The sequence below is a fragment of the Leuciscus leuciscus genome (assembly GCF_965113295.1).
Source record: "Leuciscus leuciscus genome assembly, chromosome: 4".
NCBI classification, from domain to species: Eukaryota; Metazoa; Chordata; class Actinopteri; order Cypriniformes; family Leuciscidae; genus Leuciscus; species Leuciscus leuciscus.
In genome coordinates this window covers 2583319-2655145 of record NC_138728.1, presented here as the reverse complement: position 1 = coordinate 2655145, position 71827 = coordinate 2583319, and the positions used below count along the sequence as shown (strand labels likewise).

The following is a 71827-nucleotide window of genomic DNA, read 5'->3' as shown; positions in this document are numbered from 1 at the left end:
TTCTATCACTGAATAAGAGACAAACATTTCCAATAGTCTTTGATGAGGTGTATTTTCTTGCAAGAAAAGGCCAGCAGTCGTACAGTCACACAGAGCGGCTGCAGTGTGACAGTGAAGGGAGGGCATCCTTCATCCTTTATAGTCTTGACTCCCAGAATGTTATCTTTCTAGGCCAATAATGGTATTTCAACCATACGTGGAACATTCTTAGACGTGTTCATCATATTGTCTCCTTGAGTGGAGGCCCTCCTGTCACCTACCAACACTCTTTACCATTCCAATACAATTCCATATTAGAATAAGGTTTGTGTGTGCTCTTTTACTGTCATATGATGGTCACGCACATATTTAGTAAAAAAAAAAAAAAAAAAAAGGTTTGTTGTGTGTGTGTTGTACTGTGTAGTACATGAATGAATAAAAATGTGCCAATGTATCCATTGGTTGTGTCTTTTGTGTTGTACCACAAGCAACATAACTTACCAGTTTTGGAAATGTTGTTTTGGAATTTATTGCACCAGTGTGTTAGACCATCGGTTCCCAACAGGGGGGTCGCGGCCCACAAGGGGGCCTCAACGAGCTCTGTGGGGGGTCGCGTCATATTTTGAAAAGTTTTGAGCAATTTGCATTAAATAAAAGTCATTAACTTTTTTCTGTTCAAAATTTAGATAATGAGCGAGTTCATCATGAATCCATTTACCAAACCGTGTTTTTGTCTTATCCTGAATCACTATGGTACACCTATAATAAGTGATTACATTGGGACTATTTTACCCTGGTTCGGATCGCTGCCGCTGCGGAGTAGCCCAGTACCTGCGTGACTCGTCATAGACGCACACAGAGAGAGAAGTAGTTCCGGCTACAATGTTCTTCGGAAAGACGCAGTATTCTGTTAATAAACGCAAGTTTTGTTATTGTATTTTCAATATTATAGGCTATTATTTGTGCATAAACATATCTGTTTATAGTAAACATACCGTTTGTTTGAAAACAACATATTTTGTCATCCTTGCTGCAAGCTTACAAGAGCGAAAATATCATTAAATGTGAAGGGGGGCCCTAAAATATTTTCTTGGGAAAAAGGGGGTCTCAGACAAAAAAAGGTTGGGAACCACTGTGTTAGACTATGTTGTAGTGTGTGTGTTTGTGAGGGCTTGTGTGTCAAGTCAAGTCAAGTCAAGTTTATTTGTATAGCGCTTTTCACAATACAGATTGTATCAAAGCAGCTTCACAGTATTAAATTAAAATAATACAACAAAGTTTGTTTCAAGAGGAATTTATTGATTGATAAAATTAAATTAAATATCCCCAAAATATGTATTGTGTGTGATGTCTGAGGGCAAAGTTTGGTTTTTCAGCAAGAGTGAATGGTTTTGAGTGTAGAGCTTCATTTTGACCTGAAAATAGGATGTTTGGGTAATTGGGTGAGACGTTATGGATTTGTGTTTACAGTTTTGAGAATACGAGGCATAGTTTCAAGAAATGTGTTTAAGCAATCGAGAAAAACTGTAATCAAAGAATTCAAAAAAATAAATAAAATAATCAACATTGATAATAATAATGAATGTTCTTTTAATAATAACTTCTTTTAAAAACATTAAAAATATTACCGATCCCAAACTTTTGAACGGCAGTGTAGATAAAATTGCATACGAGCAGTGACCATAAAACAATGGAGTTGTTGAAATGCACATGCAGTGTCGTGAGAGTGAATGTGATTCTCTAATGTGTTTCCCCCTCCAGCAGCTTCTTCCACCAAGATGACGTACGTCAGCTACAGCAATCATGCCATCTGAAGAGGGCCACTCTCTGTGGGCGGAGCCGAGGGCCGGCCCGTCTGAAGCGGCGCGGTCATGTGACATGCGCTGACCTGGAACGGGCATCTGAGCATGAGATTTTTATATCGTTCTGCATCAATCTAAAACCCGCAGCATCCTGGGAGACGAACGGACATACGGGACCTTCCAGGGAGACTGCGTTCAAGAGCTACCGATCCTGCCATGAACACACAAGTGAACACGCACACACTCACAAAACTGAAGGTGCAGGCTTGCAGTCATACGAAAAAATTACTTTCCACAAATAATCGTGTAAGCATTCTGCAGACGGAAACATTCACGGTTAACTTTGGAAATGTGGATGTATTAAAAAAAAAAAAAAAGAGAAAATATATGAAAACTAACACAGTCGAACTATGTTTGTTGTTATTGTATTTTTGTGGTCGTGCAGATTTTTTCATTCTTGTCCCACTTTGTCAGAAACCTGCATTCTGAGATGACGTGTCTTGTATTGGCTGACCGCGGGGTTGTGAAGCTGTAAAATGCCATGGTTGAAGCATGCTAGTTTTTATACCAAAAAAAAAAGAAGATTTATTTATAATAAAGGAATGTTTTGCAAATGTGCAGCGTTGTTAGATGTGTATTTGACCGTCAGATTTGTTTCTCGTTTCTCTCATTCATATTCGATCACCAATCACGCGCAAAACTCAAACTCTGTTTTCCATAACTCCATAAATGACTGGAAAAGTCCTGATAAAGTTCCCTTGGCCTTTGGAATTAAAATAGCCGCACATCATCACATAGCCTTCACCATACCTAGAGACTGGCATGGTTTTATTTCAGTTAGCCTAATAGCTGGTTTGATTTGCATTGAGAGATGATCTTATGGAAAGTACTCCATGCCAATCTCTAGGTATGGTGAAGGCTATGTGATGATGTGGGGCTATTTTAATTCCAAAGGCCAAGGGAACTTTATCTGGATGCATAGTATCCTGGATCCATGAAATAAATGGCCTTTAAAAGTAAAAATCTGCCTGCCTCTATGGGAATTTAACATAGGGGTGTCCAGACTTATGCACCCTGTATTTTAAGGAAGAACATTTATTTATTTGCGATACATTATTCATTCACAAAGAAAATTGGTGTCCTTAAAGGTTGTATTTTTCCTATTTTTTTTAATTAAGGCATTAAGTTCAATTTCCAAAAGATTTCCTCTTTTTAGTCAACTTTAGCATGGGTGTCTAAACTTCTGCATAGCACTGTAGATTCATTGGCCAAATAATGCGGGATCAACATAAAAAAAAAATAGCCTTAAAGTTTCGAAATAGCCTTAAAACTTCAATATTATCACACATGCTCGGTGCGAACACGTCAAAATGCGAGTTATAGTTCTAGGAACTATGAAAACGTTCCTCTGATGCGAAAGCCCCTATAGATCTGGGTTGATTAAGAAAGAATAATCCTAAACAGAGTTTGTTTGTTTAAAGGTTTCACAACGTGTTCTTTATGGAACCATTGATGCCAATAAAGAAACTCCCTAAAAAGCAATTACATTTGAAATGCATCAATTTTACAGCTGAAATAACTCACTCTATATATATAATATGAGCTTCACATTTCTGCTATTAAACTTTCTGGAATGACTTCCCCTATAGATCTACTCAACTGTGCGGATTGTGAGATAATAATCCTAAAAAGAGTTTGTTTGTTTAAAGGTTTCACCGGGGTTTTGCAGCAAGTTCTTTATGGAAACATTGATGCCAAAAAAAAAAAAAAATTACATTGGAAATGCATCGATTTTACAGCTAAAATAACTCCCTCTATATATAATATGAGCTTTCTGGAATGCCTTGCACCATAGATGTCCTCAATTTAATGAATTACTGGGCTAATTATGAAATAATGATCTTGAAAAGAGTTTATTGTTCAACTTTTCAGTCCTTGCTCCACTTGACAGAGTTTTGATGAGCACTGAGACTGAGTCCAGCCAGCAGTGAGAGAGGACATGTTGTGTGTGAGACGACCTTGGCTGGAGTCCTGACTGACAGCGCAGCGCCCGTGGCACGACCACCTCCCGCTCCTGTGGAACCATACAGCAGGTGTTGAGTGAAACTCGAGGCTGTCGGTTTGCCCCGCGCTCTAATCCCTGATATCTCCACCAAGCTAATTGAATTACTTTGCACCCCGTACAAACGAGATTCAGAGAACATCCAATCTCACGTCTCTCTTCCCGTCCGTCTGCCTCGCTCGCACTTAGATATGTCAGTCAGGGAGTAAAGAGGCAGATGTCGTCTCGGGTAAGACCAGAATCAACGCACTCGTCTTTTGGAGGGATGCGGTTGCCATGGCAGCCTAACAACTGCTGTGTCTTTAGACCTTGATCTCCTCTGGGTTTTCTCTACGGCCATTTTCACACTCCGTCTGACTGCTTGATCTGAAACAGGCACAAAGGGATGCGATCGACATCTGGTTTCTTAATATTTTTTCTTTACAATATTTTGTAAATATTTTACAGAGCACCTAAAGTGGTGATGGTGATGGAAAAAGTATATTTTAATGCTTTTGTGAAAGACACTCAAAGTTTCTTGGGGGAACGCAAAACTATAATATATAGTTTTAAATCTATATTATTTAAAGCTGCAGTCCGTAACTTTTTGGGGTAAAAATTATCCAAAATAAAAAATTTAGCAAGTACATAACCAGCCAGTGTTCAACACTAATCTGCTTGCCTGAGCTCGACTCAAAACGGTAAGCTTGTAATAATGTTTTTAATTCCAGTGGTACTGGTGGATTTCCGCGGGAAGTGTGTGAGTGTGAGGATGTTGGTGGTGGAGATTTATAGCCTTTTCTCACAGAACTTGATATAATTAAACTTATCAATTTGATGGCAGATCCAGAAAGTTTCAAATGACAATCACCAGTGACAACTGGAGATTCACCCGTTGTAAAATGCGAAAGACTTCAGCGTAAAAAAGAGACTGAAACCGGCCCATGCGGAAACAAGGATAAATATCGGAAGGGCATTAAATGTAGTCACGCAATGCTGATGTTGTTAACATTAACAATTTGAGAACAAAGTATAATTTGCACGGTTTGACGTGATATGATAAGCGATCGTTAGAATGAATCAGCGCGATTTACTGCAGTGCCTTTTCCCTTTAGTTGGTCAGAACAAAAGTGGATGTTACTTACTTGTTCAGACGACATTTTCCGGTGAAAATTCTTATGTTGGTCATACTTCCAAAAAGTAGAATCTGTGATTGCGAATGCCAGGATCCACACCGGCGCAGTGACAGACAGCCACACGTTCTCCTCAAAACATCGGATTCATCCGCACTGTGCCGAGCCGAGGCACAACCCACGTAAAGCTGATAATTCCACGAATAACTGCAATTGCAGATTTCAAACAGAGATGGCGACAAAGAGGAAAAACTACAGACTGCAGCTTTAATAAAAAATAAAAAAAATCCTCCCATCTCATATTCCCATGTCCCTTTAGGTGCTCTGTTAAATATTGATAAAAACATATTAATAAAGCTGATCTGAACCAGATGTCGATTGCATCCCTTTTTGTTAGTGAAGTATTTGTCCTTTTAGATTTACAACCGAATTTTTTGCATAGACAGACTTTGCGAGAGATGCAAAAAAAAAAAAAGAAAAAAAAGTGCACTAATGAGCATCATGTTTTTTAATCCAAAAATGCATATGCACTATATCTAAACCATTATGATACTCTAGTCTAAATGCATCCACGATTCAAAATTATTCCAGTGCAAATGTTTCCCCAAGCAGAGACCTGTGAATTCAGATAAGTTTATCTTTTCCTTTCTGTCTTTCTTCCTCAACTTTGCTTCTCTCCCGATCCGTGGAAAGCTATTTTTGTGTGTGTTAGTTTTGCCTAATAAGATTTAGCTACAGTGAAAACCAGAATAATTTTGAGTCGAAGCGCCGTTTATTGTTTGCGGGACCTAGACTGTCCGTCCCCAAAGGAGGATGAGGCGGGAAATAAGTTTAATCTCCAGACTTCCAGCTGCCAGATAGCGACACAATATGCACCCGAATATGAACGTATGATATATTTTGTCAGTTGTTATATGAGACATAATCTCTCCGGGGAACCTGCATGAAAGAGGAACTTATGACTGAGAGAAGCTCCAAAAGCCCATGCAAAACTCTGCGTTTACATTCATCTTTTTCTCCTCCACAATATTCAATCTCAAAGGTAGGTTGATATCTATTTTAAGTTTTTTTTGTAGGTTATATTTAAAAATGTAAGATTACATTTTAAAAATCTAACATTTACTTATATCATTGTTTGCAATTTGATATCTAACCAACATTAATGACTTTGTAATATGATGTATGCGCGTTATGAAACAACTGGACTCACAGTTGGATTTGCAGTTATCATTTTGTGTCAATATGCTGAATTTTGGGGGGAAATAATACCCTATATATTGTATTGACAGCTCATCAATTAAATATTTAGCATCGCATATTCTGCAAAATTGGATGTTTTTAGATAAACACTGACAAAAAAAAACTATACAAGTTTTAGGGCTGGACGATATGATGATTTATAGTACAGGCCTAAAGTTTGGAAACATTACTATGTTTTATGTTTTTGAAAGAAGTTTCTTCTGCTCATCAAGCCTGCATTTATTTGATCAAAAATTGATTTTTTTATATTGTGATATATTATTACAACTTAAAATAATAGTTTTCTATTTGAATATACTTAAAAACATTATTTATTTCTGTGATGCAAAGCTGAATTTTCAGGATCATTACTCCAGTCTATCACATGATCCTTTAGAAATCATTCTAATGATGATTCATTATCAAAGTTGGAAACAGTTCTGCTGCTTTATATTTTTTCATAACCTGTGATACTTTCTTAAGATACTTTGATGAATAAAAAGTAAAAAAAAAAGAAGCAAATGTTTTAAAAAGAGAAATCTTTTGTAACAGCAATATACACTACTGGTCAGTAATTTGGGGTCAGTATTTTTTTTTTTTTTTTTTGGAAATAAATCAATACTTTTATTCAGCAAGGATGTGTTAAATTGATAAAAAGTGATAGTAAAGAAGATTTATATTATTAGAAAATATTTTTTTATTTTGAATAAATGCAGTTCTTTTTAACCTTTTATTCATCAAATATATTAGGCAGCAGAACTGTGTCCAACACTCATAATAAATCAGAATATTAGAATGATTTCTAAAGGATCATGTGATAGACTGGAGTAATGATCCTGAAAATTCAGCTTTGCATCACAGAAATAAATGATAATTTAAAGTATAATAAATTGAAAACCAATTATTTTAAATTGTAATAATATATCACAATATTACTTTTTTTTTCTGTATTTTTGATCAAATAAATGCAGGCTTGATGAGCAGAAGAAACTTCTTTCAAAAACATAAAAAATAGTAATGTTTCCAAACTTTTGGCCTGTACTGTATATCATTGATATAAGTGATCACATGGATTTCGATATACCGATATTATATTTATATAAAGCGTTCACAGGCAAATTTGCTTTATGTATTTCCCCGGTGTTGAAATCAGGCTCAAATAAATGTCAGGAAACACGATTCCTGCTGCATGTCAATATCCATGATCACTGGATCTTTGGTAAGTTGTAATGAACACTATATCGAGTCCAACCTTTAGTTTAAACAGATAATCGTTAGTTTTACTCGTGTTTTCGCAGTTTCCTCTATTAAAGGTGAGAGATGTTAATGTGGTGACTTGTAAGATGCTGATTCTATTGGGTGTGTGCATGGAGCTTAGCCAGCATCAGTTTGATAAATATTACAACCTCCTGGTGTATAAAATATTGAGGGAACAGAATCCGACTGCAAAAAATCCTGCTGTCAGAATCCGTCCCCCACCCATAAGATGAGAGATGTTGATGTAGTGATATAAAAGATTCTGATTGTGTTCTATGTGTAGAAAGAGCTTAACCAGCATCAGTTTAAAGATTTATTTTTATACTTTTATCATGATGGGACAGTATGTAGACACAAAACGAAGTGGGAGAAACAAAGAGAGGAGGACAGGATCAGGAAAAGGCCAGGAGCCAGGACTCGAACTCAGGTCTCCTGAAGCACAGCTGTGTTATATGTCAGCGCGTTGCCCATGACGCTATCGGCAGGAGATAGATGAGGGAGGATTTCTTTTAATATTAGAACCTCATTATGTAAGAAGCATGGGGGGAACAGAATCCGACGGCAAACGATCCAGCTGTCGGAATCCGTTCCGGAATCTCACCCATAAGATGAGAGATGTTAATGAGGCGACTTGAAAGATGCTGATCCAGTCACGCTTCAGCTCTTCTGAGGGAGTGTGTTCCGGCGGGAAAGTGACGTCAATGCATTCCCTCTATTTTCATAGTGAATTCTGATTGGCCTACTTCATTGTATTTATTTGCATATTTAATTGTAATTGGTCTTGGTTTTGCTTGCATCTAGTTTAACCATCTACAACATAAATTACATTGCACATCATGTGTTGATTCTCACTATTTAATTCATAGGGAACCTAAACTTCCTTAAAACTTTAATGTCACTTTTTTTTTATGGAATATTGCAGTATTTATTATAAGTGAATTATCGTGCACATCCTTATTATTATTTTTTCATGTTCCTCATAATCTTGAATCAGAATAACTCTTACAGCTCTTCTTTGCTGACGAGGGCGGGGCTAAACCTGTCAGTCACATGAGATCAGCAAACAGCAAACCACAACCATCCAATCAATTCCCCACAGACAAAATCAAGCCCCGCCCACATTTGTTCTTGTTCCAGAGGCCGTTTCACTCGGATATACATCACAATAGAGATAAAAGACTAGCGCAACTTCCGTTTCATGCTGACTTTAACACTTCCTTTACGAAATCTAGTGTTTTAGTTGAGTTAGTATTGCACTAAAGCTCCTCGGTCTTGTGGTTCTGTTATTTTTTCACAGCTTTGTGATTTCTCTCCCTTGGCTTCGGTACAAGAAAGCGAACATATGAATGACTCCAAAACATTTAGAAAAACACCACACCTGAGACATGCGAGCTGTCATAAATGCCATTGCTGTCAATCATCCCGTCTCCATGAATGCCGTCGAGACGGAAGCGTTACTGGTGCTTCATCTGGTTAATTACGATCGGAGCACTCGGGATTTTATGGCATGTGAACACACACATGCTGCCTGAGACAGGAGCGCACTGAACCACTGCCTTAGAAAAACCATCATTAACTCTTATTAATACAAATGTAAGTGCTTGTGTCTTAAAAATAACATTGTAATAATTTTTTTGCATTCCTTTGCATGATAAGTTAGTGTTTCATAACCATTTTTCACTGTATACCCATAATGTTTTTTTCCCCATGTTCTTCTTAAGTGTGTAATATTTCTGTTTGAGTATGAAAAAGGTCTGCAAAAGTTATCATTGTCAGTGTTTCTGAACTCCTGAAACGCTTCCATTGTAGTCTTGAGTTTCTTCCGAGAACGAACACGTCACACTATTCCTCATTATAATAATGAATGTGCAGAATAAAGGGGTGGGGCCTGGTTGAGTTAGTTAGTAGTGTGTTAAACTGGTGGTTATGGTAAGGGGCGGGACATTTCCCAAACACACTCGAAGCACTCGTCCAATCACAACACACTGCTCCAGCCGACCAATCAGAGCACATTGTGCTTTTCAGAAAGAGGGGCTTCATAGAGACAGGAACTAAACAGAGCGTTACTGACAGACTGGGAAGAGAGGAGCTGCAAAATAAGAAAAATGTGTTTTTGAACATTCAAGCATGAAAACCTGTTCTAGTAGAGACTGAAATCAAGACTTTAAAAAAGGGCTATTTTTTATGTCGCTGTGCCTTTAAGAACGTGCCTTGCATGTGAAATGAGCAGCTCAGCTGTGCTTTGCTCTGCTAACCAGGAGCTGTGGTTTGCTGTTTGGGTCCAATAAAGTTTGCATCTCATCTTCATTTCTTACATTGGGAATCTTTAGAAGCGTCTGCAGAGCTGTAGGTGCTACACAACCAAGATCAGCACAAGGTTTGGCAGACTTTCCATGTTTTACTCTTATCATTAGTTCTTCTGCTGAATCACAGTATCCTACTTTCTCCTTAGCTCATATGACTGGCAGGACCAAATTGAGCATCAAATAAAGAGTTATTTGTGGGTTTTCATGTGTTATTGTTTTGAGTATGTCATATTTTTGCTGCTTCTTTGAATAGATGGTCTTTTGGAGCTGTGAGGGAAAGTTATACAGTATATTTTCATTGTACATCTCACTGTTTTATCCTAAATTATCAAGGCAACTTTGATTCGAATCTCCGTTCTCTAAGTTGTGCAATGATAACAGTCTTTTATATGAAATTGTACATGTGTATCTCAACAAACTTGTCAGTCATGCTCTTAAAATGCCGGCATGAAGCCCTCTTCTCATAGCAGTACGATAGGCAGCCCAAGGCTCGCTGTATGTGGGCTCACAGGCAGATCCTCTCATCTTGACAGCATCGCTGAGAAATGGCCGCATGCTGCAAAAATCCCAAAGCTGGCAGAGATCTGCGCTTGTGAAGCTCGTGTTTGTCATGCTCGGCTGCGGTCGTGTTCCCTTCATGCAAGCCAAACTCTGAAAAATGAACAAGGTTATGTTTTTTTAGTTTTTTTTTTTAAGTGGGAACATTTTTGTAGAAAGCCTCTGATTTATGACCTCAGATATATTAAGGAGATACGAAAAAGTTTACAGAAATTCTGAAGAATTTATTTTATATTTTATTACATTTATTAATAAAAAATTTCTTTTGGTTAAAGCACTTTTTAACCAAAAAAATTGCTGGGAAGTGTTGTGTCATAAATGACGCAAAAAAATCCATCGATGGCGGGGAAAGAGTTATAATACCTAAAACGTTTTTACAAAAATTAGGTATTGTTGCAGTTATACTACGTTGTATTTATCTACAGTTATGAGAACTGAGAGTAAAAAACTCTTTATGATCCTAAACTAGTTTATTGCATTTGTTTGTACAGATTCAATGTGGGTGTTTAAGATACTAGAACTGAGATTTGATTTAAGGCCCTTGAGGAGAAAGTGAATTATTTAGACAAACCCACCCTTTTCTTAAGGAGTCATTGACCTTTTACCATAAAATCTGCAAAACTCATGTAAATCCCTTCGGCTTCGTCTCCTGTTGCTTGATGAATTCCGCCTCCCTCTGTGTTTTCTGACCTTCGGGCGATATTCAGGGTTATTGATTTAAAACCGGCTGCTCTCCGGTGCTTTGGACTGTGACACTTTCAAGCTGCAGACCAAAGGATGCAAGAGCATCTCGGCAGAAAGTCAGAGCCTCACTTTGAGTTCCCAGCCAATCAATTGGCAAAGTGGACATCAACAACCTTCCCAGAAAAAATCCTGGTTTTACAACACAAGGCTGGTTGTTAGAAGGCTCTGCAGTACTTAGTACTAAGTAGTTTGTTTTATTAATGTAAATTATGAATGGAATGGAAAATATTACAAATGAAAACGAAAAAGAAAGAAAAAAGCAATTCAAAATACTATTATAGTATCTCAATGATAGGCTACTAAAATAAACGTGCTGTGAATGTTAGCTTCAGGCATAAAGTAATCTGATTACGTAATGCACGTTACTTTTAATGCGTTACTTTACTCGTTACTCCAAAAAAAGTAATCTGATCACATATTGCATGTTACTTGTAATGTGTTAATTTACTCGTTATTCCAAAAAAGTAATCTGATCGCATATTGCATGTTACTTTAAATGCGTTACTTTACTCGTTACTACAAAAAAGTAATCTGATCACATATTGCATGTTACTTGTAATGTGTTAATTTGCTTGTTCCATAAAAAAAAATCTGATTACGTAATGCACATTATTTGTAATGTGTTACCTTACTCGTTACATCAAAAAAGTTGTTCCATCAAAAAAGTAATCTGATTACGTAATGCGCGTTACTTGTAATGCGTTACTTTACTCGTTTCTCTAAAAAAGTCATCTGATCACATATTGCATGTTACTTTTAATCTGTTACTTTGCGTGTTACATCAAAAAAGTAATCCGATTACGTAATGCACATTATTTGTAATGCGTTACTTTACTCGTTACATCAAAGAAGTAATCTGATCACATATTGCATGTTTCTTTTAATGCGTTACATTACTCGTTCCATCAAAAAAGTTGTTCCATCAAAAAAGTAATCTGATTATGTAATGCGCGTTACTTCTAATGCGTTACTTTACTCGTTTCTCTAAAAAAGTCATCTGATCACATATTGCATGTTACTTTTAATCTGTTACTTTGCTTGTTACATCAAAAAAATAATCTGATTACGTAATGCACGTTACTTGTAATGCAAATGAAAACGAAAAATATAAAAAGCAATTCAAAATACTACATGTATTATAGTATCTCAATGATAGGCTACTTAAACGTGCTGTGCATGTCAGCTTCAGGCATGCTCAAATCTCCACTTCTTTTCTGGATTACGATCAGCTACTTTAAAAGCAGTGGCCCGCTATCGTAATGACTCCAGACCCTGGTCAAATGTGAGCCTCAGAGAACCCACGGCAATTTTCCACACATAAAACTTTTCAGCCCTAACGGGATTTTTCCTCTAATGGCAGACACTAGGGACCGCAATGCGGTTCGGCTCCATTTACAAAGTGCCGAGAGCCTTTTCACTCCGAGCTCACTGCGAGTCATGACACATCTGCGGAGCGGTTTGTTGTCAGTCACACACTTTGGTGAAGTTTTAATGAAGGTGCTGCTTTTGGTCCTCGAGTCCACAGGGCTGTTAGAGCCGACATGCCCGTGTTGGCTTGTGTATTGATGATCCCACTGAATAGGTGTCTCTGAGACGAATTTTTCGCCATGTGCATTGTGTGATATTTCATTCATCTCGGTGTTGAGTGAGAGAGAAAGGTGGGGATGATTGAAAAACGAGATGTGGATGACACTGCTCAGTAACCAGGGCAGATGTAAGGGTGGAGTGGGTTGATGTTACATTGATGGTAGAGGAACTGAACTTGGCTAATAACCAGCCGTGAAGGGGGAAACATGCCGCTGATGCACAACCCATTTTAAAGTGTGTCCTACCAACTTATTATTATTTTTTCAGGTTTATTTGACAGGGACAATGCACATCAATAATACATAAATGTACAATGTGCCAGAATTAGCCAAAAGGCTATTTTACATCTGATGTTCCTGGACTGGTGGTAAAATTGTCACCCTAAAAATACAAAAAAAATAATACATATAACAATTACGCTATAAACAATACAACACGATATAAATCAACATCCGTTTAGAAATTACGCTATACATACAGTACATACAGATCAACAACAGCTCACTCACACACACATACTGTAATACGACTGTCAGACGATGTACCGATAACATCGATATATAGACAAGCACATAATCATACAAACAAGTAACAATAGTTCCCTTTCAAGGGAACTCCCGTTGCGTCGAAAAGCTGACGCTATGGGAACGCTTTGCGTGATGACGTCTTGAAGCACATGTAAAATCAGTCCAATGGTGTGGCGGAACGTCAGAGGCGGGTGACGTCACGTACCAGGAAGCTATCTATTGAGTGGCCAGAGGATAGGCAGGACGTTCGTTCGAAAAGTAAGCTCGACGAACGCTTCCTGCCATCTCGTACACAGCCTCAGCGAAGAAGCCTTCCGTTTTTCCCCGATCTCCACACCGAGGTGTTGAAATCGTGGGGAAAACCGGTTTCATACAGAGTGTATGCACCACAAACATCCCACTATTCTTCCATTCACAAATATAAAGAATATGGTTATGGGGAGATGCCGAAGGTGGAGGAGACGCTTGCGAGCTATCTCTCTCCAGCAACGGCATCTTCCCTGAAAGCTCCTTCACTTCCCTCTAAGCCAGTAAAATTCACATCATCTCTGGTTCATAAATCGTATGCAGCCGCTGGTCAAGCTGCAGCGTGTCTGCATACGATGTCTATTATGCAAGCCTATCAGGCAGAATTATTGGGGGATTTAGAGGAGGGCGGGGGAATTGGTCCTGACACAGTGGCTGAACTACGCAGAGCCACAGATCTGTCTCTCAGGGCCACCAAGGAGACCGCTAAATCAATCGGGCGGTCTATGGCAGCCCTGGTGGCCACTGAGAGGCATCTGTGGCTCAATTTGAGCGATATAAAAGAGAAAGAAAAGCACGTTCTCTTAGATGCTCCGGTTTCCACTGTTGGTTTATTTGGTGATGCAGTAAACAGTGCGGTAGCTAAATCTCAGGAAGCTGCTAAACAGGCAGCTGCATTACAAAAACTTCTCCCCCGCCGTTCTTTCATTGAGGCTGCTGAGCGGGAGCAGCCTCACTCCTCTAAAAAGAGCGCTGAACATCGTGCCACTCAAAAACAGAGTGTGTCCTCTCGTGCTCCCCCACAAAAATCTCGGGGACACGGAGGGCGCTCTCAAACCCAGCAGTCTTCGAGGGGTAAAACGGATCTGCGGACCGTTATTACCGCCAAGAAGGCTGCTGGGAAAAAGTCCTGATGTCTGAGGGCTCAGGACAAATGAGGGTAGTCCCCCCGAAGCAGAGCGGTTAACACCTCTTTTCACGGTGCCCGTCTCTCTTCGGTGCCCTCAGGGGACCGTTCTGCCAACCCTGCCACCTCTGGTGTTACAGGGCGCAGCGGTCTCCGGCGAGCACATATCTCAAGGTCCACCCGGAAACGTAGTGGCCTCGGGATGCCCGCCCCCTCTGAGGAGGGTGCTAGAGCAGTCTGTTTGGTCGTTCCCTGCCGGTGCGCCGTTACAGGGCGACGAACCGACTACTCAACAGCAGGAGAAAAATACGGTGCCGTCTCTCTTCGGTGCCCTCAGGGGACCGTTCTGCCAACCCTGCCGCCTCCGGTGTTACAGGGCGCAGCGGTCTCCGGCGAGCACATATCTCAAGGTCCACCCGGAAACGTAGTGGCCTCGGGATGCCCGCCCCCTCTGAGGAGGGTGCTGGAGCAGTCTGTTTGGTCGTTCCCTGCCGGTGCGCCGTTACAGGGCGACGAACCGACTACTCAACAGCAACAAAATCCAGAAACCAGTCTCGAGAGACTGGTACCTCTAGTAGAATCTTTGACAGCGTGGAAGCTACTGTCAAATGTTTCTCGTTGGGTCCTGCAGACCGTGGAAAAAGGGTATTAGATACAATTCTATTAACGCCCACCGCGGTTTATGGGGGTCCTGCCCACAGTGGTGGGCCCCGAGCAGGTTCTGGTTATGGAACAGGAAGTAAACACTCTGTTAGAGAAAGGGGCCATAGAATATGTACCCCCCTCCAACAGGGAAACCGGGTTTTACAACCGGTACTTCATAGTTCCAAAAAAGGACGGGGGATTGCGTCCCATTTTAGATCTTCGAGTTCTGTACGAGTACATGCAGCTCAAGTTCAAAATGTTAACCTTGAGACAAATCGTGCCACAGATCAGGTCCGAGGACTGGTTTGTCACGATAGACCTCAAGGACGCATATTTCCATCCGTCCGTGTCATTGGAAGTTCCTGAGGTTTGCTTTCGGGGGCAAAGCATACCAATATCGAGTTCTTCCATTCGGCCTAGCTTTATCACCCCGCACTTTCACCAAATGCGTGGATGCAGCTCTGGCGCCTCTGCGCCTCCGGGGTATTCGCATCACGAACTACATCGACGATTGGTTGATTTTAGCTCAGTCGCATTAGATGGCGGTTCAACATCGAGATGTTGTTCTCGCCCATATGAAAGAGTTGGGGTTACGGCTGAACGCCAAGAAGAGTGTGCTTTCTCCATTTTAGAGGACCACTTTTTTAGGCGTGGTTTGGGATTCAGTGTCGATGCAGGCGCGCCTGTCATCGCCACGCTTCGATTCCATCCTGGCAGCTGTGAGAAGTGTAAAGCTAGGCCAGCTACTCACTGTCAAACAGTTCCAGAGACTGTTGGGTCTCATGGCAGCAGCTTCCAACGGGATACCTTTTGGACTGCTGCACATGAGGCCCCTGCAGTGGTGGCTCAGGACCAGAGGGTTTTTCCCCGAGGGGCAACCCATTTCGCACAATCAAGGTCACGCGGTGATGCCTACGTGCCTTGGTTATGTGGAAGAAACCTTGGTTCCTGTCCCAGGGCCCAGTGCTGGGAGCTCCTTGTCGTCGCAAACTGCTAACGACGGATGCTTCCCTCACGGGTTGGGGAGCGATCCTGAGGGTCGCTCATCTCAAGGTCTGTGGGAAGACCATCATCGTTCCTGGCATTCTATAGCCTAGAGATGTTAGCTGTCTTCCGGGCTCTGAGGAGCTTTATCACAGGTCTCAGGGGACACCATGTGTAGTACATACGGACAACACGTCGGTAGTCGCCTATATCAAGGGGGTTTGCGCTGGCATGCCATATCCTCTTGTGGTCCCAGGGGAAGTTGCTGTCACTCAAGGCAGCCTACATCCCCGGGGTCCAGAATATAGGAGCAGACACTCTGTCGAGACAGGGGCCGAGGCCCGGGGAATGGTGGCTCCACCCCCGAGGTGGTGGAGCTGATATGGAAATTATAAGTGGATCTGTTTGCGTCTCGAGAGACGTCTCACTGTCCACTTTGGTTCTCCTTCACGCATCCAGCTCCTCTGGGACTGGATGCTATGGTACAGACGTGGCCGAGGCTACGTCTGTACGCCTTTCCCCCAGTTGCTCTGCTCCCGGGAGTTCTGGAAAGAGTTCGCAGGGACCGGGTTTGCCTGCTTTTTATAGCCCCGCGCTGGCCGGGCAGAGTATGGTTTCCCGATCTTGTGTCCCTCCTCGACGGGCATCCTCTGGAGTTACCCGTCAGGAGGGACCTTCTGTCCCAGGCAGAGGGCTCGATATTTCACCCTCGGCCAGAACTGTGGAACCTGTGGGCTTGGCCTCTGAGGGGGCCCAGCTCATAGAGTCAGGTCTCTCAACCGAGGTTGTTGAGACCATTCTACAGTCCAGAGCTCCCTCCACGAGGAAACTTTATGCCCTGAAGTGGAGAGTATTCACTTCTTGGTGTAGTGACCGTCGGTTGGACCCAGTCCACTGCCCAATTGGTACAGTGCTGGAGTTCCTGCAGGAACGGTTCACTGCAGGTCTGACCCCGTCCACTTTAAAGGTCTATGTGGCGGCCATAGGTGCTTACCACAGTCCTTTGGGTGGAATGTCTGTGGGGAAAGACCCCTTGGTATCTCGTTTCCTTCGTGGCACTTGGAGGTCCTCCTCCCTTTCGAAATCGGACCAGGAGGCGAATAATTTGCTTTGCCCTGTTCGGGCGTTAGACGCGTATGTCCACAGAGCTGCCCTGTGGCGTAAAAGTGACTTTTGCTCCCCTAACAAGGGAGGTCCAGTGTCTAAGCAAAGGATGAGCAAGTGGGTGGTTGAGACTATCTCACTGGCTTATGAGGCGGCTGGACAGCCTTCTCCTTTGGCTGTCCGGTCGCTCTCTACTAGGAGTATGGCGGCCTCTAAGGCCCTTATATCAGGAGTATCGTTACAGGACGTCTGTGATGCGGCAGGCTGGTCCTCACCGCACACCTTCGTCAGGTTCTACTCTCTGGATTTAGACTCTACTCTAGGGTCTCATGTTTTGTCTTCTTAGTGCTGCTCACATGATTACACACAGGACAGACATTTGTAGCTATGGAGGCGTTGGTATAGACGTTCCCATAGCGTCAGCTTTTCGACGCAACGGGAGTTCCCTTGAAAGGGAACGCCTCGGTTACGACTGTAACCTCGGTTCCCTGAAGAGGGAACGAGCGTTGCGTCGCCTTGCCATATCTCCTTCATGCCTGTCAGCGCGACTTCAGACTTTACGAAGCTTTCGTTTTCTGTTTCGGGCCGGCTTTTATAGCTTCCTGGTACGTGACGTCACCCGCCTCTGACGTTCCGCCACACCATTGGACTGATTTTACATGTGCTTCAAGACGTCATCACGCAAAGCGTTCCCATAGCGTCAGCTTTTCGACGCAACGCTCGTTCCCTCTTCAGGGAACCGAGGTTACAGTCGTAACCGAGGCGTTCAGCATATTTAATCCTTCAACAAAACCAACCAACCTCATAAACATATCATAAGAATCTTAAACTGGTAGAGCAGAAACTTGTCTTATATTCTTCACTTTTAGCAGTGCTGTGGAGGCTACTATAAAACTGTTGCTATAAGCGGCTCATAATTTTAAGTAAGTTCAATTAATCACGCCATTTTAGCATTAACTAGCCTACTTTTCATCCCAGATTTAACCCTTTCACGCTACAGTGGACAGCTAATTAAAATTCCATTATTTCCTATGCATGGGTTCTAATGTCATAGTTGCACATCAACCACTACAGTGCATCATCTTAGACACTGCCATCAAGTGGCAAGGATGGGGGATTTTTTTTGTTTTTTTCCAAACCAAGATGGCCGACGGCCAGTTGGAAATGCCAAGTTGCTCCGGAATATCCATTCCTTCTATTCAATGAGACTCTTGCAGGTAAAAAAAAAAAAAAAGTTGTAAAATCATGTGACATCTAAGGATGTCACTGTTAAATTCTCCACGTATTGATTTTAGATTGGGAGGAAATTCTGATTAATCTGTCCACTAAATTGGACATCATGCATATAGCTATATTTCAGCTACGATTTACTATTACTGTGACTGTTGTTCTTGAAAATACTTAATTTGCAGTAACTTTTTTGGGTGTGAATTAATGTATTTGTATTATTAGAGTAGTAATTGAATTAGTAACATCAAAAAAGTAATCTGATTACGTAATGCATGCTACTTGTAATGCGTACTTGAATATATGTTAGACCTTTACTGTCTTTTTTTGTGTACAAAAGATTGTGGTCAGTAAAAAAAAGTGAATGAAATTAATTATTCAGGAAGGATACATTAAATGATCAAAAGTGACGGTAAAGACGTTTATAATGTTACGAATGATTTCTACTCCAAATAAATGCTGTTCCTTTCGATTCATCAAAGAATCCTGAAAAAAGTATCACTGTTTCCACAAAATTATGAAGCAGCGCGACTGTTTTCAACATAATATCATACATAATAAATACATAATCATCAGAAATATTTATTGAGCAGTAAATCATCATAATAGAAGGATTTCTGAAGAATCATGTGACACTGAAGACTGGAGTAATGATGCTGAAAATATTCATATTCATTTTTATTTATAATTGAATAAGTTCAGAGTCCGCATTGGTGACGGTCACTCAGAGTTTGGCACTGGATCAATCCCCTAATAATGAAGTGCTCACTAGTTCTGGTGACTTCTGTGGTTCATGTTCAATGCTGCCTATAGCTCAGAAAGGTCACCTAGCGAGTGTGGACACGGACCCTGAGGAATATCAACTCCCGGGAACATTTACAGTGTCCTTTTCCCAGAGGTTTGTCTGAAATGTCATACTGTGAAATTAACAATTAACACAAAGGAAAACTATCATGGAGGGCTGGAGCTCCACTCATTTGAAACACAATTAGAACTTTTCTCATGTGGTTTTGCAAGAAAAGGGCGTGTCGTAATTTTAAATCGTGTCATTGATTTGTTCAAAATAAACCCCCGGGAAGATGATAATTCACTTCACACAGAGCAAAAAACAGTTTAACCAGATGGTCACAAGCAGAATATATATTTATTAGATTTTCACATGCAGAATAGTATATTCTGAATCTTTTCAGTCTGAATTATTTTTATTAATATAATTTTTTTTATATCAGTTTACTGCATTATTTTGTGATTTCAGATTGTCTTGTGTTACACCTCAAATAAATAAAAAGCAACGAAGCAGAACAAAAACTTTACTTTTTAGTCCAGCCTTTCTCTCTCTGTCTGTATTTGTTTCTGTCATACAATCATATAATACAATCTAGAATATTTGAAGCTACATTGCACTGTTTTTTTTTTTGCACTTTTATTTATTATTTGACCACTTGAAGCAATATTGATACTGAATGAAATAATTCACAACTTGTAAGTGTTTTAAATTGCATTACATTTATTTCATCACATTGTTTTTAGAAATTACACTCAATAACAGAGACAGAGAATAGAGCACTGAAGAACACACAGTAGTTAGCAGAGTAAGAGAGTTATAGCTCTCTATATTAATTCGCCTCACATAAGACAGTAAAATTAGATCTGCAGTCTTTATCAAACCATTTGTATTGACCGTCCACCTTCTCTATGGCACCGCAGTGCTCGGACATCTGATGTTCTGGTGGACTTCCCCCTTTCCAGTTGCTATAGTTTCCCACATGAAGCCCGTTGATCCAAATCCAGAATCCGAAAAGTCGACTCTGTCTGAGTCCCACCCAAACTGGCCCGGAGATTTTCCTCCTTCTTAGCTCTCGCTCCGTTTCTATCTGATCGTTCTCAGAGTGAATGGTCAGGAGTCCAGTTGTATTCATGCGATTGTCGCAGTAATTCAGAGCTTCTTCCCAGGACATTTTATGCGTGCTCACATGAATGAAGCTTTCTGAGGAAAATAATTATAATAATACAAATAAAATAAAATGAGTTGCATGTTTTGATTTATTGAAGCATATGGTAGACTTGGAAATGTTGGATCAACGTTGGATATTAAAGCATAAAATATTTTGTTAACTTACTGTAGCACAGAGCAGAATAGTCACCCATGTTACTTTTGGACCAAGATCCATTTGATAAGAGAAATGTAAAGCATCCTTGAGATGAACTATTCTGTTTGTAATCAGACTGTCCGCCATCAAGCCAGTAAAGGCTGTCACTGTATTGGAGGCCGATCCAGATCCAAGAGTTACTCCCATTTACTGCTACTTTCACTCGTTCATTTTCCGTCTCATCTCTGATACTGACTAAATTAGTGTTATTCTTTCTACAGTAAAGCTGAGCCTCAAACCAGGTTCTGTTTTCTCGGATTAAACTGTAGTTGTATGATTCTTTCCCTGTATGAATACAGACAATAATTTTACTCATGTATGACATTTAGACATTTATAAGATAAAAACAGCTCAGGAATCATTACCTTGATCGTAACACATGAAGTACATTTTTGTTGAATCACAGTTGAAACACTCCCAGCTTCCATCAGTGTTTACGGCACCACAGCATTTTTCCTCAGTAATTGTGTTGATGTTGATGAATGTGGCAGGAGCACCATTTGACCATTTACAGCTGTTGGCACCAATCCAACCACTCACATTATTCGTACTATTATTGAGAATATTAACTAACTCCATATTCTCTTCTTTATCATAGATTGTGACGAGGTCAGTGTAGTCTCTTCTGCAAACATTTAGTGCTTCACTTATATTCATTGTTTGATTATTTTTCATGTAGAATTTTCTCAGTCGACCTGTAGCACTTGAAAGGGGAAGACCTGAGAACAGATATTCAGTTTTTAGTGAAATACTCTTGACATCTTGACTGGAAAAGCATTCATATCTTTCAAAAACATTTGTGAAACTTTGAAAAATAATAAAATACAATTATTCGTAATAATTGGAGACTGTAGTGCCTTGCCTAGGACCTCATTTTGACTTGTAAAATTAAAAAGATCTATAATTTCTCAATAAAATAATAAGAAAAATACATAATATGCTGCTACATTTTTAACATGCATAAACATATTTTGTGAGAGGAACTTTTTTTTTTCAAAGCTGCTCAAATTAAATACTCACCCCAGATTAAATACTCACCCCAGAGGAGAAGCAGGACACATAGAAGTACCATGAAGACTTTTGTTCATCTTCTGAACATAAATGAAGATCTTTTTGATGAAATCTGAGTGATTTATTGACAAACTACCACTTTGACGCTTCAGAAAGTTCTTAAAGAGATCGTAAAACTAATCCATAAGAATTGAATCCAAAATTTAGTCCAAATTTTCTGAAGAGACTCGATTGCTTTATATAATGAACAGATTTAATTTAGGCTTTTATTCACATAAAAACATTCACCAACTCATGATCATTTTAGATATGCAGTAAATAAACCCACCTATATCAACTCAAAAAGTGTACTATGCACAGTTTAAGCGATCTCTATCTTAATTACACAGAGAATATCATTAATATAAAAAAGCACTTTTACGTTTTCACATGCAAAACATGCATAAAAAGCCTAAATTCAATCTGTTCATAATATAAAACGATCAAGTCTCTTCAAAAATAATTTGGACTAAACCACTCAATTCATATGGATTAGTTTTACGATTTCTTTATGATTTTTCTCAAAGTGGTAGTTTGTCGATAGAGAGACAGAAATCACTCAGATGTCATCAAAAGATCTTCATTTGTGTTCTGAAGATGAATGAAAGTCTTACAGGTTTGGAACGACACGAGGATGAGTAAATGATGACATAATAAAAAAATTTGGGTGAATTACAACTTCCCTCATCATGTACCCTATACATGTGTTATGTGAAATATGAACTTTAATATATGAACATTATAGACATGTGCCTGTCCATGACCTTGATGATAAAATAATTTAACCTGTTAAGCGATCTCTTTCTTAATTACACAGAGAATGTCATTAACGAACAAATACTGTTACATTTTCACATGCAAAATAGCTGTGTTTTTTTTTTTTTTTTTTTTTGCTCAGCAACTTATTATATAATCATGGTTTCATACTCACCCCAGAATATGAGCAGGGCAGACAGCAATACCAGAGCAATGTTTGACATATTGGAAACCAGAATCTGATGTTTTATCAAACGGTCTGAATCTCGTTTTTGTGATCTGATGAAAGAAAAATTAGAATTTGAGAAATCAATAATTATCAATAATTACTTGTGTTCTTCAGATGTTGTGATCAGATTCTCTGATTATTTCAGAGTTAAGACTTTTGTATGTTACATTTTAAATAGATATGTTGCAAAAGATGGCTTAATTTCATTTTTTATTTTACAAACTAGGATATTCTTCTCAAATTAGAGTCAGTCTATATATATATATATATGTATAAAGCCAAGAGAAAATATGATCAGGTGATTTTGGGAAACTGTTGATCTGAACTGCTGATAATGCTTTTTTTTCTTCCCTCATCACTGAAATCATTCATAAGTGATTGCTGTAAAATGCATTAATAATATAACACACTTTCTAAATGAAATTAAACAGTTTCTACTTGAAAGATGTAAAAACAGACTTGATTCACCAGCATAGAAATAAAGTAAGATTTGTTCTATTTATTTAAGATTTGTTGTTTGATCGTGTTGTACATAAAGCAAGATTGATTTGTTATTGTTTCAATGTTGATTCGATGTAAAATAAGTGATTTTATTTTAATGTCCATCTTGATCTTTATAATTGAAATAACATTATTTCAAGGTGCAAACCTGATGAAAAAAATCAATGTTAAATATCGATCTTGATTCAATGTTGGTCTGTTATCAGCCTTTTAAAAAAGTGCCTCATAGTCCAACACAACTCTCCATAATGGAGACCAGAGTGCCGACCATGTTAAAAGCAGAGCATAAATGTAATAGCAGCAAAACTTTCACTTAATTTTAAATTTGCTTACACTAAATTTCTCCCATAAATACTGTGAAACATATAGTCTACAGTATCACAAACAGCTATTAATGACAAAACTGCAAAAACGTGTAGATTGATAGAAACACTAAAGCATTTAATTCTCATATAAGTAAAGAGAGACTCACCTGATATGAGTTTCTTCACCCAACTAGACGGACTACACATAAATATGTGTGTCAGAAGATTATATGACCGTTATCTGTTCATCCAATGAGGAAAAAAAACATTTTGTCAACCCTTCCTGCTAAAATTCAAATTAACATTCAAATTTAGACAGAAAACACACCAAAGACATGCATATGAAATGAATACAAAGGTCACTTTTCTAAAACCATGGTACATTTGCACTTTAAAGGAGATTACAAAAATACTATTTGCTTTCTTTTTTCTCTAACCTTAGACCTTTATATCATCTTAGACCTTCATATTTGCCATAATGCATATTTTCGAAGTTGTGCTCAAAAAGTGGGTTTGCAAAGACGACCACAGCTTCACATTCATCTTCAATGTTTAAAGCCCAAGTTTGACCAAAGTGACCAAAATCATCATCAAACTGCTCTTCATTACAATCTTCAGCATGTCTAATATTCATGACCGGTGTGAAAGTCCACAGAGTCTGTTAATGTGAATATGGAATGCATGAATAGTTCTATACCACATTTCTTTATAATCAAATCAATGTCTCAAATTCTGGACACGTTTTAAACCAAGTTATTTTTGTCAATGATCTGATTTTTAACATGAACCACTTGAAGGCCAATTTTGAAAATCATACAGGTTTAGAACATACATCATGTTTGGTACAGTTATACCAATTTTCTCTTTAATGTGCCTTTTGACAATGTTTTGAAAGCAGGAGCCTTGGATAAGAGAAATAATCAGTGTTTCATCTCACTACTTTACATGTTGTATCTGTATCCCATATGCAAATCTACCGCAGAGTAAAAGAGTCAACCCAAGTTAACCCTAATGTTAAACTAATACAAAAGTATTTTTATTACTATTATTATTTAACCATTTATTTGTTCAGCTAAGTTGATTCAGCGGGGTCAAAAAAGCAACAAATACACAACAAAGCAATTCATTTTCCTGATTTTTCAGCATCTAGATCAGGGAAGGGCAAACTCAGTCCTGGAGGGCCACTGTCATGCAGAGTTTAGCTCCAACCCTGATAAACTCTCCTGTCTGTAGATTTGTGATTCAGGTCAAATTATGATTGTCAAAACATAACCAACACCACCTGATAAACTTGTTCATCTGGCTGTTATAACTCAGGTACAGCAGCCAAACAAAATCTAAAGTTAATGATGTAAGGGTCAAGAGGCCAACTAAAGCAAACCCTTCGAGGGAACTTGCACTGCGTCGTCGTCGTGACGACACTTTGGGGAACGCGTCTGAAGCATGAATGAAATCCATCCAATCCTGATTGGTGCTGCATCATGACGTAGTAGATGACGGCATAACCGGAAGATACAAAGGGACGCTGGCACAAACACACGTTAGCTTTTTGCTCTTCAGCAAGCGCTCTGTTTGAAACTGTCTGTCCTATTTGGTGCTGCATTGCAATATAGAATCTAGTGGCTCGGATCTCGCGTTTGCCGAGGCAGCACGTAGATTACGGGTCTACTCTGCAATAAAGATTCTGTGGCTGAGATCTCGCGTTGCTGAGGCAGCGCATAGTTTAAAGGTCTGCATTGCAATACAGAATCTATAGTGGCTCGGATCTCGCGTTTGCCGAGGCAGCGCGTAGATTACGAGTCTACTCTGCAATAAAGATTCTGTGACTGGGATCTCGCGTTTGCCGAGGCAGCGCGTAGATTACGAGTCTACTCTGCAATAAAGATTCTGTGACTGGGATCTCGCGTTTGCCGAGGCAGCGCGTAGATTTAAGGTCTGCATTGCAATACAGAATCTATAGTGGCTCGGATCTCGCGTTTGCAGAGGCAGCGTGTAGGTTACGGGGCTACTCTGCAATAAAGATTCTGTGTGGGTGCGAGGCATGCACAGTCAGCTCCTGAGGGTGCTGGCTGTGTTCGCTGTGTTCATTGAGAATTATCTCGACGCACACAGCCGTGCGTTCGAGTGTTTCAGCCTCGCGCCCGTTGACTTTCTTCTCGAGAGATGAAAGCCAAATATATTGTGAATGACTCGAATCTCGCGTTTGCCGAGGCAGCGCGTAGATTACGAGTCTGCAATAAAAGGGACACACGCGATCTGTGAAATAATACTGTTTGGGTGCGAGGCATTCACAGTCAGCTCCTGAGGGTGCTGGCAGTGTTCATTGAGAAATATCTCGGCGCACGTGCATAGAAAAGACCATGCGCTGTCGGATGTTTCAACCTCACACCTGTTGACTTTCTTCTCGAGGGATGAAAGCCAAAATATATTGTAACGGCTCGAATTTCACGTTTGCAGCGTGTAGATTACGAAACCGTATAAATCAATATTAAACAGTATTGTCTGGTGATTATGGCTGCATTTAATTCTATGGAATTAAAATGATGGAATATTATCTGACTTTAAGAAGTTAGATATTTTAATTCAGCCAACCATCCAGACTGTGTTTCACTTATCCAGTGTTTTTGGCGGCAAGCCTTCTGAGCCTAAGGTCGATCTGAGGACCGTCCTTCAGGCAAAGAAGGCTTCCGCCAGGCGGTCCCAGCTGCGGCCGGACCGCTGAGAGCTGTCCCCCCCGGGGCGGAGCGATCGAGGTCGCCTCCCCCCGGTGCTCTCGGGAAATCAGTGCTGTGTTCCCGCCGTCCAGTACGCTTCGGGCCACACTGATTTCCCGCGCACGCATGCCGCTCCAGCCGCCTCTAGAAAGACCTGCGGCTGGGCAGCGAACGCGTCCGCACACCGAAAATCATTCTCGACTGCTCCCTGCCGGTCAGCCGCTTCAGGGGGTCGGGAACAAGGCTCGGTTGACAATAATAGATCTCAGGCATTTGAATCGTTCTCTGAGGAGATTCAGGTTCAAGATGCTCACAATTCCAGCCATCGTGAGTCAGATCCAGTTCGAGGACTGGTTCGTCACGATAGATCTGAAGGACGCATACTTCCATATTCCATCCTTCCATGTCACAGGAAGTTCCTGAGGTTCGCTTTCGGGGGCGAAGCGTACTAATATCGGGTTCTTCCCTTTGGCCTAGCTCTCTCCCCTCGCACCTTCACCAAGTGCATGGATGCAGCGCTGGCTCCGTTGAGACTCCAGGGCATCCGTGTACTCAATATCGACGACTGGCTAATATTGGCCAAGTCGCGCGAGATGGCAGTTCGGCATTGAGATGTCGTTCTGGCCCATATCAGGTGCTTGGGGCTGAGACTCAACACGAAAAAGAGTGTGTTGACGCCCTCCCAGAGGACTACGTTCCTGGGAGTTGTATGGGACTCCATGACGATGCGGGCACAAATGTCTCCTGCGCGCGTGGAGTCCATACGGGCGATGGTCTCCAGAGCGAAGCTAGGCCACAACCTCACTGTGAAGCAGTTTCAGAGATTGCTGGGGCTCATGGCAGCAGCGTCCAACGTCATACCTTTTGGCCTGCTACACATGAGACCCCTACAGTGGTGGTTGAGAGCCAAGGGGTTTTCCCCGAGGGGAAATCCGTTCCGTATGATCAGGGTAACGCGCAGATGCCTTTGTTCTCTTGTCATATGGAGGAAACCTTGGTTCCTGTCCCAGGGACCAGTGCTGGGAGCATCATGTTGCCGGAAAACCGTTTCAACAGATGCCTCCCTCATTGGTTGGGGCGCGGTCATGGACGGCCACTTAGGCTACGTTCACACTGCAGGGCTTAATGCTCAATTCCGATTTTTTGAAAAAATTCGATTTTTTTGCAAGGCCGTTCACATTTCCAATTAAATGCGACCTTTTGTGATCTCCTGTGTGAACGTGAAATGACCCAGAAGTGACCCGCATGCGCAGAAGAGTACTCAACGGTCAACGACGTCACTTGTTGTTTGCGGAAGTAGCTAAACTTTAACTGTGATTCTCTCTCACACACACACACACACACACACACACACGAGCGCGCACAGCGACCGTTACACAAGAGCCAGACAGCAGCCGCTGACTTATCTAATATCAGATTCAGCACAAATAAGTTAACATAACGTATATATAATGGCCGTGGGCTTTTATTTTTTTTTTTTTAATTAAAGGGCTCGTCGAGGTCGACCCGTTCGGCAGATTTACCTCAGCTCGACGAATATGCAGTCCGTTTTCAAACCGACGACTACTTCAACGCAGAATTATGACGTTTTTCGCGTATCAATGGCGGTGAGGGTCGGATAAATGCGACCTGGCCGTTCAGACTGAAGTCGCATTTGAAAAGATCGGATATGTATCGGATTTGGGACCACATACCCAAGTGGCCTGGGTCGCATTTGAAAAGATCGGATCTGTGTCGTTCAGACTGTCATGAAAAGATCAGATACAGGTCGCATAGGGGCAAAAAAATCGGAATTGGGTCGTTTCAGCCTGCAGTGTGAACGTAGCCTTTGTGAGAGGCCTGTGGGAGACCCGGCATTCTTCCTGGCACATCAACTGCCTGGAAATGCTGGCGGTCTACAAAGCTCTGAGGAGCTTTTTTCCGGACCTCCGTGGCCACCATGTCCTGATACGCTCGGACAACACATCTGTAGTTGCGTATCTCTGGCCGACCCGGGTATGGTTCTCGGACATTGTAGCACTGCTGGACGGCCTCCCGTGGCAGGTCCCTCTGGAGAGGGATCTTCTGTCGCAGGCAGGGGGCACAATATTTCACCCCCGGCCAGAGCTGTGGAACCTCTGGGTCTGGCCCCTGAGGGGGCTCGGTTCCTAGAGGCTTGCCTGTCAGCAGGTGTTGTCGAGATCCTACTCAGCTCCAGGGCTCCTTCCACCAGGAGACTGTACAGCCTGAAATGGAATGTGTTTTCCACTTGGTGTAGAGAGCGTGAGGTGGACCCAGTTAACTGCCCAGTGGCTTCAGTGCTGGAGTTCCTCCAAGATCGTTTCTCCGCCGGTCTTACCCCGTCCACACTTAAAGAAAAGGCTTATATTTACCTTTTAAAATTTGTTTACATCTACCTTGTAAATATATATTTTTTTATTAAAAAGGTTACAATTACAACAACAATTGAAGTGTAATCTTTCATACATATTTCAAAGTTAAGGATTCATTACTTCGAATATAGCCTACATTGACAAAACATACTATATTTAACATATTAGCAAAAATTGGCAAACAAAAGCTTATTTGAGGTGGCAGATATTTTACAGTAAAAATGTGTAATCTATCCAAAACTAATCAACGAAATGTTGTCTTTCATTTGTCTGTAACATAGGTCTTTCGTTTTTATTATAAGGAATATAAATGTTAATTTGCAGTTTAATACGTTGCTTATACAAATACATTTTATTTCAACATATTTCACTAATTTTTACTCAGTATAGCAAAATAGTTTGCTAAAAGCAGATCATTCATTCACACACAGAAACGCAATTCAAATTTAAACCGTCTTTTTGCGAGTTGTGGTAAACAGCGCATCTCTGCCGTTCATTCATTCACACAGAAACGCGATTTACTTGAGAATGAAAAAAAACTTACTACAGTATTCCATCCGTTGCTCCTCGAAATACCAGCACTTCTGAGGTACGTTTTCCATTATTATTATTCCTCACAGCGCTGCGAGACAGTGTAGACAAGTACACTGATCATCTGAATAAACTTGATGTGTTTTCTCGAGCTGATATGTGGGCGTTCACAGTTTGTATGGGATCGTCTCAGTCATTTGTGTTTGAATAGCGCGCGCTCTCCGTGGGCGGGGCCGATTAAAACGTAATGAGCTGAGATGAGCTCGACTGGAATCGCTCTCTTTTAATACAGATTTCACAAGATGAGAATATTTGTTTTTTATATAAATTACTTCATTTAAAAGAAGAGAATTCAAGCTTCATGCCTGTGTGTCTGTATGCCTGTTTGACTGAGTATTCGCTGAGTTATTGTTCATTTTCGGACGCGTTTCAGAATGGACTTCACTGGCAGAGCGAAGGCAGAACTCGCTTTGTGTTTATTTTTCTTTATTTGGCAAAAAGCACAACACTTTGTTTTTATTGTGAGTATACACAAAAATAATACACATTTAACAGAATCGATTGATGTATGAAACTCCTATGGAAAATCAAAGTCAACAGAGTATTTATGAGTTTCTTTTACACTGATAAAAAAAAAGCGAGCTGGTATCGCCGGCGATACAGCCGACCTCAGGGGGTTAAGGTGTATGTGGCTGCCATTAGGGCTTTCCACTCCTCTGTAGGTGATGGGCCCTTGGGAAAGCACCATCTGGTTGTACATTTCCTCCGTGGGGCTCAGAGGATGAGGCCTGCGACTCACTCCAGAGTCCCAACTTGGAACCTGGCGGTGGTACTTGAAGGGTTGGCTGAGGCCCCCTTCGAGCCACTGGAGTCGGCTGAGGCAAAGAACCTGACCTTCAAAGTGGCCTTTCTCCTTGCTATCACCTCTCTGAGGAGAGTGGGGGATCTCCAGGCCTTGGCTATAATGCCAACTTGCCTGGAGTTTGCCCCTGGCGGAGTTAAGGCAATCTTACATCCTAGACCGGGCTATGTGCCCAAGGTGCCGTCTAGTGTGGCACGGTCAGTGGTTCTTCAGGCCTTCCATCCTCCACCTCATGTGACGGCGGAAGAGGGGAGACTTCACCTGCTCTGCCCAGTCAGAGCCCTAAGGGTTTACTTGGAGAAGTCTTCTCAGTGGAGGAAGTCAGACCAGTTGTTGGTGTGCTTTGGTTCAGGCTGCCTGCATCTACATTTACATTTACATTTACATTTACATTTACATTTACATTTACATTTAGTCATTTAGCAGACGCCTTTGTCCAAAGCGACTTACAAATTAGGACAAAATTCAGCGAGTCATCATAAAGAGGCAAAAGCAACAACAACGCAGGAAGTGCTCAAAATACGAAGTTCAGGTATTATTCAGAGTAGCATAAGCCTGATAAGTGATGTTTCAAAGGGAAAGGAATTTTTTTTTTTTTTTTTATAAGGTTAAGTGCTCACGGAAGAGATTGGTTTTCAGCTGTCTTTTGAATGTTGTCAGGGATTCTGCATTCCGGATGAGGGTGGGGAGAGCGTTCCACCAGCATGGAACTGTGAATGAGAATGTTCTGGAAAGTGATTTTGTGGCTTTCTGTGATGGAACCACGAGACGTCGCTCGTTGACCGATCGTAGGTGTCTGGTAGGGATTTATGAGGCATCTAAACAGACAATCAGCAATTGGATTGTCCAGGCTATAGCCACGGCTTATCAGGTGCACATTCCACCAGGGGCATGGCCTCCTCGGTGGCTCCTCCTTTCTCCTTCAGTGATTCTGCTTGTTAACATCAAGTGTCTTCAATGTTGGCAATAAAAAATAAAGAGTTCTTAATTCATCTTTGATGTCTGTCTGTTATTCAGATATTTTTGATTTAAAAAATGTTTTTGTAAATTTTACTCATTTTAAATGGTTAACTTTTAAGGAATTAATTTGATTCATTATTACTCAATTCCAATTTGTTACATTTAATTAATTCTACAGTAAAATTTTAATTCTTAATTTTAAATTTGCTTGTAATCTGTTGCCACAATTTTATTGAGTAGATATAGCATATTCATTTTTACAGTGTAGACGTTGTGATCAGATTCTCTGATTATTTCACAGATATCTACAGTTAAGACTTTTGTATGTTACATTTTAAATAGATATGTTGCAAAAGATGGCTTAATTTCATTTTTTATTTTACAAACTAGGATATTCTTCTCAAATTAGAGTCAGACTATTTTAAATATAAATCCAAGAGAAAATATGATCAGGTGATTTTGGGAAACTGTTGTTCTGAACTGCTGAAAATGCTTTTTTTTTCTTCCCTCATCACTGAAATCATTCATAAGTGATTGCTGTAAAATGTAAAATGCATTAATAATATAACGCACTTTCTAAATGAAATTAAACAGTTTCTGCTTGAAAGATGTAAAAACAGACGTGATTCACCAGCATAGAAATAAAGTAAGATTTGTTCTATTTATTTAAGATTTAATTAAGATCGTGTTGTAAATAAAGCAAGATTGATTTGTTATTGTTTCAATGTTGATTCGATGTAAAATAAGTGATTTTATTTTAATGTCCATCTTGATCTTTATAATTGAAATAACATTATTTCAAGGTGCAAACCTGATGAAAAAAAATCTATGTTAAATGTCGATCTTGATTCAATGTTGGTCTGTTATCAGCCTTTTAAAAAAGTGCCTCATAGTCCAACACAACTCTCCATAATGGAGACCAGAGTGCCGACCATGTTAAAAGCAGAGCATAAATCTAATAGCAGCAAAACTTTCACTTAATTTTAAATTTGCTTACACTAAATTTTTCCCATAAATACTGTGAAACATGTAGTCTACAGTATCACAAACAGCTATTAATGACAAAACTGCAAAAACGTGTGGATTGATAGAAACACTAAAGCATTTAATTCTCATTTAAGTAAAGAGAGACTCACCTGATATGAGTTTCTTCACCCAACTAGACGGACTACACATAAATATGTGTGTCAGAAGATTATATGACCGTTATCTGTTCATCCAATGAGGAAAAAAGTCAACCCTTCCTGCTAAAATTCAAATTAACATTCAAATTTAGACAGAAAACACACCAAAGACATATGAAATGAATACAAAGGTCCCTTTTCTAAAACCATGGTACATTTGTACTTTAAAGGAGATTACAAAAATACTATTTACTTTCTTTTTTCTCTAACCTTAGACCTTTATATCATCTTAGACCTTCATATTTGCCATAATGCATATTTTCGAAGTTGTGCTCAAAAAGTTGGTTTGCAAAGACGACCACAGCTTCACATTCACCTTCAATGTTTAAAGCCCAAGTTTGACCAAAGTGACCAAAATCATCATCAAACTGCTCATCATTACAATCTTCAGCATGTCTAATATTCATGACCGGTGTGAAAAGATGAATCCATTGTTTCTACATTGTAAAATTCTGAGTCTTAATTTAACACTCATATTTTAACACTTTAACACTCTTGAGTCTGGAGTTTTTGCTGTGTGTGTGTTAACCAACAATCTCATTTATTAAAAATAGTATCAAAATGAAAAATCATTTGAATTCAATATTCACTGAATTCTTAAACATTTTGTAACTCTCTAAACTTGTTCATATAAATGGGTTTATGCTTTAGATCAAAATGTTAGGGTTAGGGTTACCTAACCCTAACCCTAACCCTATCCATCCATAGGAATAAAATGTGTGTTAAAATCACATTTTTGATTTACAAGCCTACAAATAAGTTTATTTTACCATTTTTTCTGATTGAATTTTATAAAACCTCTCCAAACCCTTAAAAATCATATCCTAAAAATACATTCCAGTCATAAATAGCCAATGTATTAAATTACAATACAGTTCTTGTTACTTTGCCAAGTACAGTACAAATGCCCATCAACACAATAAAAAGACTCAATGATATAATATGCACTCATAAACAACTTTTAATGTTATTTTTTAGTATACGACATAAAGGTTTACTAAAGTAAAATGATCAAATAAATGAGATAAAAATCAAAATCAAACAGGCAACAGGATAGCATTAGCTTTATGAGCTTTATTATACAAGACATGAAGATAGAGCTGTTTACTGTTGAACACATGAACTCTTTTTCCTCTTGTTTGGGAGGGGAAATGAAAACCGCATATGATAAACCAAAGGGCCTATATTACTTCCTCACATAAAACTCTATATTTGTTTCTGCAGTCTTTATCAAACCATTTGTATTGACCGTCCACCTTCTCTATGGCACCGCAGTGCTCGGACATCTGATGTTCTGGTGGACTTCCTTCTTTCCAGTTGCTATAGTTTCCCACATGAATCCCGTTGATCCAAATCCAGAATCCGAAAAGTCGACTCTGTCTGAGTCCCACCCAAACTGGCCCGGAGATATTATGAACGGTTCTTCTTAGCTCTCGCTCCGTTTCTATCTGATCGTTCTCAGAGTGAATGGTCAGGAGTCCAGTTGTATTCGTGTGATTGCCGCAGTAATCCAGAGCTTCTTCCCAGGACATGTTATTCTCACTGACATGAATGAAGCTCTCTGGCAAAAAGTATACAAAAAAAGAGTTAAATACTTTCACTATGAATTACAAAAGCATGCGATGCTAGACCAGAACTTATTTGAATTTCAAAGCAAGTGTTGTATTGTCTTACTATAGCATAGCGGACGGGAGTCACCAGCAGAACTTCTTTGCCAACTCCCATTTCGATACATGTAAGCTTCAGGATAACGTGGGCTGGTGTCAGGGTTAGGGAATATCCAGTTTCTGTAAGCAGATTGTCCTCCATCAGCCCATTCCACCGTGTCCTCCAACAGGCCGATCCAGAAGGGATTGTTATGCTGTTCTCTTGCCTTCATCACTTGTTTATTTTCCGTCTCATCTCTGATACTGACTAAATCAGTGTGATTCTCTCTACAGTAAAGCTGAGCCTCAGACCAGTTTCTGTTTTCATGGATTAAACTGTACTTGTATGATTTTCGCCCAACATCTATAGGTACAAGAAAAATATATTGTTTTAATTAATTGTAAAATTAAATATTTATAATGTAATATTTTATTACCTTGTTTATAACACATAAAGTGTTTTGTCCCGTTGCATTGGAGAGATTCCCAGTTTCCATCAGCCTTTATAGCAGCACAGCATATTTCCCCACATCTTCCTTCAAGACTTCTGTTAAATGTGACATCATCACCATTCGACCATTTCATACTGCGATTTCCTCCATAAGTACCAATCCAGCCACTCTGCACGTTTTCAGTGTTCATCAGTTTAGCTAGTTCCATATTGTCCTGTTGGTCATAAACTGTGACGAGGCCAGTGTAGTTTATTTTGCATTCTTCCTCAGCAGTTTTTCTATCAACTCCTGTGTTTCCTTTCATTATTATGTGGAATGTTCTTAGTCGACTCTCAGCAGTTGGAGGAGGAAATGCTGAGGAGAAATATTCAGTTTTTAGAATTTACTGGAAAAACTGGGAGAACATGTGTGCAATACAGTATGTTATGTACATAATGAAATAATGAATAACTTTAAAACTTGATAAATCTGTAGATATGCAGTAAAAATAAATCCACCTATATCAACTTAAAAAAGTTTTTTTTTTTTAAGTATAATCAAATTGGCTGCACAAGTAATTTCAACTTAAATTATTTAAAAATTTACTTATAAAATCAAGTTGGATCTCTTATAACTTAAAAAGTTGAAATTACTTGAATACTTTTGATGAGTTAAAGTAATGTAAAAACATAAGTTGTCATGACTTATTGGTCATATACATTTTTTAAGTGTCGTCATACTGTGGAAATGCTATATATCATTTATAAAACATTACCATATAGACATTAGAATACTGCCTTTGGATGACCAGTGCGATGCAGATAATAATAACAACAATATGCAATGAATAATTTATAATATTTGCTATTGTTTTGTTATTTATACCATTTATTTGCAGAAGGACATTGTTTTGGTTGTGCTTTTGACTGTGTGTATGAATACGGTTATCTTACTGCTCATAAAACACGAGGCTTAAAGGGATAGTTTGCCAAAAAATGAAAATGATGTCATTAATTACTCGCCCTCGTGTCGTTCCAAACCCACAAGACTTCCGTTCATCTTCTGAACACAAATGAAGATCTTTTTGAGGAAATCTGAGTGATTTCTGTCCCTCTATTGACAAAATACCACTTTGACGCTTCAGAAAGTTCATAAAGAAATCGTAAAACTAATCCATATGAACTGAGTCCAAATTTTCTGAAGAGACTCGATTGCTTTATATAATGAACGGATTTAATTTAGGCTTTTATTCACATAAAAACATTCACCATCTCATACATCAGTTGTGGTAATGATAAAATAATTTTAAAATCACCTTGATAAATCATTTTAGATATGCAGTAAAAATAAACCCACCTATATCAACTCAAAAAGTGTACAATGCACAGTTTAAGCGATCTCTATCTTAATTACACAGAGAATGTCATTAATATGAAAAAGCACTTTTACATTTTCACATGCAAAACATGCATACAAAGCCTAAATTCAATCTGTTCATAATATAAAACGATCAAGTCTCTTAAAAAACAAAACAAAAAAAACAAAACAATTGGACTAAACCACTCAATTCATATGGATTAGTTTTACGATTTCTTTATGAACTTTCTCAAAGTGGTAGTTTGTAGATAGAGAGACAGAAATGTTTTTTTTTTGTGTTCTTCATTTGTGTTCTGAAGATGAATGAAAGTCTTGCAGGTTTGGAACGACATGAGGATGAGTAAATTATGATATCATTTTAATTTTGGGTGAATTAATGCTTTAAGGGGGGCAACTTCCCTCATCTTACCCTATACATGTGTTATGTGAAATATGAACTTTAATATATGGACATTATAGACATGCGCCTGTCCATGACCTTGATGATAAAATAATGTAACCTGTTAAGCGATCTCTTTCTTAATTACACAGAGAATGTCATTAACATGAACAAATACTGTTACATTTTCACATGCAAAACAGCTGGGGGGTTTTTTCACCCCGTATTTATTTATTTATTTATTTTATTTTGCAAATTTGCTCAGCAATATATTATCTAATCATGGTTTAATACTCACCCCAGAATATGAGCAGGGCAGACAGAAATACCAGAGCAATGTTTGACATATTGGAAACCAGAATCTGATATTTTATCAAATGGTCTGAATCTCGTTTTCGTGATCTGATGAAAGAAAAATTTGAATTTGAGAAATCAAAATTGGCTCAATAATTACTTGTGTTCTTCAGATGTTGTGATCAGATTCTCTGATTATTTCACAGATATCTACAGTTAAGACTTTTGTATGTTACATTTTAAATAGATATGTTGCAAAAGATGGCTTAATTAAATGTTTTATTTTACAAACTAGGATATTCTTCTCAAATTAGAGTCAGACTATTTTATATATAAAGCCAAGAGACAATATGATCAGGTGATTTTGGGAAACTGTTGATCTGAACTGCTGATAATGCTTTTTTTTCTTCCCTCATCACTGAAATCATTCATAAGTGATTGCTGTAAAATGCATTAATAATATAACGCACTTTCTAAATGAAATTAAACATAGTTTCTGCTTGAAAGATGTAAAAACAGACTTGATTCACCAGCATAGAAATAAAGTAAGATTTGTTCTATTTATTTAAGATTTGTTGTTTGATTGTGTTGTACATAAAGCAAGATTGTTTTGTTATTGTTTCAATGTTGATTCGATGTAAAATAAGTGATTTTATTTTAATGTCCATCTTGATCTTTATAATTGAAATAACATTGTTTCAAGGTGCAAACCTGATGAAAAAAATCAATGTTAAATATCGATCTTGATTCAATGTTGGTCTGTTATCAGCCTTTTAAAAAAGTGCCTCATAGTCCAACACAACTCTCCATAATGGAGACCAGAGTGTCGACCATGTTAAAAGCAGAGCATAAATCTAATAGCAGCAAAACTTTCACTTAATTTTAAATTTGCTTACACTAAATTTCTCCCATAAATACTGTGAAACATGTAGTCTACAGTATCACAAACAGCTATTAATGACAAAACTGCAAAAACGTGTAGATTGATAGAAACACTAAAGCATTTAATTCTCATTTAAGTAAAGAGAGACTCACCTGATATGAGTTTCTTCACCCAACTAGACGGACTACACATAAATATGTGTATCAGAAGATTATATGACCGTTACCTGTTCATCCAATGAGGAAAAAAGTCAACCCTTCCTGCTAAAATTCAAATTAACATTCAAATTTAGACAGAAAACACACCAAAGACATATGAAATGAATACAAAGGTCACATTTCTAAAACAATGGTACATTTGTACTTTAAAGGAGATTACAAAAATACTATTTACTTTCTTTTTTCTCTAACCTTAGACCTTTATATCATCTTAGACCTTCATATTTGCCATAATGCATATTTTCGAAGTTGTGCTCAAAAAGTGGGTTTGCAAAGACGACCACAGCTTCACATTCATCTTCAATGTTTAAAGCCCAAGTTTGACCAAAGTGACCAAAATCATCATCAAACTGCTCTTCATTACAATCTTCAGCATGACCGGTGTGAATAGATGAATCCATTGTTTCTACATTGTAAAATTCTGAGTCTTAAAGGTGCATTGCGCAAGTCTCTGAGTTTTTGCAGAACTATGCCCCCTCTGGCGGCAAGCGAAACTGCAGCCAGAAGTGTGCACGCTCACGGACAAAAGTTTTCTTTTTGTTATCTTACGTGGGGTTTGCGTTGGTGTTTTAAATGAACTACAAGCCGGTCTCTTAGAATCCATCTTCTACGGAGAATGGCGGCGAATACACAAACCTGCCAGACAGCCAGGTGAGCGTGCCGTGAACGCGCATGACGTCACGCCCAGTCTAAAATTCCGGCCCAAATCCCTCTTATTTATTTTACTGTACAGGATTATAGAGACAATCTCAGTGATCAGAGAAGGGCTCATTCAGCCCATCAGGCAATTGTTTAAGCATGTATGGGTTAGAAAACGGGTATTTTTAACATGAAAAGTTGCTTAATGCACCTTTAAAGGTACAATATGTAAGAATTTTGCATAAAAATATCCCCAAATCTTAAGGCCAGTGTTATATATTTTGTTAAGTTGATTACTTACAATATCCCAAATGTTTCCAACTATTTTTAAATTGTGAGAAAATTGCGATTTTAACCAAGGAAACGGGGCGTTAGAGCAGGGGTGAGCTGGGAGTCGCCAGTCAATTGCGTCATATCCGCGTTACCCTCGGTTTCCGCTCGTACTGCGTGGAGTCCTGGACAAATGCGGAAGTTGTAGTTGTAGCGTCTATCAAGCTACAAACTTTAGCTTGTTTCGTGCAGTCGTTATGGTACACAATTATTCTTTACCGATTGCTGCTGGTTCTGTCGACAAAGCATGCTTAATTTTATATTTTCCAAATGTAGCATTCGGTAATAGTTATGTTTATGTAAGGAAAGTATTATTGCTTTAGGTTTGTGTTTAGTTTATTGACATTGTTTATCACGTCTGGTGTTTATGGCCATGTAAATAAACATAGCATGTGTTATACATAAAGATTAATCAGTATTTTGGCAAATGATGTGGGCATGTTCGAATGTACTTTTACAACAATTGTTTAGAACATGTAAAACTGCGCCGCGTTATCACAACAACGAATTCAACAAATACAGTAACATCTATGATAACCAATTTAGTATTAAACCTTACTTTTCTTGCTGTTAATTCATTTTAATGAAATAAAAGTGTGATGAGGTTTAAGAGTCAGGAAGGAAGAAGACAGGGGTCGGCGTGACTGGGACTCGTACTTTATTAAAATAGAGCAAAACAAACAAAAGTCGCGCACAACGCGCATTCACTGTGGCAACCGCGACGGCTCAAAACAGTTCAAAAATGAGAGCTCGGATCCACCGGTTCTCTTTCTCTGCGTCCAATTTTCTCTCCAGTCTCTCTCTCGTTCCAGCGCGGCTTATAAGCGGTCTCTCCACGGCAATAATACTGCAATAAGACACAGGTGTTCGTCATTTGCACTTGACCTACTTGCTCGTCTCTTCTCTCTCCCATCACAGACCGCGCTGAACCCACGCCCCCCTCGCCACAAAAAGCATGTCATTAAACGCAACATTTATAAAAATAGAACTTAGCCTCATCCATGAACATGATTTTTCGATTCCCGTCTGACTGATTTACATCCACGGTGGAGTTTAAAACGACAGTTCCCATCATTCCACGCTCCTTCACATCGCCATCAAGCTACGCCGTTGTTATTGTTTGGAATGTAGCGCCCTCTAGCGGCAGAACATTATAATAATAATAATTCATTACATTTATATAGCGCTTTTCTCTGCACTCAAAGCGCTTTACATAGAAGGGGGAATCTCCTCAACCACCACCAATGTGCAGCATCCACTTGGATGATGCGACGGCAGCCATATTGCGCCAGAACGCCCACCACACACCATTATTGCTTATTGTACCTTTAATTTAACACTTTAACACTCTTGAGTCTGGAGTTTTTGCTGTGTGTGTTAACCAACAATCTCATTTATTAAAAATAGTATCAAAATGAAAAATCATTTGAATTCAATATTCACTGAATTCTTAAACATTTTGTAACTCTCTAAACTTGTTCATTATATAAATGGGTTTATGTTTTAGATCAAAATGTCCATATTTCAATGTCTATCCATCCATAGGAATAAAATGTGTGTTAAAATCACATTTTTGATTTACAAGCCTACAAATAAGTTTATTTTACCATTTTTTTCTGATTGTATTTTATAAAACCTCTCCAAACCCTTAAAAATCATATCCTAAAAATACATTCCATGATTTGCTGAGTCATAAATAGCCAATGTATTAAATTACAATACAGTTCTTGTTACTTTGCCAAGTACAGTACAAATGCCCATCAACACAATAAAAAGACTCAATGATATAATATGCACTCATAAACAACTTTTAATGTTATTTTTTTGTATACGACATAAAGGTTTACAAAAGTAAAATGATCAAATAAATGAGATAAAAATCTAAATCAAACAGGCAACAGGATAGCATTAGCTTTATGAGCTTTATTATACAAGACATGAAGATAGAGCTGTTTACTGTTGAACACATGAACTCTTTTTCCTCTTGTTTGGGAGGGAAAATGAAAACTGCATATGATAAACCAAAGGGCCTATATTATATCATCTCACATAAAACCCTATATTTGTTTCTGCAGTCTTTATCAAACCATTTGTATTGACCGTCCACCTTCTCTATGGCACCACAGTGGAGGGACATCTGATGTTCTGGTGGACTTCCTTCTTTCCAGTTGCTATAGTTTCCCACATGAAGCCCGTTGATCCAAATCCAGAATCCGAAAAGTCGACTCTGTCTGAGTCCCACCCAAACTGGCCCGGAGATATTCCTCCTTCTTAGCTCTCGCTCCGTTTCTATCTGATCGCTCTCAGAGTGAATGGTCAGGAGTCCAGTTGTATTCATGTGATTTGTCGCAGTAATCCAGAGCTTCTTCCCAGGACATGTTATTCTCACTGACACGAATGAAGCTCTCTGAGGAAAATAATTATAATAATACAAATGAAATAAAATTTTGATTTTATCTACATTTAAACAAATGCATTAAGTTGAACTTAATCGTTCAACTTAATGCATTTGTATAAATGTAGATAAAATCAATTGAATGCAAGCACTTACGATAAAAAATTGATTAATTTCAACGAATAATTTTTTTCAGTGTATGTACAGTACAGTATTTCCTTCATCTGATGCTGACCTGAGAAAACAAGAGATTAAAAATATTCTGCTTTTACATAAAATGCATTCTTGACTGAAGATAAACAGAGGTAGTAAAGTCCGTTCAGTCTTACCTGGTGAGAAGACGATTTCAGCTGATAATGTGCTGAAGAAAACCCATACTTTTATAGATAACTTTATAGTGGGCTGGAGCAGTAGTTAATCAGTAGCTTCACGTGGGTGTTAGACATCATATCAGTAATATTCAGTAATGTGTGTATGCATGTTCAGGGACATCACTATTAATCACTGATCAGTTTGTTCATTTGATTAAACTCAGTGTTTAGTGAAAATAAAATGGTGGTCAGAAAAGGAGCAAAATGGTATTTCAGTATAGTGGTGCAAAAAGTTGTTTGTGTCATTTACGCAATCGGATGGTCCTAATGTGATGTGGTTGTGGTGTGAATGGTACATTCTCAAAACTGCTATACTTAAAAAAAAAAAGAAAAAAAAAGTAAAAGACAATGATGTGTACAGTAAATAAACCCTGACCTCACCTGTGCATGTGTACTGTACACTCCATGGATTATGAGTATTGCAGCCACTGTTTCTTCCATTTACCAATAAATTCAAATGTGTGGTTTGAATTAATAATTTAAAAAAAGAAGACTGGAGTAATGATGCTGAATATATTACATTTTAAAGTATTCATATTCATTTTGATATATATATATAAAAATGTCTTAATGCTCCTGAAGCGTGCAGCAAATGCATTAATGTCGACAGAGCTGCGTTTATGTTCCTAATCAATGCCACGCACTGAAGAAGTCCAGAGTCCGCGTTGGTGACGGTCACTCAGAGTTTGGCACTGGATCAATCCCCTAATAATGAAGTGCTCACTAGTTCTGGTGACTTCTGTGGTTCATGTTCAATGCTGCCTATAGCTCAGAAAGGTCACCTAGCGAGTGTGGACACGGACCCTGAGGAATATCAACTCCCGGGAACATTTACAGTGTCCTTTTCCCAGAGGTTTGTCTGAAATGTCATACTGTGAAATTAACAATTAACACAAAGAAAAACTATCATGGAGGGCTGGAGCTCCACTCATTTGAAACACAATTAGAACTTTTCTCATGTGGTTTTGCAAGAAAAGGGCGTGTCATAATTTTAAATCGTGTCATTGATTTGTTCAAAATAAACCCCCGGGAAGATGATAATTCACTTCACACAGAGCAAAAAACAGTTTAACCAGATGGTCACAAGCAGAATATATATTTATTAGATTTTCACATGCAGAATAGTATATTCTGAATCTTTTCAGTCTGAATTATTATTATTTATTTATTTTTTATATCAGTTTACTGCACTATTTTGTGATTTCAGATTGTCTTGTGTTACACCTCAAATAAATAAAAAGTAACGACGCAGAACAAAAACTTTACTTTTTAGTCCAGCCTTTCTCTCTCTGTCTGTATTTGTTTCTGTCATACAATCATATAATACAATTTAGAATATTTGAAGCTACATTGCACTGCTTTTTGCACTTTTATTTATTATTTGACCACTTGAAGCAATATTGATACTGAATGAAATAAGTGTTTTAAATTTACATTACATTTATTTCATCACATTGTTTTTAGAAATTACACCCAATAACAGAGACAGAGAATAGAGCACTGAAGAACATACAGTAGTTAGCAGAGTAAGAGAGTTATAGCTCTCTATATTAATTCGCCTCACATAAGACAGTAAAATTAGATCTGCAGTCTTTATCAAACCACTTGTATTGACCGTCCACCTTCTCTATGGCACCGCAGTGCTCGGACATCTGATGTTCTGGTGGACTTCCCCCTTTCCAGTTGCTATAGTTTCCCACATGAAGCCCGTTGATCCAAATCCAGAATCCGAAAAGTCGACTCTGTCTGAGTCCCACCCAAACTGGCCTGGAGATTTTCCTTCTTCTTAGCTCTCGCTCCGTTTCTATCTGATCGTTCTCAGAGTGAATGGTCAGGAGTCCAGTTGTATTTGTGCGATTGTAACAGTAATCCAGAGCTTCTTCCCAGGACATTTTCTTCTCACTGACATGAATGAAGCTCTCTGACAAAAAGTATACAAAAAAAAGAGTTAAATACTTTCACTATGAATTACAAAAGCATGCGATGCTAGACCAGAACTTATTTGAATTTCAAAGCAAGTGTTGTGTTGTCTTACTATAGCATAGCGGATGGGTGTCACCAGCAGAACTTCTTTGCCAACTCCCAGTCAACATCATGAAAGCTTCAGAAGAATGTGAGCTGGTGTCAGTTTTAGGGAACCAGTTTCTGTAAGCAGATTGTCCTCCATCAGCCCATTCCACCGTGTCCTCCAGCAGGCCGATCCAGAAGGGATTGTTATACTGTTCTCTTGCCTTCATCACCTGATCATTTTCCGTCTCATCTCTGATACTGACTAAATCAGTGTGATTCTCTCTACAGTAAAGCTGAGCCTCAAACCAGTTTCTGTTTTCATGGATTAAACTGTACTTGTATGATTTTCGCCCAACATCTATAGGTACAAGAAAATTATATTGTTTTAATTAATTGTAAAATTAAATATTTATAATGTAATATTTTATTACCTTGTTCATAACACATAAAGTGTTTTGTCCCGTTGCATTGGAGAGATTCCCAGTTTCCATCAGCGTTTATAGCAGCACAGCACATTTCCCCACATCTTCCTTCAAGACTTCTGTTAAATGTGACATCATCACCATTCGACCATTTCATTCTGCGATTTCCTCCATAAGTACCAATCCAGCCACTAGTCACGTTTTGAGTGTTTTTCATCTTTTTAGATAGTTCCATATTGTCCTGTTGGTCATAAACTGTGACGAGGCCAGTGTAGTTTATTTTGCATTCTTCCTCAGCAGTTTCTCTGTAAGTTCTGTCCGGTCCTATGTGGAATGTTCTTAGTCGACTCTCAGCAGTTGGAGGAGGAAATGCTGAGGAGAAATATTCAGTTTTTAGAATTTACTGGAAAAACTGGGAGAACATGTGTGCAATACAGTATGTTATGTACATAATGAAATAATGAATAACTTTAAAACTTGATAAATCTTTAGATACAGTATGCAGTAAAAAAATAAATCCACCTATATCAACTTAAAGTTTTTTTAAAGTTTTTTAAAAGTTTTTTTAAATTAATTTTTACATTTTTAAGTATAATCAAATTGGCTGTATAAGTAATTTCAACTTAAATTATATAAAATGTACTTATAAAATCAAGTTGTATCTCTTATAACTTAAAAAGTTGAAATTATTTGAATAATTTTGATGAGTTAAAGTAATGTAAAAACATAAGTTGTCATGACTTATTGGTCATATACATTTTTTAAGTGTCGTCATACTGTGGAAATGCTATTTATCATTTATAAAACATTACCATATAGACATTAGAATACTGCCTTTGGATGACCAGTGCGATGCAGATAATAATAACAACAATATGCAATGAATAATTTATAATATTTGCAGAAGGACATTGTTTTGGTTGTGCTTTTGACTGTATGAATACGGTTATCTTACTGCTCATAAAACACGAGGCTTAAAGGGATAGTTTGCCAAAAAATGAAAATGATGTCATTAATTACTCACCCTCATGTCGTTCCAAACCCACAAGACTTCCGTTCATCTTTGGAACACAAACTTTTTGAGGAAATCTGAGTGATTTCTGTCCCTCTATTGACAAAATACCACTTTGACGCTTCAGAAAGTTCATAAAGCGATGGTAAAACTAATCCATATGAACTGAGTCCAAAATTTAGTCCAAATTTTCTGAAGAGACTCGATTGCTTTATATAATGAACAGATTTAATTTAGGCTTTTATTCACATAAAAACATTCACCAACTCATACATCAGTTGTGGTAATGATAAAATAATTTTAAAATCACCTTGATAAATCATTTTAGATATGCAGTAAAAATAAACCCACCTATATCAACTCAAAAAGTGTACAATGCACAGTTTAAGCGATCTCTATCTTAATTACACAGAGAATGTCATTCATATAAAAAAGCACTTTTACATTTTCTCATGCAAAACATGCATAAAAAGCATAAATTCAATCTGTTCATAATATAAAACGATCAAGTCTCTTATAAAAATAATTGGACTAAACCACTCAATTCATATGGATTAGTTTTACGATTTCTTTATGAACTTTCTCAAAGTGGTAGTTTGTCAAATAGAGAGACAGAAATCACTCAGATTTCATCAAAAGTTCTTCATTTGTGTTCAGAAGATGAATGAAAGTCTTGCAGGTTTGGAACGACATGAGGATGAGTAAATTATGATATCATTTTAATTTTGGGTGAATTAATGCTTTAAGGGGGGCAACTTCCCTCATCTTACCCTATACATGTGTTATGTGAAATATGAACTTTAATATATGAACATTATAGACATGCGCCTGTCCATGACCTTGATGATAAAATAATGTAACCTGTTAAGCGATCTCTTTCTTAATTACACAGAGAATGTCATTAACATGAACAAATACTGTTACATTTTCACATGCAAAACAGCTGGGGTTTTTTTTTTTCACCCCGTATTTTATTTTATTTTTATTTTGCAAATTTGCTCAGCAACATATTATCTAATCATAGTTTAATACTCACCCCAGAATATGAGCAGGGCAGACAGAAATACCAGACCAATGTTTGACATATTGGAAACCAGAATCTGATGTTTTATCAAATGGTCTGAATCTTGTTCATGTGATCTGATGAAAGAAAAATGAGAATTTGAGAAATCAAAATTGGCTCAATAATTACTTGTGTTCTTCAGATGTTGTGATCAGATTCTCTGATTATTTCACAGATATCTACAGTTAAGACTTTTGTATGTTACATTTTAAATAGATATGTTGCAAAAGATGGCTTAATTTCATTTTTTATTTTACAAACTAGGATATTCTTCTCAAATTAGAGTCAGTCTATTTTAAATATAAATCCAAGAGACAATATGATCAGGTGATTTTGGGAAACTGTTGATCTGAACTGCTGATAATGCTTTTTTTAATTAATTTTTTTATCACTGAAATCATTCATAAGTGATTGCTGTAAAATGCATTAATAATATAACACACTTTCTAAATGAAATTAAACATAGTTTCTGCTTGAAAGATGTAAAAACAGACTTGATTCACCAGCATAGAAATAAAGTAAGATTTGTTCTATTTATTTAAGATTTAATTAAGATCGTGTTGTATATAAAGCAATATTGATTTGTTATTGTTTCAATGTTGATTCGATGTAAAATAAGTGATTTTATTTGAATGTCCATCTTGATCTTTATAATTGAAATAACATTATTTTAAGGTGCAAACCTGATGAAAAAAATCAATGTTAAATATCGATCTTGATTCAATGTTGGTCTGTTATCAGACTTTTAAAAAAGCGCCTCATAGTCCAACACAACTCTCCATAATGGAGACCAGAGTGTCGACCATGTTAAAAGCAGAGCATAAATCTAATAGCAGCAAAACTTTCACTTAATTTTAAATTTGCTTACACTAAATTTCTCCCATAAATACTGTGAAACATGTAGTCTACAGTATCACAAACAGCTATTAATGACAAAACTGCAAAAACGTGTAGATTGATAGAAACACTAAAGCATTTAATTCTCATTTAAGTAAAGAGAGACTCACCTGATATGAGTTTCTTCACCCAACTAAACGGACTACACATAAATATGTGTGTCAGAAGATTATATGACCGTTATCTGTTCATCCAATGAGGAAAAAAACATATTTTGTCAACCCTTCCTGCTAAAATTCAAATTAACATTCAAATTTAGACAGAAAACACACCAAAGACATATGAAATGAATACAAAGGTCACATTTCTAAAACAATGGTACATTTGTACTTTAAAGGAGATTACAAAAATACTATTTACTTTCTTTTTTCTCTAACCTTAGACCTTTATATCATCTTAGACCTTCATATTTGCCATAATGCATATTTTCGAAGTTGTGCTCAAAAAGTGGGTTTGCAAAGACGACCACAGCTTCACATTCATCTTCAATGTTTAAAGCCCAAGTTTGACCAAAGTGACCAAAATCATCATCAAACTGCTCTTCATTACAATCTTCAGCATGTCTAATATTCATGACCGGTGTGAATAGATGATTCCATTGTTTCTACATTGTAAAATTCTGTCATACTTTGAATAAGTCCACAGAGTCTGTTAATGCGAATATGGAATGTATGAATAGTTCTATAGCACATTTCTTTATAATCAAATCAATCTCTCAAATTCTGAACAGGTTTTAAACCAGGTTTTCCAAACAAACTAGTACAGCATGAAGTTCTTTTTGTCAATGATCTGATTTTTAATATGAACCACTTGAAGGCCAATTCTGAAAATCATACAGGTTTAGAACATACATCATGTTTGGTACAGTTATACCAATTTTCTCTTTAATGTGCCTTTTGACAATGTTTTGAAAGCAGGAGCCTTGGATTAGAGAAATAATCAGTGTTTCATCTCACTACTTTACATGTTGTATCTGTATCCCATATGCAAATCCACCGCGGAGTAAAAGAGTCAACCCAAGTTAACCCTAATGTTAAACTAATACAAAAGTATTTTTATTACTATTATTATTTAACCATTTATTTGTTCAGCTAAGTTGATTCAGCGGGGTCAAAAAAGCAACAAATACACAACAAAGCAATTAATTTTCCTGATTTTTCAGCATCTCGATCAGGGAAGGGCAAACTCAGTCCTGGAGTTGCAGAGTTTAGCTCCAACCCTGATAAACTCTCCTGTCTGTAGATTTGTGATTCAGGTCAAATTATGATTATGTCAAAACATAACCAACACCACCTGATCAACTTTTCTCTTTGTTCATCTGGCTGTTATAACAAACAAAATCTAAAGTTAATGATGTAAGGGTCAAGAGGCCAACTAAAGCAAACACCGATCACCATAATGGTGACTTAAAATTACGGTTCCCCTTCGAGGGAACTCGCACTGCGTCGTCGTCGTGACGACACTTTGGGGAACGCCCTTAGCGTAGCGCGTCTGAAGCATGAATGAAATCCATCCGATCCTGATTGGTGCTGCGTCATGACGTAGTAGATGACGGCATAACCGGAAGATACAAAGGGACGCTGGCACAAACACACGTTAGCTTTTTGCTCTTCAGCAAGCGCTCTGTGTGAAACTGTCTGTCCTATTTGGTGCTGCATTGCAATATAGAATGTAGTGGCTCGGATCTCGCATTTGCAGAGGCAGCGCACAGATTACGGGTATACTTATCCAGTGTTTTTGGCGGCAAGCCTTCTGAGCCTAAGGTCAATCTGAGGACCGTCCTTCAGGCAAAGAAGGCCTTGCTGCGGCCGGACCGCTGAGAGCTGTCCCCCCCCCCCCCCCCCCCCGGGGCGGAGTGATCGAGGTCGCCTCCCCCCGGAGCTCTCGGGAAATCAGTGCTGTGTTCCCGCCGTCCAGTACGCTTCGGGCCACACTGATTTCCCGCGCACGCACGCCACTCCAGCCGCCTCTAGAAAGACCTGCGGCTGGGCAGCGAACGCGTCCGCACACCGAAAATTATTCTCGACTGCTCCCTGCCTGTCAGCCGCTTCAGGGGGTCGGGAACGAGGCTCGGTTGACACCCGAGGCCAGCCTCGAGAGGCTGGTTCCCTTAGTAGATTATCTCGGTGCATGGTCATGCCTTCCGAATATATCTGCGTGGGCCCTGCGTACTGTAGAGCTGGGTTACAGACTGCAGTTCAGCTCCCCTCCCCCGAAGCTCAACGGGGTGGTCTGGACTGTGGTCGGCCCAGAGAAGGTTCGGGTTATGGAACAGGAAGTTCAATCCCTGTTGGTCAAGGAGGCCATAGAATGTGTTCCTCTGCCAGACAGGGAGTCCAGGTTCTACAGCCAGTACTTCATAGTTCCCAAGAAGTCCAATAATAGATCTCAGGCATTTGAAATGTTCTCTGAGGAGATTCAGTTTCAAGATGCTCACAATTCCAGCCATCGTGAGTCAGATCCAGTTCGAGGACTGGTTCGTCACGATAGATCTGAAGGACGCATACTTCCATATTCCATCCTTCCATGTCACAGGAAGTTCCTGAGGTTCGCTTTCGGGGGCGAAGCGTACCAATATCGGGTTCTTCCCTTTGGCCTAGCTTTCTCCCCTCGCATCCCGCCGGGAGGGGATCAGTCTACTTTTAGTAGCACCCCGCTGGCCGACCCGGGTATGGTTCTCGGACATTGTAGCACTGCTGGACGGCCTCCCGTGGCAGGTCCCTTTGAGGAGGGATCTTCTGTCGCAGGTAGGGGGCACAATATTTCACCCCCAGCCAGAGCTGTGGAACCTCTGGGTCTGGCCCCTGAGGGGGTTCGGTACCTAGAGGCTGGCCTGTCAGCAGGTGTTGTCGAGATCCTACTCAGCTCCAGGGCTCCTTCCACCAGGAGACTGTACAGCCTGAAGTGGAATGTGTTTTCCACTTGGTGTAGAGAGCGTGAGGTGGACCCAGTTAACTGCCCAGTGGCTTCAGTGCTGGAGTTCCTCCAAGATCGTTTTTCCGCCGGTCTTACCCCGTCCACACTTAAGGTGTATGTGGCTGCCATTGGGGCTTTCCACTCGCCTGTAGGTGATGGGCCCTTGGGAAAGCACCATCTGGTTGTACGTTTTCTCCGTGGGGCTCGGAGGATGAGGCCTGCGGCTCACTCCAGAGTCCCAACTTGGGACCTGGCGGTGGTACTTGAAGGGTTCGAGCCACTGGAGTCGGCTGAGGCAAAGAACCTGACCTTCAAGGTGGCCTTTCTCCTTGCTATCACCTCTCTGAGGAGAGTGGGGGATAATGCCAACTTGCCTGGAGTTTGCCCCTGGCGGAGTTAAGGCAATCTTACATCCTAGACCGGGCTATGTGCCCAAGGTGCCGTCTAGTGTGGCACGGTCAGTGGTTCTTCAGGCCTTCCATCCGCCACCTCATGTGACGGCGGAAGAGGGGAGACTTCACCTGCTCTGCCCAGTCAGAGCCTTAAGGGTTTACTTGGAGAAGTCTTCTCAGTGGAGGAAGTCAGACCAGTTGTTGGTGTGCTTTGGTTCACCCAAGAAAGGGCTGCCTGCATCTAAACAGACAATCAGCAATTGGATTGTCCAGGCTATAGCCACGGCTTTTCAGGTGCGCAATTTGCCTTCACCTATGACCGTGAGGGCTCATTCCACCAGGGGCATGGCCTCCTCGGTGGCCCTCCTTTCTGGTGTCTCGCTTCAGGAGATTTGCGAGGCGGCTGGGTGGGCTACCCCGCACACCTTCATACGTTTCTACAGTCTGCAACTCCCTGTGACGCCTGGCACCAAAATGCTCGCGTCTTAGGTATGCTTGGTCTTCCAGCTTCATACTAGGGCGGGCGTGATTACGGTGTGGCATAGTGGGCATTACGTTCCCCAAAGTGTCGTCACGATAACGACGCAGTGCGAGTTCCCTCGAAGGGGAACGTCTCGGGTTACGACTGTAACCCTTGTTCCCCGAGAAGGGAACGAGACACTGCGTCTCGTCGCCACACCTATCACGGGCAGAGCGCTTGCTTCATCGCAAAGGAGCTAACGTGTGTTTGTGCCAGCGTCCCTTTGTATCTTCCGGTTATGCCGTCATCTACTACGTCATGACGCAGCATCAATCAGGATTGGATGGATTTCATTCATGCTTCAGACGCGCTACGCTAAGGGCGTTCCCCAAAGTGTCATCACGACGACGACGCAGTGGCTCGTTCCCTTCTCGGGGAACAAGGGTTACAGTCGTAAACCGAGACGTTTTCTCCTTCAGTGATTCTGCTTGTTAACATCAAGTGTCTTCAATGTTGGCAATAAAAAATAAAGAGTACTTAATTCATCATTGATGTCTGTCTGTTATTCAGATATTTTTGTTTTAAAAAGTTTTTGTGTAAATTTTACTCATTTTAAATGGTTAACTTTTAAGGAATTTATTTGATTAATTATTACTCAATTCTAATTTGTTACATTTAATTAATAATATTGCTTGTAATCTGTTGCCACAATTTTATTGAGTAGATATAGCGTATTCATTTTTACAGTGTAGACGTTGTGATCAGATTCTCTGATTATTTCACAGATATCTACAGTTAAGACTTTTGTATGTTACATTTTAAATAGATATGTTGCAAAAGATGGCTTAATTTCATTTTTTATTTTACAAACTAGGATATTCTTCTCAAATTAGAGTCAGTCTATTTTAAATATAAATCCAAGAGACAATATGATCAGGTGATTTTGGGAAACTGTTGATCTGAACTGCTGATAATGCTTTTTTTATCATTTTTTTTTTATCACTGAAATCATTCATAAGTGATTGCTGTAAAATGCATTAATAATATAACACACTTTCTAAATGAAATTAAACATAGTTTCTGCTTGAAAGATGTAAAAACAGACTTGATTCACCAGCATAGAAATAAAGTAAGATTTGTTCTATTTATTTAAGATTTAATTAAGATTGTGTTGTACATAAAGCAAGATTGATTTGTTATTGTTTCAATGTTGATTCGATGTAAAATAAGTGATTTTATTTTAATGTCCATCTTGATCTTTATAATTGAAATAACATTATTTCAAGGTGCAAACCTGATGAAAAAAATCAATGTTAAATATCGATCTTGATTCAATGTTGGTCTGTTATCAGCCTTTTAAAAAAGTGCCTCATAGTCCAACACAACTCTCCATAATGGAGACCAGAGTGTCGACCATGTTAAAAGCAGAGCATAAATCTAATAGCAGCAAAACTTTCACTTAATTTTAAATTTGCTTACACTAAATTTCTCCCATAAATACTGTGAAACATGTAGTCTACAGTATCACAAACAGCTATTAATGACAAAACTGCAAAAACGTGTAGATTGATAGAAACACTAAAGCATTTAATTCTCATTTAAGTAAAGAGAGACTCACCTGATATGAGTTTCTTCACCCAACTAAACGGACTACACATAAATATGTGTGTCAGAAGATTATATGACCGTTATCTGTTCATCCAATGAGGAAAAAAACATATTTTGTCAACCCTTCCTGCTAAAATTCAAATTAACATTCAAATTTAGACAGAAAACACACCAAAGACATATGAAATGAATACAAAGGTCACATTTCTAAAACAATGGTACATTTGCACTTTAAAGGAGATTACAAAAATACTATTTACTTTCTTTTTTCTCTAACCTTAGACCTTTATATCATCTTAGACCTTCCTATTTGCCATAATGCATATTTTCGAAGTTGTGCTCAAAAAGTGGGTTTGCAAAGACGACCACAGCTTCACATTCATCTTCAATGTTTAAAGCCCAAGTTTGACCAAAGTGACCAAAATCATCATCAAACTGCTCATCATTACAATCTTCAGCATGTCTAATATTCATGACCGGTGTGAAAAGATGAATCCATTGTTTCTACATTGTAAAATTCTGAGTCTTAAAGGTGCATTGCGCAAGTCTCTGAGTTTTTGCAGAACTATGCCCCCTCTGGCGGCAAGCGAAACTGCAGCCAGAAGTGTGCACGCTCACGGACAAAAGTTTTCTTTTTTTTTATCTTACGTGGAGTTTGCGTTGGTGTTTGAAATGAACTACAAGCCGGTCTCTTAGAATCCATCTTCTACGGAGAATGGCGGCGAATACACAAACCTGCCAGACAGCCAGGTGATCCCTCTTATTTATTTTACTGTACAGGATTATAGAGACAATCTCAGTGATCAGAGAAGGGCTCATTCAGCCCATCAGGCAATTGTTTAAGCATGTATGGGTTAGAAAACGGGTATTTTTAACATGAAAAGTTGCTTAATGCACCTTTAAAGGTACAATATGTAAGAATTTTGCATAAAAATATCCCAAAATTTTAAGGCCAGTGTTATATATTTTGTTAAGTTGATTACTTACAATATCCCAAATGTTTCCAACTATTTTTAAATCGTGAGAAAATTGCGATTTTAACCAAGGAAACGGGGCGTTAGAGCAGGGGGGAGCTTTTGGGAGTCGCCAGTCAATTGCGTCATATCCGCGTTACCCTCGGTTTCCGCTCGTACTGCGTGGAGTCCTGGACAAATGCGGAAGTTGTAGTTGTAGCGTCTATCAAGCTACAAACTTTAGCTTGTTTCTTGCAGTCGTTATGGAACACAATTTTTCTTTACCGATTGCAGCTGGTTCTGTCGACAAAGCATGCTTAATTTTATATTTTCCAAATGTAGCATTCGGTAATAGTTATGTTTATGTAAGGAAAGTATTATTGCTTTAGATTTGTGTTTAGTTTATTGACATTGTTTATCACGTCTGGTGTTTATGGCCATGTAAATAAACATAGCATGTGTTATACATAAAGATTAATCAGTATTTTGGCAAATGATGTGGGCATGTTCGAATGTACTTTTACAACAATTGTTTAGAACACGTAAAACTGCGCCGCGTTATCACAACAATGAATTCAATAAATACAGTAACATCTATGATAACCAATTTAGTATTAAACCTTACTTTTCTTGCTGTTAATTCATTTTAATGAAATAAAAGTGTGATGAGGTTTAAGAGTCAGGAAGGAAGAAGACGGGTCGGCGTGACTGGGACTCGTACTTTATTAAAATAAAGCAAAACAAACAAAAGTCGCGCACAACGCGCATTCACCGTGGCAACCGCGACGGCTCAAAACAGTTCAAAAATGAGAGCTCGGATCCACCGGTTTTCTTCCTCTGCGTCCACTTTTCTCTCCAGTCTCTCTCTCGTTCCAGCGCGGCTTATAAGCGGTCTCTCCACGGCAATAATACTGCAATAAGACACAGGTGTTCGTCATTTGCACTTGACCTACTTGCGTCCCGCTCGTCTCTTCTCTCTCCCATCACAGACCGCGCTGAACCACGCCCCCCCTCGCCACAAAAAGCATGTCATTAAACGCAACATTTATAAAAATAGAACTTAACCTCATCATCCATGAACATGATTTTTCGATTCCCGTCTGACTGATTTACATCCACGGTGGAGTTTAAAACGACAGTTCCCATCATTCCACGCTCCTTCACATCGTCATCAAGCTACGCCGTTGTTATTGTTTGGAATGTAGCGCCCTCTAGCGGCAGAAAACTATTGCATATTGTACCTTTAATTTAACACTTTAACACTCTTGAGTCTGGAGTTTTTGCTGTGTGTGTTAACCAACAATCTCATTTATTAAAAATAGTATCAAAATGAAAAATCATTTGAATTCAATATTCACTGAATTCTTAAACATTTTGTAACTCTCTAAACTTGTTCATTATATAAATGGGTTTATGTTTTAGATCAAAATGTCCATATTTCAATGTCTATCCATCCATAGGAATAAAATGTGTGTTAAAATCACATTTTTGATTTACAAGCCTACAAATAAGTTTATTTTACCATTTTTTTCTGATTGTATTTTATAAAACCTCTCCGAACCCTTAAAAATCATATCCTAAAAATACATTCCATGATTTGCTGAGTCATAAATAGCCAATGTATTAAATTACAATACAGTTCTTGTTACTTTGCCAAGTACAGTACAAATGCCCATCAACACAATAAAAAGACTCAATGATATAATATGCACTCATAAACAACTTTTAATGTTATTTTTTTGTATACGACATAAAGGTTTACAAAAGTAAAATGATCAAATAAATGAGATAAAAATCAAAATCAAACAGGCAACAGGATAGCATTAGCTTTATGAGCTTTATTATACAAGACATGAAGATAGAGTTCTTTACTGTTGAACACATGAACTCTTTTTCCTCTTGTTTGGGAGGGGAAATGAAAACTTCATATGATAAACCAAAGGGCCTATATTACTTCCTCACATAAAACTCTATATTTGTTTCTGCAGTCTTTATCACACCATTTGTATTGACCGTCCACCTTCTCTATGGCACCGCAGTGCTCGGACATCTGATGTTCTGGTGGACTTCCTTCTTTCCAGTTGCTGTAGTTTCCCACATGAAGCCCGTTGATCCAAATCCAGAATCCGAAAAGTCGACTCTGTCTGAGTCCCACCCAAACTGGCCCGGAGATATTCCTCCTTCTTAGCTCTCGCTCCGTTTCTATCTGATCGTTCTCAGAGTGAATGGTCAGGAGTCCAGTTGTATTCATGTGATTGTCGCAGTAATCCAGAGCTTCTTCCCAGGACATGTTATTCGCACTGACATGAATGAAGTTCTCTGACCTGAGAAAACAAGAGATTAAAAATATTCTGCTTTTACATAAAATGCATTCTTGACTGAAGATAAACAGAGGTAGTAAAGTCCGTTCAGTCTTACCTGGTGAGAAGACGATTTCAGCTGATAATGTGCTGAAGAAAACCCATACTTTTATAGATAACTTTATAGTGGGCTGGAGCAGTAGTTAATCAGTAGCTTCACTTGGGTGTTAGACATCATATCAGTAATATTCAGTAATGTGTGTTTGCATGTTCAGGGACATCACTATTAATCACTGATCAGTTTATTCATTTGATTAAACTCAGTGTTTAGTGAAAATAAAATGGTGGTCAGAAAAGGAGCAAAATGGTATTTCAGTATAGTGGTGCAAAAAGTTGTTTGTGTCATTTACGCAATAGGATGGTCCTAATGTGATGTGGTTGTGGTGTGAATGTGTGAATTCTCAAAACTGCTATAAAAAAATAAAATAAAAAATAAAAAAAAAGTAAAAGACAATGATGTGTACAGTAAATAAACCCTGACGTCATCTGTGCATGTGTACTGTACACTCCATGGATTATGAGTATTGCAGCCACTGTTTCTTCCATTTACCAATAAATTCAAATGTGTGGTTTGAATTAATAAAAAAAAAAAAGAAGACTGGAGTAATGATGCTGAATATATTACATTTTAAAATATTCATATTCATTTTTATTTATATAAAAATGTCTTAATGCTCCTGAAGCGTGCAGCAAATGCGTTAATGTCGACAGAGCTGCGTTTATGTTCCTAATCAATGCCACGCACTGAAGAAGTCCAGAGTCCGCATTGGTGACGGTCACTCAGAGTTTGGCACTGGATCAATCCCCTAATAATGAAGTGCTCACTAGTTCTGGTGACTTCTGTGGTTCATGTTCAATGCTGCCTATAGCTCAGAAAGGTCACCTAGCGAGTGTGGACACGGACCCTGAGGAATATCAACTCCCGGGAACATTTACAGTGTCCTTTTCCCAGAGGTTTGTCTGAAATGTCATACTGTGAAATTAACAATTAACACAAAGAAAAACTATCATGGAGGGCTGGAGCTCCACTCATTTGAAACACAATTAGAACTTTTCTCATGTGGTTTTGCAAGAAAAGGGCGTGTCATAATTTTAAATCGTGTCATTGATTTGTTCAAAATAAACCCCCGGGAAGATGATAATTCACTTCACACAGAGCAAAAAACAGTTTAACCAGATGGTCACAAGCAGAATATATATTTATTAGATTTTCACATGCAGAATAGTATATTCTGAATCTTTTCAGTCTGAATTATTTTTTTTTATTTTTTTTATCAGTTTACTGCATTATTTTGTGATTTCAGATTGTCTTGTGTTACACCTCAAATAAATCAAAAGCAACGACGCAGAACAAAAACTTTACTTTTTAGTCCAGCCTTTCTCTCTCTGTCTGTATTTGTTTCTGTCATACAATCATATAATAAAATTTAGAATATTTGAAGCTACATTGCACTGTTTTTTGCACTTTTATTTATTATTTGACCACTTGAAACAATATTGATACTGAATTAAATGTTTTAAATTGCATTACATTTATTTCATCACATTGTTTTTAGAAATTACACCCAATAACAGAGACAGAGAATAGAGCACTGAAGAACATACAGTAGTTAGCAGAGTAAGAGAGTTATAGCTCTCTATATTAATTCGCCTCACATAAGACAGTAAAATTAGATCTGCAGTCTTTATCACACCATTTGTATTGACCGTTCACCTTCTCTATGGCACCGCAGTGCTCGGACATCTGATGTTCTGGTGGACTTCCCCCTTTCCAGTTGCTATAGTTTCCCACATGAAGCCCGTTGATCCAAATCCAGAATCCGAAAAGTCGACTCTGTCTGAGTCCCACCCAAACTGGCCCGGAGATTTTCCTTCTTCTTAGCTCTCGCTCCGTTTCTATCTGATCGTTCTCAGAGTGAATGGTCAGGAGTCCAGTTGTATTCGTGTGATTGCCGCAGTAATCCAGAGCTTTTTCCCAGGACATTTTATTATCACTGACATGAATGAAGCTCTCTGACAAAAAGTATACAAAAAAAATTGTTAAATACTTGCACTTTGAATTACAAAAGCATGCGATGCTAGACCAGAACTTATTTAAATTTCAAAGCAAGTGTTGTGTTGTCTTACTATAGCATAGCGGATAGGCATTACTACCAGAACTTCTTTGCCAAATCCCATCCAACATCATGAAAGCTTCAGATGAATGTGAGCTGGTGTCAGTTTTAGGGAGCCAGTTTCTGTAAGCAGATTGTCCTCCATCAGCCCATTTCACCCTGTCCTCCAACAGGCCGATCCAGAAGGGATTGTTATGCTCTCCTTTTGCATTCATCACTTGTTCATTTTCCGTCTCATTTCTGATACTGACTAAATCAGTGTGATTCTCTCTACAGTAAAGCTGAGCCTCAGACCAGGTTCTGTCTTCATGGATTAAACTGTAGTTGTATGATTTTCGCCCAACATCTATAGGTGCAAGAAAAATATATTGTTTTAATTAATTGTAAAATTAAATATTTATAATGTAATATTTTATTACCTCGTTCATAACACATAAAGTGTTTTGTCTCGCTGCATTGGAGAGATTCCCAGTTTCCATCAGCTTTCATAGCAGCACAGCATGGGCCTATTTCCCCACATTTCCCTGGAAGACTTCTGTTAAATGTGACATCATCACCATTCGACCATTTCATACTGCGATTTCCTCCATAAGTACCAATCCAGCCCCTCTGCACGTTTTCAGTGTTTTCCATCAGTTTAGATAGTTCCATATTGTCCTGTTGGTCATAAACTGTGACGAGGCCAGTGTCGTTTATCTTGCATTCTTCCTCAGCAGTTTCTCTATTATTTTCTTTCTTTATTATGTGGAATGTTCTTAGTCGACTCTCAGCAGTTGGAGGAGGAAATGCTGAGGAGAAATATTCAGTTTTTAGAATTTACTGGAAAAACTGGGAGAACATGTGTGCAATACAGTATGTTATGTACATAATGAAATAATGAATAACTTTAAAACTTGATAAATCTTTAGATACAGTATGCAGTAAAAAATAAATCCACCTATATCAACTTAAAGTTTTTTAAAAGTTTTTTTTTATAAATTTTTTAATTTTTCAGTATAATCAAATTGGCTGTACAAGTAATTTCAACTTAAATTATATAAAATGTACTTATAAAATCAAGTTGGATCTCTTATAACTTAAAAAGCTGAAATTACTTGAATACTTTTGATGAGTTAAAGTAATGTAAAAACAGAAGTTGTAATGACTTATTGGTCATATTCATTTTTTAAGTGTCGTCATACTGTGGAAATGCTATTTATCATTTATAAAACATTACCATATAGACATTAGAATACTGCCTTTTGATGACCAGTGCGATGCAGATAATAATAACAACAAAATGCAATGAATAATTTATAATATTTGCTATTGCTTTGTTATTTATACCATTTATTTGCAGAAGGACATTGTTTTGGTTGTGCTTTTGACTGTGTGGATTAATACGGTTATCTTACTGCTCATAAAACACGAGGCTTAAAGGGATAGTTTGCCAAAAAATAAAAATGATGTCATTAATTACTCACCCTCGTGTCGTTCCAAACCCGGAAGACTTCCGTTCATCTTCTGAACACAAATGAAGATCTTTTTGAGGAAATCTGAGTGATTTCTGTCTCTCTATTGACAAACTACCACTTTGACGCTTCAGAAAGTTCATAAAGCGATGGTAAAACTAATCCATATGAACTGAGTCCAAAATTTAGTCCAAATTTTCTGAAGAGACTCGATTGCTTTATATAATGAACGGATTTAATTTAGGCTTTTATTCACATAAAAACATTCACCAACTCATACATCAGTTGTGGTAATGATAAAATAATTTTTAAATCACCTTGTTAAATCATTTTAGATATGCAGTAAAAATAAACCCACCTATATCAACTCAAAAAGTGTACAATACACAACTTAAGCGATCTCTATCTTAATTACACAGAGAATGTCATTCATATGAAAAAGCACTTTTACATTTTCACATGCAAAACTTGCATACAAAGCATAAATTCAATCTGTTCATAATATAAAGCGATCAAGTCTCTTAAAAAAAAATTGGACTAAACCGCTCAATTCATATGGATTAGTTTTATGATTTCTTTATGAACTTTCTCAAAGTGGTAGTTTGTCGATAGAGAGACAGAAATCACTCAGATTTCATCAAAAGATCTTCATTTGTGTTCTGAAGATGAATGAAAGTCTTGCAGGTTTGGAACGACACGAGGATGAGTAAATTATGATATCATAAAAATTTTGGGGTGAATTAATGCTTTTTGGGGGGGGGGGGGGGGGGGGGGTTAACTTCCCTCATCTTACCCTATACATGTGTTATGTGAAATATGAACTTTAATATATGAACATTATAGACATGCGCCTGTCCATGACCTTGATGATAAAATAATTTAACCTGTTAAGCGATCTCTTTCTTAATTACACAGAGAATGTCATTAACATGAACAAATACTGTTACATTTTCACATGCAAAACAGCTGTGTTTTTTGTTTGTTGTTTTGCAAATTTGCTCAGCAACTCATTATATAATCATGGTTTAATACTCACCCCAGAATATGAGCAGGGCAGACAGAAATACCAGAGCAATGTTTGACATATTGGAAACCAGAATCTGATATTTTATCAAATGGTCTGAATCTCGTTCATGTGATCTGATGAAAGAAAAATGAGAATTTGAGAAATCAAAATTGGCTCAAATTACTTGTGTTCTTCAGATGTTGTGATCAGATTCTCTGATTATTTCACAGATATCTACAGTTAAGACTTTTGTATGTTACATTTTAAATAGATATGTTGCAAAAGATGGCTTAATTTCATTTTTTATTTTACAAACTAGGATATTCTTCTCAAATTAGAGTCAGTCTATATATATATATATATATATATATATATAAGCCAAGAGAAAATATGATCAGGTGATTTTGGGAAACTGTTGATCTGAACTGCTGATAATGCTTTTTTTTCTTCTTCCCTCATCACTGAAATCATTCATAAGTGATTGCTGTAAAATGCATTAATAATATAACACACTTTCTAAATTAAATTAAACATAGTTTCTGCTTGAAAGATGTAAAAACAGACGTGATTCACCAGCATAGAAATAAAGTAAGATTTGTTCTATTTATTTAAGATTTAATTAAGATTGTGTTGTACATAAAGCAAGATTGATTTGTTATTGTTTCAATGTTGATTCAATGTAAAATAAGTGATTTTATTATAATGTCCATCTTGATCTTTATAATTGAAATAACATTATTTCAAGGTGCAAACCTGATGAAAAAAATCAGTGTTAAATATCGATCTTGATTCAATGTTGGTCTGTTATCAGCCTTTTAAAAAAGTGCCTCATAGTCCAACACAACTCTCCATAATGGAGACCAGAGTTTCGACCATGTTAAAAGCAGAGCATAAATCTAATAGCAGCAAAACTTTCACTTAATTTTAAATTTGCTTACACTAAATTTCTCCCATAAATACTGTGAAACATGTAGTCTACAGTATCACAAACAGCTATTAATGACAAAACTGCAAAAACGTGTAGATTGATAGAAACACTAAAGCATTTAATTCTCATTTAAGTAAAGAGAGACTCACCTGATATGAGTTTCTTCACCCAACTAGACGGACTACACATAAATATGTGTGTCAGAAGATTATATAACCGTTATCTGTTCATCCAATGAGGAAAAAAACATATTTTGTCAACCCTTCCTGCTAAAATTCAAATTAACATTCAAATTTAGACAGAAAACACACCAAAGACATATGAAATGAATACAAAGGTCACATTTCTAAAACCAAGGTACATTTATACTTTAAAGGAGATTACAAAAATACTATTTGCTTTCTTTTTTCTCTAACCTTAGACATATATATCATCTTAGACCTTCATATTTGCCATAATGCATATTTTCAAAGTTGTGCTCAAAAAGTGGGTTTGCAAAGACGACCACAGCTTCACATTCATCTTCAATGTTTAAAGCCCAAGTTTGACCAAAGTGACCAAAATCATCATCAAACTGCTCATCATTACAATCTTCAGCATGTCTAATATTCATGACCGGTGTGAATAGATGAATCCATTGTTTCTATATTGTAAAATTATGTCATACTTTGAATAAGTCCACAGAGTCTGTTAATGCGAATATGGAATGCATGAATAGTTCTATAGCACATTTCTTTATAATCACATCAATCTCTCAAATTCTGAACAGGTTTTAAACCAGGTTTCCCAAACAAACTAGTACAGCATTAAGTTCTTTTTGTCAATGATCTGATTTTTAACATGAACCACTTGAAGGCCAATTTTGAAAATCATACAGGTTTAGAAAATACATCATGTTTGGTACAGTTATACCAATTTTCTCTTTAATGTGCCTTTTGACAATGTTTTGAAAGCAGGAGCCTTGGATTAGAGAAATAATCAGTGTTTCATCTCACTACTTTACATGTTGTTTCTGTATCCCATATGCAAATCCACCGCGGAGTAAAAGAGTCAACCCAAGTTAACCCTAATGTTAAACTAATACAAAAGTATTTTTATTACTATTATTATTTAACCATTTATTTGTTCAGCTAAGTTGATTCAGCAGGGTCAAAAAAGCAACAAATACACAACAAAGCAATTAATTTTCCTGATTTTTCAGCATCTCGATCAGGGAAGGGCAAACTCAGTCCTGGAGGGCCACTGTCATGCAGAGTTTAGCTCCAACCCTGATAAACTCTCCTGTCTGTAGATTTGTGATTCAGGTCAAATTATGATTATGTCAAAACATAACCAACACCACCTGATCAACTTTTCTCTTTGTTCATCTGGCTGTTATAACTCAGGTACAGCAGCCAAACAAAATCTAAAGTTAATGATGTAAGGGTCAAGAGGCCAACTAAAGCAAACACTACATTTACGGTTCCCCTTCGAGGGAACTAGCACTGCGTCGTCGTCGTGACGACACTTTGGGGAACGCCCTTAGCATAGCGCCTCTGAAGCATGAATGAAATCCATCCAATCCTGATTGGTGCTGCGTAATGACGTTGTAGATGACGGCATAACCGGAAGATACAAAGGGACGCTGGCACAAACACACGTTAGCTTTTTGCTCTTCAGCAAGCGCTCTGTGTGAAACTGTCTGTCCTATTTGGTGTTGTTTGTCCCATAAGAATTGTCCCAAATAAGGTCTGCATTGCAATATAGAATCTAGTGGCTCGGATCTCGCATTTGCCGAGGCAGCGCGTAGATTACGAGTCTACTCTGCAATAAAGATTCTGTGACTGGGATCTCGCATTTGCTGAGGCAGCGCGTAGATTTAAGGTCTGCATTGCAATACAGAATCTATAGTGGCTCGGATCTCGCGTTTGCCGAGGCAGCGTGTAGATTACAAAACCGTATAAATAAATATTAAACAGTATTGTCTGGTGATTATGGCTGCATTTAATTCTATGGAATTAAAATGATGGAATATTATCTGACTTTAAGAAGTTAGATATTTTAATTCAGCCTACCATCCAGACCGTGTTTCACTTATCCAGTGTTTTTGGCGGCAAGCCTTCTGAGCCTAAGGTCGATCTGAGGACCGTCCTTCAGGCAAAGAAGGCTTCCGCCAAGCGGTCCCAGCTGCGGCCGGACCGCTGAGAGCTGTCCCCCCCGGGGCGGAGCGATCGAGTTCGCCTCCCCCCGGAGCTCTCGGGAAATCAGTGCTGTGTTCCCGCCGTCCAGTGCGCTTCGGGCCACACTGATTTACCGCGCACGCACGCCGCTCCAGCCGCCTCTAGAAAGACCTGCGGCTGGGCAGCGAACGCGTCCGCACACTTAAAATCGTTCTCGACTGCTCCCTGCCGGTCAGCCGCTTCAGGGGGTCGGGAACGAGGCTCGGTTGACACCCGAGGCCAGCCTCGAGAGGCTGGTTCCCTTAGTAGATTATCTCGGCGCATGGTCATGCCTTCCGAATATTTCTGCGTGGGCCCTGCGTACTGTAGAGCTTGGTTACAGACTGCAGTTCAGCTCCCTCCCCCGAAGCTCAACGGGGTGGTCTGGTCTGTGGTCGGCCCAGAGCAGGTTCGGGTTATGGAAAAGGAAGTTCAATCCCTGTTGGTCAAGGAGGCCATAGAATGTGTTCCTCTGCCAGACAGGGAGTCCAGGTTCTACAGCCAGTACTTCATAGTTCCCAAGAAGGATGGGGGGGGGGGGTGAATCCAATAATAGATCTCAGGCATTTGAATCGTTCTCTGAGGAGATTCAGTTTCAAGATGCTCACAATTCCAGCCATCCTGAGTCAGATCCAGTTCGAGGACTGGTTCGTCACGATAGATCTGAAGGACGCATACTTCCATATTCCATCCTTCCATGTCACAGGAAGTTCCTGAGGTTCGCTTTCGGGGGCGAAGCGTACCAATATCGGGTTCTTCCCTTTGGCCTAGCTCTCTCCCCTCGCACCTTCACCAAGTGCATGGATGCAGCGCTGGCTCCGTTGAGACTCCAGGGCATCCGTGTACTCAATATCGACTAACTGGCTAATATTGGCCAAGTCGTGCGAGATGGCAGTTCGGCATCGAGATGTCGTTCTGGCCCATATCAGGTGCTTGGGGCTGAGACTCAACACGAAAAAGAGTGTGTTGACGCCCTCCCAGAGGACTACGTTCCTGGGAGTTGAATGGGACTCCACGACGATGCGGGCACAAATGTCTCCTGCGCGCGTGGAGTCCATACGGGCGATGGTCTCCAGAGTGAAGCTAGGCCACAACCTCACTGTGAAGCAGTTTCAGAGATTGCTGGGGCTCATGGCAGCAGCGTCCAACGTCATACCTTTTGGCCTGCTACACATGAGACCCCTACAGTGGTGGTTGAGAGCCAAGGGGTTTTCCCCAAGGGGAAATCCGTTCCGTATGATCAGGGTAACACGCAGATGCCTTCGTTCTCTTGTCATATGGAGGAAACCTTGGTTCCTGTCCCAGGGACCGGTGCTGGGAGCATCATGTTGCCGGAAAACCGTTTCAACAGATGCCTCCCTCATTGGTTGGGGCGCGGTCATGGACGGCCACTTTGTGAGAGGCCTGTGGGACACCCGGCATTCTTCCTGGCACATCAACTGCCTGGAAATGCTGGCGGTCTACAAAGCTCTGAGGAGCTTTTTTCCGGACCTCCGCGGCCACCATGTCCTGATACGCTCGGACAACACATCTGTAGTCGCGTATCTGAATCATCAGGGGGGTCTGAGGTCGTGCCCTCTATGCAGACTGGCACACCAGATCCTTCTGTGGTCCCAGGGGAAACTGTTGTCTCTCAGAGCGATGTACGTCCCTGGGGACCAAAATCAGGGAGCAGACGTCCTGTTGAGGCAGGGGCTGAGGCCCGGGGAGTGGCGACTCCACCCCGAGGTGGTCGAGGGCATGTGCGTGAGATTCGGCCCAGTGGAAGTGGATCTGTTCGCGTCTCAAGAGACGTCCCACTGTCCACTGTGGTTCTCTCTCAGGTATCCAGCTCCGCTGGGGCTGGATGCCATGATGCAGACGTGGCCGAGGCTGCGTCTGTACGCATTTCCCCCGATCGCTCTGCTCCCGGGAGTCTTGGAGCGGGTCCGCCGGGAGGGGATCAGTCTACTTTTAGTAGCACCCCGCTGGCCGACCCGGGTATGGTTCTCGGACATTGTAGCACTGCTGGACGGCCTCCCGTGGCAGGTCCCTCTGAGGAGGGATCTTCTGTCGCAGGTAGGGGGCACAATATTTCACCCCCAGCCAGAGCTGTGGAACCTCTGGGTCTGGCCCCTGAGGGGGTTCGGTACCTAGAGGCTGGCCTGTCAGAAGGTGTTGTCGAGATCCTACTCAGCTCCAGGGCTCCTTCCACCAGTAGACTGTACAGCCTGAAGTGGAATGTGTTTTCCACTTGGTGTAGAGAGCGTGAGGTGGACCCAGTTAACTGCCCAGTGGCTTCAGTGCTGGAGTTCCTCCAAGATCGTTTTTCCGCCGGTCTTTCCCCGTCCACACTTAAGGTGTATGTGGCTGCCATTGGGGCTTTCCACTCGCCTGTAGGTGATGGGCCCTTGGGAAAGCACCATCTGGTTGTACGTTTTCTCCGTGGGGCTTGGAGGATGAGGCCTGCGGCTCACTCCAGAGTCCCAATTTGGGACCTGGCGGTGGTACTTGAAGGGTTCGAGCCACTGGAGTCGGCTGAGGCAAAGAACCTGACCTTCAAGGTGGCCTTTCTCCTTGCTATCACCTCTCTGAGGAGAGTGGGGGATAACGCCAACTTGCCTGGAGTTTGCCCCTGGCGGAGTTAAGGCAATCTTACATCCTATACCGGGCTATGTGCCCAAGGTGCCGTCTAGTGTGGCACGGTCAGTGGTTCTTCAGGCCTTCCATCCACCACCTCATGTGACGGCGGAAGAGGGGAGACTTCACCTGCTCTGCCCAGTCAGAGCCCTAGGGGTTTACTTGGAGAAGTCTTCTCAGTGGAGGAAGTCAGACCAGTTGTTGGTGTGCTTTGGTTCACCCAAGAAAGGGCTGCCTGCATCTAAACAGACAATCAGCAATTGGATTGTCCAGGCTATAGCCACGGCTTATCAGGTGCGCAATTTGCCTTCACCTATGACCGTGAGGGCTCATTCCACCAGGGGCATGGCCTCCTCGGTGGCCCTCCTTTCTGGTGTCTCGCTTCAGGAGATTTGCGAGGCGGCTGGGTGGGCTACCCCGCACACCTTCATACGTTTCTACAGTCTGCAACTCCCTGTGACGCCTGGCACCAAAATGCTCGCGTCCTAGGTATGCTTGGTCTTCCAGCTTCATACTAGGGCGGGCGTGATTACGGTGTGGCATAGTGGGCATTACGTTCCCCAAAGTGTCGTCACGATAACGACGCAGTGCAAGTTCCCTCGAAGGGGAACGTCTCGGGTTACGATTGTAACCCTTGTTCCCCGAGAAGGGAACGAGACACTGCGTCTCGTCGCCACACCTATCACGGGCAGAGCGCTTGCTTCATCGCAAAGGAGCTAACGTGTGTTTGTGCCAGCGTCCCTTTGTATCTTCCGGTTATGCCGTCATCTACTACGTCAGGGTTTCTCAAACTCGGTCCTGGAGGGCCCACTGTCCTGCAGAGTTTAGCTCCAACCCTTATCAAACACACCTGAGCAAGCTAATCAATGTCTTTAGGATCACTAGAAACTCACAGCTAGGTGTGTTTGATCAGGGTTGGAGCTAAACTGTGCAGGACAGTGGCCCTCCAGGACCGAGTTTGAGAAACCCTGTACTACGTCATGACGCAGCACCAATCAGGATTGGATGGATTTCATTCATGCTTCAGACGCGCTACGCTAAGGGCGCTCCCCAAAGTGTCGTCACGACGACGACGCAGTGGCTCGTTCCCTTCTCGTTCCCTTCTCCTGAAGATTACAGTCGTAACCCGAGACGTTTTCTCCTTCAGTGATTCTGCTTGTTAACATCAAGTGTCTTCAATGTTGGCAATAAAAAATAAAGAGTACTTAATTCATCATTGATGTCTGTCTGTTATTCAGATATTTTTGTTTAAAACATTTTTTTTTGTAAATTTTACTCATTTTAAATGGTTAACTTTTAAGGAATTAATTTGATTAATTATTACTCAATTCTAATTTGTTACATTTAATTAATAATATTGCTTGTAATCTGTTGCCACAATTTTATTGAGTAGATATAGCATATTCATTTTTACAGTGTAGACGTTGTGATCAGATTCTCTGATTATTTCACAGATATCTACAGTTAAGACTTTTGTATGTTACATTTTAAATAGATATGTTGCAAAAGATGGCTTAATTTCATTTTTTATTTTACAAACTAGGATATTCTTCTCAAATTAGAGTCAGTCTATTTTAAATATAAATCCAAGAGACAATATGATCAGGTGATTTTGGGAAACTGTTGATCTGAACTGCTGATAATGCTTCTTTTTTTAATTTTTTTATTTATCACTGAAATCATTCATAAGTGATTGCTGTAAAATGCATTAATAATATAACACACTTTCTAAATGAAATTAAACATAGTTTCTGCTTGAAAGATGTAAAAACAGACTTGATTCACCAGCATAGAAATAAAGTAAGATTTGTTCTATTTATTTAAGATTTAATTAAGATCGTGTTGTACATAAAGCAAGATTGATTTGTTATTGTTTCAATGTTGATTCGATGTAAAATAAGTGATTTTATTTTAATGTCCATCTTGATCTTTATAATTGAAATAACATTATTTCAAGGTGCAAACCTGATGAAAAAAATCAATGTTAAATATCGATCTTGATTCAATGTTGGTCTGTTATCAGCCTTTTAAAAAAGTGCCTCATAGTCCAACACAACTCTCCATAATGGAGACCAGAGTGCCGACCATGTTAAAAGCAGAGCATAAATCTAATAGCAGCAAAACTTTCACTTAATTTTAAATTTGCTTACACTAAATTTCTCCCATAAATACTGTGAAACATGTAGTCTACAGTATCACAAACAGCTATTAATGACAAAACTGCAAAAACGTGTAGATTGATAGAAACACTAAAGCATTTAATTCTCATTTAAGTAAAGAGAGACTCACCTGATATGAGTTTCTTCACCCAACTAGACGGACTACACATAAATATGTGTGTCAGAAGATTATATGACCGTTATCTGTTCATCCAATGAGGAAAAAAACATATTTTGTCAACCCTTCCTGCTAAAATTCAAATTAACATTCAAATTTAGACAGAAAACACACCAAAGACATATGAAATGAATACAAAGGTCACATTTCTAAAACAATGGTACATTTGTACTTTAAAGGAGATTACAAAAATACTATTTACTTTCTTTTTTCTCTAACCTTAGACCTTTATATCATCTTAGACCTTCATATTTGCCATAATGCATATTTTCGAAGTTGTGCTCAAAAAGTGGGTTTGCAAAGACGACCACAGCTTCACATTCATCTTCAATGTTTAAAGCCCAAGTTTGACCAAAGTGACCAAAAGCATCATCAAACTGCTCTTCATTACAATCTTCAGCATGTCTAATATTCATGACCGGTGTGAAAAGATGAATCCATTGTTTCTACATTGTAAAATTCTGAGTCTTAAAGGTGCATTGTGCAAGTCTCTGAGTTTTTGCAGAACTATGCCCCCTCTGGCGGCAAGCGAAACTGCAGCCAGAAGTGTGCACGCTCACGGACAAAAGTTTTCTTTTTTTTATCTTACGTGGAGTTTGCGTTGGTGTTTTAAATGAACTACAAGCCGGTCTCTTAGAATCCATCTTCTACGGAGAATGGCGGCGAATACACAAACCTGCCAGACAGCCAGGTGAGCGTGCCGTGAACACGCATGACGTCACGCCCAGTCTAAAATTCCGGCCCGAATCCCTCTTATTTATTTTACTGTACAGGATTATAGAGACAATCTCAGTGATCAGAGAAGGGCTCATTCAGCCCATCAGGCAATTGTTTAAGCATGTATGGGTTAGAAAACGGGTATTTTTAACATGAAAAGTTGCTTAATGCACCTTTAAAGGTACAATATGTAAGAATTTTGCATAAAAATATCCCAAAATTTTAAGGCCAGTGTTATATATTTTGTTAAGTTGATTACTTACAATATCCCAAATGTTTCCAACTATTTTTAAATCGTGAGAAAATTGCGATTTTAACCAAGGAAACGGGGCGTTAGAGCAGGGGGGAGCTGGGAGTCGCCAGTCAATTGCGTCATATCCGCGTTACCCTCGGTTTCCGCTCGTACTGCGTGGAGTCCTGGACAAATGCGGAAGTTGTAGCGTCTATCAAGCTACAAACTTTAGCTTGTTTCTTGCAGTCGTTATGGTACACAATTATTCTTTACCGATTGCAGCTGGTTCTGTCGACAAAGCATGCTTAATTTTATATCTTCCAAATGTAGCATTCGGTAATAGTTATGTTTATGTAAGGGAAGTATTATTGCTTTAGGTTTGTGTTTAGTTTATTGACATTGTTTATCACGTCTGATGTTTATGGCCATGTAAATAAATATAGCATGTGTTATACATAAAGATTAATCAGTATTTTGGCAAATTATGTGGGCATGTTCGAATGTACTTTTACAACAATTGTTTAGAACACATAAAACTGCGCCGCGTTATCACAACAATGAATTCGACAAATACAGTAACATCTATGATAACCAATTTAGTATTAAACCTTACTTTTCTTGCGGTTAATTCATTTTAATGAAATAAAAGTGTGATGAGGTTTAAGAGTCAGGAAGGAAGAAGACGGGTCGTTGTGACTGGGACTCGTACTTTATTAAAATAAAGCAAAACAAACAAAAGTCGCGCACAACGCGCATTCACCGTGGCAACCGCGACGGCTCAAAACAGTTCAAAAATGAGAGCTCGGATCCACCGGTTTTCTTCCTCTGCGTCCAATTTTCTCTCCAGTCTCTCTCTCGTTCCAGCGCGGCTTATAAGCGGTCTCTCCACGGCAATAATACTGCAATAAGACACAGGTGTTCGTCATTTGCACTTGACCTACTTGCGTCCCGCTCGTCTCTTCTCTCTCCCATCACAGACCGCGCTGAACCACGTCCCCCCTCGCCACAAAAAGCATGTCATTAAACGCAACATTTATAAAAATAGAACTTAGCCTCATCCATGAACATGATTTTTCGATTCCCGTCTGACTGATTTACATCCACGGTGGAGTTTAAAACGACAGTTCCCATCATTCCACGCTCCTTCACATCGTCATCAAGCTACGCCGTTGTTATTGTTTGGAATGTAGCGCCCTCTAGCGGCAGAAAACTATTGCATATTGTACCTTTAATTTAACACTTTAACACTCTTGAGTCTGGAGTTTTTGCTGTGTGTGTTAACCAACAATCTCATTTATTAAAAATAGTATCAAAATGAAAAATCATTTGAATTCAATATTCACTGAATTCTTAAACATTTTGTAACTCTCTAAACTTGTTCATTATATAAATGGGTTTATGTTTTAGATCAAAATGTCCATATTTCAATGTCTATCCATCCATAGGAATAAAATGTGTGTTAAAATCACATTTTTGATTTACAAGCCTACAAATAAGTTTATTTTACCATTTTTTTCTGATTGTATTTTATAAAACCTCTCCGAACCCTTAAAAATCATATCCTAAAAATACATTCCATGATTTGCTGAGTCATAAATAGCCAATGTATTAAATTACAATACAGTTCTTGTTACTTTGCCAAGTACAGTACAAATGCCCATCAACACAATAAAAAGACTCAATGATATAATATGCACTCATAAACAACTTTTAATGTTATTTTTTTGTATACGACATAAAGGTTTACTAAAGTAAAATGATCAAATAAATGAGATAAAAATCAAAATCAAACAGGCAACAGGATAGCATTAGCTTTATGAGCTTTATTATACAAGACATGAAGATAGAGCTGTTTACTGTTGAACACATGAACTCTTTTTCCTCTTGTTTGGGAGGGGAAATGAAAACCACATATGATAAACCAAAGGGCCTATATTATATCATCTCACATAAAACCCTATATTTGTTTCTGCAGTCTTTATCAAACCATTTGTATTGACCGTCCACCTTCTCTATGGCACCACAGTGGAGGGACATCTGATGTTCTGGTGGACTTCCTTCTTTCCAGTTGCTATAGTTTCCCACATGAAGCCCGTTGATCCAAATCCAGAATCCGAAAAGTCGACTCTGTCTGAGTCCCACCCAAACTGGCCCGGAGATATTCCTCCTTCTTAGCTCTCGCTCCGTTTCTATCTGATCGCTCTCAGAGTGTCAGGAGTCCAGTTGTATTCGTGGGATTGTCGCAGTAATCCAGAGCTTCTTCCCAGGACATGTTATTCTCACTGACATGAATGAAGTTCTCTGACCTGAGAAAACAAGAGATTAAAAATATTCTGCTTTTACATAAAATGCATTCTTGACTGAAGGCAAACAGAGGTAGTAAAGTCCGTTCAGTCTTACCTGGTGAGAAGACGATTTCAGCTGATAATGTGCTGAAGAAAACCCATACTTTTATAGATAACTTTATAATGGGCTGGAGCAGTAGTTAATCAGTAGCTTCACGTGGGTGTTAGACATCATATCAGTAATATTCAGTAATGTGTGTATGCATGTTCAGGGACATCACTATTAATCACTGATCAGTTTATTCATTTGATTAAACTCAGTGTTTAGTGAAAATAAAATGGTGGTCAGAAAAGGAGCAAAATGGTATTTCAGTATAGTGTAACGACAATGGGTAGAAAGCAACCACCAACTAATCTTCTTTTTGAATATTAATTCAAATTCTCTACTTCTCGATGACTGAGGGGGGAAGATTTGTTCAGAACGTCTCATGATCATCACCGGTCTGACTAATTGAAGGAGCCCCCGGCACTATCACATAACTGGTCAATGGCTAGCTTTGTGGCCTAATACGGACTGGTTAAGATAAAGACAGTGTCCGCACAGACCAGAGCCATAAGTCACCCATCCCGGTGCCAGAGAGTCTGCAAAAGACCCTTTAGAAGAAGAATCGACACCAGCAGATGTTACTGAAACCCCCGACTACATTCCTGAACACCTCCTCATTAAGACCTCTGAACAAACAGAGTTCTGTCTCTTCACCAGAGAACTGATTCTTATCAATAACTATACATAAAATCATTCAAGAACAATTTTCAATGGACTCATGATCAAACAATCATGCAACTACCTAATCCTGGGTTGTTTCCACCACTTATATGTATATTTTAATAAGATAATATGTTTTGATCCCATTTAATTCAGGTAATAGTTATTATATTAACTATTAGAAGGAGTGAATGAATGAAAGTGTGTACTGTTTCATA

At 39.2% G+C, this 71827-nt stretch overlaps 4 protein-coding genes across 13 annotated transcripts in view; 1 reads left to right on the top strand and 3 right to left on the bottom strand.

The window, feature by feature from the left end:
- The window catches only part of grm8a (glutamate receptor, metabotropic 8a), a 247624-nt gene extending 245228 nt beyond the window's left edge, over nt 1-2396 (top strand). For 3 of the 4 annotated variants that reach the window (XM_082166766.1, XM_082166768.1, XM_082166769.1), the window contains one exon: nt 1741-2396. In XM_082166766.1, the coding sequence (XP_082022892.1) occupies nt 1741-1793 (53 nt within the window). In that variant the 3' untranslated portion in view covers nt 1794-2396. The remainder of the gene's footprint in view (nt 1-1740) is intronic. The other variant, XM_082166767.1, reaches the window with a different exon arrangement.
- A 17377-nt stretch (nt 2397-19773) lies between these two features.
- On the bottom strand, nt 19774-37197 carry LOC309496709 (macrophage mannose receptor 1-like). 3 transcript variants are annotated; one of them, XM_082166825.1, is made up of 10 exons: nt 37063-37197; nt 36032-36135; nt 33984-34352; nt 33575-33910; nt 27818-33461; nt 23445-27087; nt 22418-22521; nt 20802-21155; nt 20407-20721; nt 19774-20273 (listed from the first exon to the last, which is right to left on the bottom strand). In XM_082166825.1, the coding sequence occupies exons 2-5, from the start codon at nt 36078-36080 to the stop codon at nt 33082-33084; spliced, it is 1134 nt and encodes a 377-aa protein (XP_082022951.1). In that variant the 5' UTR covers nt 36081-36135; nt 37063-37197; the 3' UTR covers nt 19774-20273; nt 20407-20721; nt 20802-21155; nt 22418-22521; nt 23445-27087; nt 27818-33081. The 3 variants fall into 3 exon arrangements, with proteins under 3 accessions (XP_082022951.1, XP_082022950.1, XP_082022952.1); XM_082166824.1 differs by having other exon boundaries at nt 23445-33461; XM_082166826.1 differs by having other exon boundaries at nt 20407-20715; nt 23445-33461.
- A 2687-nt stretch (nt 37198-39884) lies between these two features.
- On the bottom strand, nt 39885-46985 carry LOC309496713 (secretory phospholipase A2 receptor-like). Of its 2 annotated transcripts, XM_082166834.1 has the most exons (5): nt 46378-46985; nt 45344-45447; nt 43305-43667; nt 42899-43231; nt 42202-42784 (listed from the first exon to the last, which is right to left on the bottom strand). In XM_082166834.1, the coding sequence occupies exons 2-5, from the start codon at nt 45390-45392 to the stop codon at nt 42414-42416; spliced, it is 1116 nt and encodes a 371-aa protein (XP_082022960.1). In that variant the 5' UTR covers nt 45393-45447; nt 46378-46985; the 3' UTR covers nt 42202-42413. The 2 variants fall into 2 exon arrangements, with proteins under 2 accessions (XP_082022961.1, XP_082022960.1); XM_082166835.1 differs by lacking the exons at nt 42202-42784; nt 46378-46985 and adding an exon at nt 39885-40504.
- Nucleotides 46986-54248: 7263 nt separating this feature from the next.
- On the bottom strand, nt 54249-71043 carry LOC309496711 (macrophage mannose receptor 1-like). Of its 4 annotated transcripts, XM_082166830.1 has the most exons (6): nt 67562-68026; nt 60605-60678; nt 59558-59661; nt 57490-57858; nt 57084-57416; nt 54250-54915 (listed from the first exon to the last, which is right to left on the bottom strand). In XM_082166830.1, exons 3-6 carry the CDS (start codon nt 59604-59606, stop codon nt 54542-54544), a joined length of 1125 nt encoding a protein of 374 aa, XP_082022956.1. In that variant the 5' UTR covers nt 59607-59661; nt 60605-60678; nt 67562-68026; the 3' UTR covers nt 54250-54541. The 4 variants fall into 4 exon arrangements, with proteins under 4 accessions (XP_082022958.1, XP_082022957.1, XP_082022956.1 ...); XM_082166832.1 differs by lacking the exons at nt 60605-60678; nt 67562-68026 and adding an exon at nt 70959-71043 and having other exon boundaries at nt 54249-54915; XM_082166831.1 differs by lacking the exon at nt 60605-60678 and having other exon boundaries at nt 54249-54915; nt 67562-68027.
- Nucleotides 71044-71827: the final 784 nt, after the last annotated feature.

Coding starts and splice junctions, on each gene's coding strand:
- LOC309496709 (XM_082166824.1), bottom strand. CDS start 36,080: ATGTCAAACATTGCTCTGGTATTTCTGTCTGCCCTGCTCATATTCTGG. Junction 33,911..33,983: donor CTTTATGTGTTATAAACAAG/GTAATAAAATAT, acceptor TTGTACCTATAG/ATGTTGGGCGAAAATCATAC. Junction 33,462..33,574: donor CTCCCGTCCGCTATGCTATA/GTAAGACAATAC, acceptor ACTTTTTGCCAG/AGAGCTTCATTCATGTCAGT.
- LOC309496713 (XM_082166834.1), bottom strand. CDS start 45,392: ATGTCAAACATTGGTCTGGTATTTCTGTCTGCCCTGCTCATATTCTGG. Junction 43,668..45,343: donor TGCCCTGCTCATATTCTGGG/GTGAGTATTAAA, acceptor ATTTCTCCTCAG/CATTTCCTCCTCCAACTGCT. Junction 43,232..43,304: donor CTTTATGTGTTATGAACAAG/GTAATAAAATAT, acceptor TTGTACCTATAG/ATGTTGGGCGAAAATCATAC.
- LOC309496711 (XM_082166832.1), bottom strand. CDS start 59,606: ATGTCAAACATTGCTCTGGTATTTCTGTCTGCCCTGCTCATATTCTGG. Junction 57,859..59,557: donor TGCCCTGCTCATATTCTGGG/GTGAGTATTAAA, acceptor ATTTCTCCTCAG/CATTTCCTCCTCCAACTGCT. Junction 57,417..57,489: donor CTTTATGTGTTATGAACGAG/GTAATAAAATAT, acceptor TTGCACCTATAG/ATGTTGGGCGAAAATCATAC.